The sequence below is a fragment of the Panicum virgatum genome, chromosome 1K, assembly GCF_016808335.1.
Source record: "Panicum virgatum strain AP13 chromosome 1K, P.virgatum_v5, whole genome shotgun sequence".
In the NCBI taxonomy this organism is placed as follows: domain Eukaryota; kingdom Viridiplantae; phylum Streptophyta; class Magnoliopsida; order Poales; family Poaceae; genus Panicum; species Panicum virgatum.
Genome location: NC_053136.1, coordinates 4,403,908 through 4,470,245, shown reverse-complemented (window position 1 = coordinate 4,470,245; position 66,338 = coordinate 4,403,908). Strand labels below are relative to the sequence as shown.

Genomic DNA, 66,338 nt, shown 5'->3' with positions numbered 1-66,338 from the left:
GCCGTGCAGAGGGAACGAGGGAGCAAGAGCAAGCAGGTCGGCAGGAAAGAAGCAGGGGGCAGGCAGCTTGCTGGTGTCTGGTGCTTCGCTACTGTCCAAAGCCTCCGCGGCAGCCTTCTCTTCCCCGTCGGCGGCCATCGCCTGCCCGTGGATGCAAAGAGGATCGAGAGGACGAGGTGCAGGCGCACGGAAAGGATAAAGGGGAAGGCGTGCACAGGCTGCGATGGACGACCGTGCGACGCTGCTGCCGCCGGCGGCCCCGCGCCGGAGGCAGGCTAGTCGGCGGCGGAGAACACCGCCGAGGAGGGCCGCGCGCGCGGGTGATCGGGCGGCGGCCTGCGCTTGGGCGTGGGCCGTGGCCGGGCCAGCAGGAGCTCGGCGTCGTCGTCGTCGCAAGGGTGACAGGACCTGGCGGCGCATTGCCAGCGAGTGGCGACCAGAGTTTACATTATCACTGATACATTGTTTATCAGTGTCCTCCGGTATCGATAATCGATTGAAAATCGGTGAAATATCGCTAAAATCGACTGATAAGGAAGGTCAAATTCAAATATCGATAATCAATGATTTATCATTGATAATCGATGCAAATCGGTCGATTTATCGAAAATTCGGCTGAGAAATGTATTTAGCAGATGGAAAATAGAAATTTTTATAGTATTTTTATTTGGTTTGTTAAGTATGGTATTTTATAAGGTAAATTATAGAAATTATACGTAGCTTACGATAGAATTGCATTAGAAATAAACATGTACATATATTTTGGACATAAATTGAATAAACTATAGATACATATTACATATATCCATGTTATGTATAATTATGCAAACCACATAAATAGGCATACACCAAATGAAATTGCACATAAATACAAAAAAAATACATAGTCCATACAAACCACATTGTCCATATTAGCATAAATTGACACAAGTTTTATAAAAATTGGTAACAGACTCATATGACCACATCCATAATTCATACAGAAAGGCACTTAAAACATCCATTTTTCATAAATGACACTTTTTTTATAATAATTATGTAAACCAGTTAGACATAGTTTTTTTAGTATAAGTATACATATTATAGTCAACATTGAAGCCTATTGTATCCTAACTGATTTAACAACAAGTCAACATTGAAGTCTTTCTTCCCACCACTAATATTTAACACTAATCTACATTGCAAATTATCAGTATAACCATCCATTTGTAGCATAATATACAACAATATAGTAAATACCCCATGCATATTTGGTCAAGTTGGTGAAAGGAAATAGAAAATCAACCAAAGTTGTTGAATATCAACTGATTTGCATTGATTATCGATGGATTTGCATCAATTATCAGGCTTTAGTATTGAAAACATTTTTTTGTCTAAGCAAACGGTGGTTGTTTTTAATATGTGACATTGTCGTGGTGTTGCAAACCACGGCCGGGTGGCGGAAGGCACCCGCCCTAGCCCAGAGGGTGTGTACTCAGGGGGTAGCTAGTCTTAGATCGATCTCCCTCCAGAACACAAGAAACACAGCAGGATTTAGAGTGGTTCGGGCCGCCGGAGCGTAATACCCTACATCCACTGTGTGTTGTATTGCCTTCCCACAAGCGTGAGGAGGTGCGAGAGCTTGAGTCTGTATGGATGTGTCCTGTGCACAGCGAGCGCCTCCCTTTTATATCTCAAGGGGGCGCGTACACAGTCGTTGGATCCCCGACAGGTGGGTCCAACGATGTAGTATAACCTAACGCACTGTTCATGCATTATGGCGTCGCAGGCAAAGGAGATCTTTCTCTTGGATTCCCTCGCCTGCTCCCGGGGCCCTTCGTCCATCATGTCCTAGCGTCGTCTTGTCAGGTCGGGCCCGTCGCAGCTAGTGACACCGCCCGTCACATTGCTTAAGCGGGCGGTGTAGCTTGCGGCGTAGGCGGCATGATGGAAAAGTGCCGTGCTGTCGTATCCGTTTAATGCTACAGGCGGGCTCTGCGCGGGCGCGGCTCAGGCGGCTGCACTGTGCTCCTTGGTAATACGCGGCGCGCAGCGGGGCCTGACAAAAGGCTGTCTTGTGTACCACGGCGGCAGAGCACGCCTTGTCTATCGCATTAAATGCGGTAGGTGGGCGAGTCTTCCTCCGGAAGGCTCGCGCACGATCCCACGCCTCCGGGACACGTGGCGGCTTCGGACCCCTACACGGTGAGGGGAGTCCGGACGGGCGTAGGAGGTCCCGGACCCCTCTGGGGGTCCGAGGCTTCGGCGGTCAGCTTGGAGCTTCCCTTCCATGGAGACACGTGGCGCCACCGGACCCATCCTCAGGCGGGGAACGGTCCGGGGCCGTTGGCTTGGTGAGGGAAAAGCCTGGCCTGTGGGGCCTGGCTACTCCGTCTCTCCCGCGCAGCTACGGATAACTACGCGGGTCCTGCTTTGCTGCAGTAAGAGTGGGTATCCCTGTTGCAGGGTACCGACAGTGGCCCCCGGGCCCACCTTGGGGGAGGTACGAGCCCACAGGTGGGGCCACTTCTGCGATTTGGCACTATATAGCTTGACGCTCCTTTCTGCAGGTCTTGACCGGCTTTGACTACCCATTGGGTTAGTTGCTGCCTCATCACGTCGCAACGGATTACTGACTAAGGGCCCCACGATAAGCGGTTCACTTAGTCACACGCGCGACGTTCGGCATTGTTGCGGCCGGAGTAAACGGATCATTTACCACCGGCGCAGCTCCCGAAAAGCTCGGCCACGCCTATGATTAATGCGCGCACGTCAGCTCGGCTTCCGCCTTGCTTCACGCGCGCGGGCGACGGTTCGGATCCCGCCTTTTCGCACCCCCGTTGATTACCCACCCTCCCTGACAGGTGGGCCTGGGCCCCCCACGTCATGGACTGGGCGGCTAACTCCTGGTGCGAGCGTCGCTTGAGTTCCGGCGACGGTTCCGGGGCGCGCCGGTTGAGACAGGCTTTATAACGGGGCATACCGTATCCTACGGTTGCTTTCCCGCATTCGTCTTCTTCCTCCAGCCTCTGCGCCCCTTTGCCTCCGAGCCTTCCTTGACCTTCTCTCCCCCCTACACAGGCTCCTTCCTCGCCCGTCAGGAGATGGCATCCCTTGTTCATCCCCGTCGCTTCCAGACCGAGGGAGAGCTGAACACAGTGCGCCGCCTGCTTGGGTGGAGCGCTCAGGAGACCGGCTGGGGGGTGCGAGCAGGCTCGGTTCCCCTTGGCAACCTCCGCGCCGGGGAGTTCGTGCTATTTACCTCGCACGTCTCCGCCGGAGTGGGGCTGCCGATTTCTTCATTCTTGCTGCTGCTGCTGGAAGACTTCGGCCTCCAGCTTCAGCATCTGACGCCCCACTCCCTCCTCCTGGCGTCCATCTTTGTGCATTTATGCGAGATGTTCGTGGGAGTGCGTCCCTGCGTCATCCTCTTCCGCTACTTCTTCATCCTGGTGAGGTCCGGAAGGAGCAAGGACGAAGTGGGAGGGTACTACTTCCAGATAAGGAGCGACCTGCCGACTCCTTACATTCCGGGCCTTGCTGGCGGAAGGTGGGAGGAGTGGCGCAGGGATTGGGTGGTTGCCACCACCGAAGCCAACGAGCGCCTTGTCCTGCCGACCGCGGGGCCCGCCTCCGACAAAGCATCCTGGAGGGCCAAGCCATCGCTGCAGCCGGAGTTCGACTCCGTGCTGGATAAGATCAGGTCACTGGCAGGGAGCGGCCTCACCTCGTGGCACGTGCTCGGCGACTTCGTGAAGCGCCGGATCGCCCCCCTGAAGCAGCGGCCGCGACCGGCGTGGAGCTTCACCGGCCTCAACGATTGCAGCAGGACCCATCGCGGGGAGGGAAGCGACCTGACCCAGGAGGCCTTGGAGGTCCTGGTGCGGAACGTGACGGGAGACACCTTCATCGCAGAGAATCTGATCCTCCCGCAGAGCATAGTCCCCCTCTGCGAGGACCCAGCGAGGGTGGCGGTGCTGGCCACCCTGCCAACCCTGGACGACGGGGGATTGGCCCCGCGGCAGACCGGGGGTGACCCGAACCGTGGGCTCCGGATCCCTGGCTCGTCCGGGGATCAGGCTGCGCTAAGCGCTGCGGGGTCCGGTGCCACTACGAAGGGGAAACAGGCCGTGGCTAGCAGCGCGGCTGCGGCCGGCTCCAGCCGGGCCCAGAGCAGCTCCGGTGCGTCGTCAGGGGACGTAGGCCGGCGGAGGCTACTCCGGGGCGACGGGACCCTGGTGTCGGAGCCCGCCGCGAAGCGCCAGAGGTCTTCCGAGGGCGCAGGCCAGGGTAGCTCCCGGGCTGCTGGCCCCCACGGGTCCTCTGGCGTAACTGGACCACCACCATCGCCGCCGAGGAATTCATCGCGCCGGCAGCAAGAGCAGCATCAGCAGGAGCAGCCGCAGGAGCAGCGGCAGCAGGCTCGCGGACGGCAGCAGCAGCAACAGGAGCGACCCCGGGTTGCACCCATGCCGCAGCCGCAGGTACAGCAGCAACGGGCGCAGGCCCGGGTTACGCCTGTATCGCAGCTGCAGGGACAACAACAGCAACAGCAACAGCAGCAGCCGCAAGAGAAGAGGCCCGGGCTCCGGGGACGCTGGGTCCCCGGTTCTGCTGGGTTAGTGTCATCTTGCTCTCCTCCCTTTGCGCCGGTGTTCTGTTTTTTTTTGTGTTGACGGCTTTTCTGCTTTGCTACCAGGGCTTCCCGCCCCAGCGGTTCTTCTACCACCGTTGGCACATCAGCAGGTGCCCGGGCGGCAGCGACCTCGGCATCGACAGCGACGGTGGCAGTAGGTGCGGGACCCTCAGGTACGGCGTCCTGTTGCTAACTCCGTGACACATGATGCGATGCTGACTGTCATGCCATTTCCAGACTCTGCAGGGCTCAGTGCAGCAGCGGCAGCGGCGGTGGCGCCGGTGCTGGGTGCAGCCGCTCCTGACGTATTGGTGGCGGGGGCACTCGATGCGGCCGCGTCTGCCACGGCGGCAGCGGGAGCACCGAAGTTAGGCTCGGCCGCGCCCGACTTGTCGGCAGCGGGGGCACCAGAGCTGGGTCCGGCCGCGCCCGACTCGGCGGCAGCGGAGGTGCCGGAGCTGGGTCCGACGGTGCCCGACTCGGCGGCAGCGAAGGCGCCAAAGCTGGGCCCGGCCGCGCCTGACTCGGCGGCAGCGGCGGCGCCGGGGCTGGGCCCGGACGCGCCCGACTCGGCGGCAGCGGAGGCGCCGGAGCTGGGCCCGGCCGCGCCTGACTCGGCGGCAGCGGAGGCGCCGGAGCTGGGCCCGGCCGCGCCTGACTCGGCGGCAGCGGCGGCGCCGGAGCTGGGCCCGGACGCGCCCGACTCGGCGGCAGCGGAGGCGCCGGAGACAAGTGCTGCAGCGGAAGCCCCTACCTCCAGCTCCGGTCCTGCTGCGGAGGAAGAGTTGGAGGTGGTGTTTGGCAGGCGGCTCCTGCAGCTCCAATCCCCGGAGGAGGATGCGACTCCGCTTCCTCAGGTGCTGTTGCGAGTTCGGCGTTCGATTGAAGAGGCAACCTCCTCCGCCGAGGTGGCCTTCCGGCGGGAGTGGTCTGCGCTGGAGAGCGAGCGTCAGCGCCTCTCCGACTGGCACACCCGCCTGGAGGCGCACACGAAGGCGGAAGCCTCCCGCGCTGCGGAAGCTCGGTCGAAGCTCAAGTCGGACCAAGAGGCCTACCGAGCCAGCCTTAAGAAGGTGTTTGACCGAGAGCTCGCAGTGTCGAATCGGGAGAAATCCTTGGCACAGCGGGAGCAGGACTTCACCCTGGAGGTTGTTGGGTTTGCTGCTCAGCGGTCCGGCCTCGAGGCTCACCTCGCAGCCCAGCAGTCAGAGCTGGAGACTCGCAGCGAGGACCTCGAGGTCCGGAGGCAGGAGCTCGACGTCTTCTCTGCGACTCTGCAGGGATGGCATGAACAACTGCAGGAGAGGGCCCGCCAGCTGACTGCCGACGAGGCGGACTTGGAAGAGGACCGGAAGTCTCTTGCCAAGCGGGAAGCTCACGCCACCGCCATAGAGAAGGAGCTTGGGCGCCAGCGAGAGTCGCTCAAGAAGCGGAAGGTATACGCGGAGCAGAAGGAGACCAAGCTGGAGGAGCGGTCCCGCGGACTCGAGGAGAGATCCCGCGAGCTGGAGGAGAGGTCCCGCGAGGTGGAGGTGGCCAAGGCGGCCTTGGACACCCGGGTGCAGGAGGCTGTCCGGGAGGCGGTCCAGAAGCACCAGGAAGACCAGCGCGCTGGAGCTCAGCGGATCGCTGACTGGGCGGCCGAAGCGAGCCTCGCACTGGTGCCATTTGGAATGAGCCCGATCCAGGTGGCGGAGCCGCCAGCTTCGATAGCTGACGCCCTCCCAGTGTTGAGCTCCGCTTCGGATAGGCTCCAGCGCCTGGGGCCGGTCCTTACTGGACAGCTTGAAACCGAGGGCCGCGAGCTGATCCGGATGGTGGCGGAGCACATCCTGACCTGCCTCCGGAGCCACGACCCGGCCATCTCGCTGGCGCCCGTGGTCGATGGCCCTGTAGCAGAGACGGAGGCCGCCGCTCGGGACAGCGTGCGGGAGGTCGTTGACTTCGTCGCCGCCTACTTCAAGCGAGAGCCTGCGGACCCTTAGGCTGGGGATTGTATCTTTTTTCTTTTGCATTATGTAACAAACATTGTATTAGTTGAAAGTTTTTGAAATAGAAGAAACTTCAACTTAGCTGTTTGGCGGTTGTTGATTTGCGGTATGCGGCACCCCGGCGCCCTGGCCCCCTGGCGGATAGGTTCAGTTGTTTGGACCTGTCTGCCACCTTGGGCATAGGTGTCACATAGCCTGCAAGGCGAGCAAGCGCCTTGTTCCCTGCGTAGTATACAGGAGTACAGAGAGAAGAATCAAATTTGCTTATATGGTAGCAATGATACTGCAACTTAGCTATTTGACGCATGCAGAATCCATCCATGATGTGTGGGACAAAGCGGATGCCTGGGCCCCCTGGGAGAGAGACTCAGCTGCTGTGAGTCTGTCTACCACCGAGATTGGCTCTTATCCTGCATGAAAGCTTTGAAGCAGATACTCGGCCCCCCTGGTAGATAGGCTCAATGGTTTGAGACTGTCTACCACTGGCCAGGTTTGAACCTGTGTACCACCTCAAAGTTATAGCTTAGAGCAGACCCGCGGGGCTCATTCCTGACCAATCCCAGGCTTGGTACCAGGTCTAGGACTCTAGATGCGCAGGTCCAGGTAGCTCTGTGCTTGTTACAGAGTGGGGGAGTGCGTAGGCTTAGGGTCGGAACCAGGCTAAGGCGCTACGCAGGGCTCCGGACCACTCCAGGAAACAGTACGATCTTTCCGGACCTGGCTTCTTCGTCCTAGACCCTTCGCAGCAGTGGGTGAGGTCACTTTGCTGTGCTCGATCCTTTGAGATATAGTGCTGGACACGCCGTGTTGGACTTAGGAAGCCAGCTCTTGAGCTGGGTCGAGGTCCGGGCCCCCAATTACCTGGCTTCAGGTACTAGAGTACTCGTTACAGGGTGGTGGAGAGTGCAGGCTTTTGGGTACGGAACCAGCTAAGCGGCTACACTGTACTCCGAACCACCCCAGGAAACAAGTACCCGCTCCCCAGAGTAGGTCCCTAGGGGTCCGGACCCCTCTCCTGCAGCAAGAGGGTCCGGACCTGTACGGTAGTCCAGCAGCTCAATGCAGATCTTAGTTGCAGCAACAAGAGTAGAGGTCCCGCGGGGGTTAGAAAAAAGCGAAAATTACGAGAATCGAAATGCGTAATTTAACTTTGACACAAAGACAGAATTAGGAAAAAATCTTTCCTTTGCAATCTCGATGTACATGGCTTGCGCGATGGATGTCAGAGGCCGGGTTTATGAGGTCGGACCTCTACCGCTCTGAGCCGCGCGTTAGCCGGTAGTGCGATGGATGCCAGAGGTCGGGTTTACGAGGGTGGCCCTCAACCGCTCCGGGCCGCACGCTAACTCTATCTTATTACAAAGGAAAGGTTATTTCCCTGCTCTGCCTAGGTGTAAAACTTACGCAGATGCTCTATGTTCCACGGGTTGGGCAGCGGTACTCCGTCTTCTGTGGCGAGGCGAACACATCCGGGCCGGCATACCTCTGTAACCTTGAAAGGCCCCTCCCAGCTGGGGGAGAGTTTGTGGAGCCCCGCTCGGTTCAGGATCCGTCTGAGGACGAGGTCGCCAGCCCGGAGCTCCCTACTGTGCACGAACCGTTGACGGTAGCGCCGGAGCGCCTGGTTGTAGCGTGCATTTCGGATCGCTGCTCGCCACCTTCGCTCGTCAACGAAGTCCACGTCGTCGCACCGCAGCTGCTCCTGCATGGATTCGTCAAAGGCCTGGACCCGTGGTGAGCCCAGGTGAATTTCTGGGGGAAGGCATGCTTCAGCCCCGTAGACCAGGAAGAACGGAGTCTCCCCGGTGGCTCGGCTGGGTGTGGTCCGGTTGCCCCATAGTACACATGGAAGCTCGTCAACCCATTTGGCACCATGCTTTTTCAAGCAGTTGTAGGTGCGGGTCTTGAGTCCCCTGAGGATCTCTGCATTCGCTCTCTCAACCTGTCCATTGCTGCGGGGATGTGCCACGGACGCAAAGCATAGCTGGATGCCAATGTCCTCACAGTACTCTTGGAAAAGTCTGCTTTTGAATTGGGTCCCGTTGTCCGCGATGATGCGGTTTGGGACGCCAAATCTGCACACAATGGACCTGAGGAATGCGACTGCTGATTTCTTAGTAATATTCACCACAGGAGTAACCTCCGGCCACTTAGTGAACTTGTCGATGGCAACATAGAGGAACCGGTACCCGCCGACAGCCCGGGGGAAAGGCCCCAGGATATCCACACCCCACACAGCAAATGGCCATGAGGGCGGGATCATCTGTAGAGCTTGAGCTGGGGTGTGTATTTGCTTTGCATGGAACTGGCATGCTTTGCAGGACCTTACCAGCTCAGCCGCATCCTGGAGTGCTGTTGGCCAGTAGAAGCCGTGCCGAAAGGCCTTGCCAACAAGCGTGCGAGAGGAGGAATGACTTCCGCACTCGCCTCCATGGATCTCCGCAAGCAGTTCGCGGCCCTCTCCCTGGGAAATGCATCGCATGAGGACTCCGTTGGCGCCACGGCGGTAGAGATCCCCTTCTACCACCGCGTAGCGTTTAGCCAATCAGACTATGCGCTCAGCGGACACATCGTCATCAGGGAGGATGTTATCTTTCAGGTAGTCCCGGATCTCGGAGATCCATGCATCGGGAGCTCCCAAAGCAGATAGGGGTGGTTCTGTGAGGACAACAGGCTCCTCAACAGAACACACAGCCCTAGTTGGGCACCATAGGTGGAATACTGCCGGGACCGCTAGCTTCGAGGTGCCAGCTTGATCCCCGTCACCCGGCTCGGCAGGCTGGGCGGTAGGTTTCAGCAGCCGTCTTTCAAAGACACCCTCAGGCACAGAAGCCCAGGTAGATGCTCTCGCAGAGAGATCATCTGCTGCTGAGTTGTGCTCGCGGGGAACGTGTTGTAGTTCCAAAGCGTCGAAGTCCTTCTCGAGCTTCCTCACGTGTATGAGGTATGCCGCGAGCTGGGGATTATTGCAGTTGCAATCCCCTCGGACCTGCTTAATGATTAGCTGGGAGTCCCCCTTCACCAGAAGCTGCCGGACCCCCAATGAGAGGGCTTGGGTCAGGCCGAAGATCAGAGCCTCGTATTCCGCCATGTTGTTGGTGGCCTTGAACTCAAGGTGCACCATGTACTTCAGCTGATCTTCGTTTGGGTCGATGAGGACCACACCAGCTCCAGCCCACTTCTCGCGGGCGGACCCATCAAAGAAGAGTGTCCAGTGAGGCTCGGTGAAGACTGGTGTCCTGATTTCCGGCTCCGGGGGTCCAACATTTATGGCCGGACCTCCAGGGTTGCTTGGGGAAGGAGTCCACTCCGCTATGAAATCAGCCAGGATCTGGCTTTTGACCGCATGGCGTGGCTGGAATTCCAGTTGGAACTCTGCCAGCTCTGCTGCCCACTTGGCGATATTGCCTGTGGCGTTGGAATTGTGTAGAATCGCTCTTAATGGGTAAGAGGTCACTACAACAACTCGGTGTGCTTGAAAGTAGTGGCGCAGTTTCCTGGACGCAATAAGTATTGCATAGATAAGCTTATGCGTCTCAAGATACCTGGCCTTTGCCTCGTGGAGGACTTCACTGACGTAGTAGACTGGCTTTTGGACGGTCCGGACCCTAGTTCCTGGGTCCGGTTCGCCCTTGTCCACCGCATCTGTCCCTTGGGCCCCCAGTGGTTCTGGGCTCCCAATGGGATGAGGCTCCTCCGGGCCTGCCTGTGCGGGGCCCGGACCTTCAAGCTGGGGTGAGGCTGACGGGCCCCCGTGTCCGGGGTCCGGCTCACCATCCTTGGCCAAGAGGACCTTAGTGCTCCCCTGGCGGGTTTGCTCCATCCTTTCGGCGACCAGCACCATGCTGACCGCCTCCGCAGATGCAGCAAGATACAGAAACAACGGCTCACCGGGTTCTGGTGCCACCAATACTGGCAGCGAGGTGAGGTGCTGCTTCAGCTCCTGGAAGGCCTGTTCAGCCTCTTCGGTCCATGAAAATGGACCGGACCTCCTCAACAGCTTGAAGAAGGGAAGGGCCCTCTCAGCCAGCCTCGATATGAAGCGGCTAAGAGCAGCGAGAGATCCAGTAAGCTTCTGGACGTCCTTGATGCGGCCAGGAGGCCTCATTGCTTCGATCGCCTTGATCTTGGCTGGGTTTGCCTCGATGCCTCGATGCGAGACCAGGAAACCCAGCAGCTTCCCTGCTGAGACGCCGAAGATGCACTTCTCTGGGTTCAGCTTCGTGCGGGTGGCGCGAAGACGGTCGAAGACGAGGGACAGGTCCTCCACTAGTGTTGATCCTACCCTAGTCTTGACCACAATGTCATCGACATAAACCTCAACAATATCTCTAATTAGATTACAGAAGGTTTTGTTCATAGCTCGCACAAATGTGGGTAAGGCATTCCTTAGACCATACGGCATGACAATGTAGCAATAAAGCCCATCTACTGTTACAAAGGCAGTATGCTTCCTATCCTCTCTAGACATCTGAATCTGGTGGAAACCAGAGTATGCATCTAGGAAAGACAAAAGATCACACCCGGAGGTGGAGTCCACGATCTGATCGATACGCGGAAGAGGGTAGGGGTCTCTTGGACATGCCTTGTTGAGGCTGGTGTAGTCGATGCACATCCGGAGCTTCCCGTTGGCTTTTGGGACGACGACCGGATTGGCCAACCACTCGGGATGGTGGACCTCCTCGATGAAGCCAGCGTGTAGGAGCTTGTGGACTTCTTCGCGGATGAAGTTCTGCCGCTCCACAGACTGCTTCCGAGGTTTTTGGCGCACCGGCGTGGCGTCGGGGTAGATCCTCAGATTGTGCTCGATCACTTCCCTGGGGATCCCGGGCATCTGCGACGGTTCCCAGGCGAACACGTCGACATTTGCCCGGAGGAAAGCGATGAGCGCGTCTTCCTATTTCTCCTCCAGGTTCCCCGCGATGCGGGTGGTCCTGGTGGTGTCTGCCCCAATCTGTACCGACTTCACGGGAACTTGGTCCGGATCAGATGGTTGGACCTTGGAAGCCTTTGCAGGTGCCCTGGGTTGCGAGGTGGACGGATCCTCCTCGGAGCGTGCAGCCTCTGCCGCCAGAGTGTGCAGTCTCTCAACTGCAGCAACGGCAGCGGTGCGGTCGCCCTGCACGGTGAGGACTCCGGCAGGGGAAGGCATCTTCAAGACCAAATACCCATAGTGGGCAATGGCCATGAAGCGGTAGAGTGCCGGTCGGCCAATGATAGCGTTGAACGGGAGGTTCACCTCCGCAACATCAAACATGACGCTTTCTGTGCGGAAGTTTTCCTCGGTCCCGAACGTGACCGGCAATGTGATGCTCCCCAGGGGGAACACCGGATGTGGGCCCACTCCGGAGAATGGGCGAGAGGGAGTCAGCTTGGACTCTGGGATCTGCAGCTGCTTAAATGCTGCATAACTGATGACGTTGAGGCCAGCCCCACCGTCAATCAGCACGTGGTAGAGCCTCACGTTGGATATGACAGGAGCAGTGACTAAAGGTAGCACACCAGCTCCAGCCATATTCTCCGGGCAGTCGGATGGCCCGAAAGAGATGGTGGTGTTCATCCACCTCTGGTGCGGCGCCGCCCTGGGGACCCCCGGCTTCACCGAAAGGACCTCCCGGCGAAGGGTCTTCACGTCCCGCCGGGAGACAAGCTCCCAGCTCCCGCCATACATCACGTACAGCTTCTTGCGGCGGTCGCCGTTGTCGGAATCGGAGTCGTCGTTGTGATAGACGCCCTTCAGCTCTCGAGCGGGGGATTGGTACCCCAGCTCCTTCTCCCCGGCTGCGGCTCTGCTGTCAGAGGCCTTCTCCTTGCCGGCCCGCTGGCGAGGAGGGGGTGAGTCATCCTTAGAGGACTGCTCCCGCCGCCCACTGACCCGTTTCGCGAGCTTTTGGATCTCGCGGCAGTCAGCAGCGCTGTGGCGAGCGGTGGGATGCACTGGGCATGAACCTCCGCTTCCACCTTGCGGGCGAGGGCGTTTGCCGTGTGTATTCTGGCCCCCAGCCGCTGCCGCCGCAGCCGGCGCCGCTGGTGGCGCTGCTGCTGCAACGACTGGTCCGCCAGAATGCGGCTCCCCACGACCCCGGTTCTTCTTCTTCTTCTTGCCACCGCCCTGAGCGGTAGCGCTGGAGCCACCAGCCTTGGTGTCTCCGTCTTGGGGAGCTGAGTGCCATGCACGGCCCTCGGCGGCCCTGGCACACTTGTCTGCCAGGGAGAAAAGCGTAGTGACGCTTTCCACCTCGTGCGTCGCCAGCTTCTCGAGCATCTTCTCATCACGCACCCCCTGACGGAAAGCAGTAATAATAGATGCATCTGAGATACGAGGAATGGTACCCCGTACCTTAGTGAAGCGCGAGATGAAAGCCCGAAGCGTTTCCCCGGGTTTTTGCCTCACGGCGTGAAGGTGTGCCTCCACACCATGCTGCTGGTAGGCGCTGGCGAAGTTCGCTGTGAACCTTGCACAGAGCTCTTCCCAGGACTGGATCGTCCCAGGTGTGAGGTTCATGAGCCAGGTCCGGGCTGGCCCAGACAAGGCTACATGAAAGTAGCTTGCCATGACGGCGCCGTTGCCACCAGCTGCTGTGATGGCGGTAACGTACACCTGCAGGAATTCCGACGGGTTAGTAGTACCGTCGTACTTTTCCGGCAAGTGGGGGCGGAACTTGGGTGGCCACGCCACGGCGCGGAGGTGCTCCGCAAGCGCAGCACAGCCCACCCCGGCCACCGGTGCTCCTGGCTGAATCCGGGCGTTCACCGGAGGCCTGGGTGCCGCCGCGTCCAGATCGACATTGAGGTTGCGTCCCTCAATGTTGAGACGGCGCTCTCGCGCCCTCTCGACAGCGATGCGGGCATCCTCCCCCGCGCGCCGGCGGTTGAGCTCCGCCCGCAAGTCTTCTGTTCGTGCACCCCTCACGGTGGGGGAGCGCACAGATGCCGACGCACCGCCCTGACGCTGGTGGTAAGGTACCACCGCGTTGCCAGGCGGAGGTCGTTGCCCAGTCTTTGCAGAACTGGGGGAGGCCTGAGCCAGGTGGAGGAGACGGTCGACGTCGTCTCGCCACTGCCTCAGGGCGTCTGGCGAGGCTGCCTCAGCCGGAGGGTTGCGAAGCAACTCCCTAGCCGCGGCTAGAGCTCCGCCGCTCGCAGTCTGTGAGGGGGCCCTTGATGGGCGCCCTGACTCTTGCCGGCGGGCGGCTCGCGCCACCGCCAACGGTGGCTGCTCCACAGGCACGGTTGCCCCTGGAGCAGGAACGCGAGGGGCGTGTGGCGTGGAGGACGCCACCCCCTCCGTCATCTCCACGTCGTCCACACGAACCATGGGGACGAAGAGGATGATGAAATGCGACCAGCTAGCGTCCCCTACCTGGCGCGCCAAATGTCGTGGTGTTGCAAACCACGGCCGGGTGGCGGAAGGCACCCGCCCTAGCCCAGAGGGTGTGTACTCAGGGGGTAGCTAGTCTTAGATCGATCTCCCTCCAGAACACAAGAAACACAGCAGGATTTAGAGTGGTTCGGGCCGCCGGAGCGTAATACCCTACATCCACTGTGTGTTGTATTGCCTTCCCACAAGCGTGAGGAGGTGCGAGAGCTTGAGTCTGTATGGATGTGTCCTGTGCACAGCGAGCGCCTCCCTTTTATATCTCAAGGGGGCGCGTACACAGTCGTTGGATCCCCGACAGGTGGGTCCAACGATGTAGTATAACCTAACGCACTGTTCATGCATTATGGCGTCGCAGGCAAAGGAGATCTTTCTCTTGGATTCCCTCGCCTGCTCCCGGGGCCCTTCGTCCATCATGTCCTAGCGTCGTCTTGTCAGGTCGGGCCCGTCGCAGCTAGTGACACCGCCCGTCACATTGCTTAAGCGGGCGGTGTAGCTTGCGGCGTAGGCGGCATGATGGAAAAGTGCCGTGCTGTCGTATCCGTTTAATGCTACAGGCGGGCTCTGCGCGGGCGCGGCTCAGGCGGCTGCACTGTGCTCCTTGGTAATACGCGGCGCGCAGCGGGGCCTGACAAAAGGCTGTCTTGTGTACCACGGCGGCAGAGCACGCCTTGTCTATCGCATTAAATGCGGTAGGTGGGCGAGTCTTCCTCCGGAAGGCTCGCGCACGATCCCACGCCTCCGGGACACGTGGCGGCTTCGGACCCCTACACGGTGAGGGGAGTCCGGACGGGCGTAGGAGGTCCCGGACCCCTCTGGGGGTCCGAGGCTTCGGCGGTCAGCTTGGAGCTTCCCTTCCATGGAGACACGTGGCGCCACCGGACCCATCCTCAGGCGGGGAACGGTCCGGGGCCGTTGGCTTGGTGAGGGAAAAGCCTGGCCTGTGGGGCCTGGCTACTCCGTCTCTCCCGCGCAGCTACGGATAACTACGCGGGTCCTGCTTTGCTGCAGTAAGAGTGGGTATCCCTGTTGCAGGGTACCGACAGACATCATTCTAGACTATAGGCTCTAGTTTTTTTATAGAATTTTTTCCACACTAGTTATAAATTTCTTTGAAATTTTGAAATTTGGATCGAAATCCATCGAAAAATCAATTGAAAACCGATATCAGTCAACATCGGTAACGGTAAATTTCACCGATAATCGCGATTATCGAGCGGTTTTGTATTCCATGGTGGCGACACGTACGTACGTCCATCTGATGCACGTCGAGTCGTCCCACGTCTGCGACCGTAGCATGCCCACGAGCAGCTGAGGGTCCTACTGAGGCTGGTTTGTTTTAATATTGTATCATATTTCGTTACTATTTAACAATTAATATTTAATTATAGACTAATTAAAATTAAAAAGTTTATTTCGTGCTAATCCGTTAGACTGTACAATTAGTTATTTTTTAACTATATTTAATACTACATACATGTGTCCGAACTTTCGATGTGAGGGATACTATATAATATGAAATTAAACAACGCCTGAGAGTAGCGTTCCGGTGGTCGTGCCATCCATGATCGCTCCGATCCTACTCAAGATCCTCCGCAGCAGACCATGGCGAACTGACCGTTGCATGGAGTGAAAAGTTTGAAATTCGTTTGATTTTTCGCAAATTGACTGAATAAGGACGTGAAAAGCGTTTCTGATCTAAATAAATATGTATATAAAAAAAGCCACACATATATGTCATATGCTGGCTCGCCCTAGGAGGAGGGCAAGTTTGGCGACCGTATGATACTATGATTCAAACGCTAGATTCATAGGTTGGATTGCAGGACGTGCATGCCGCACGCGCGGTCGCCGTTGGTGTGCAACACGGGTTATCCTTTCGGCTGGGCAGCAATGGGCTAGCTTGTCCGTGTGGGATTAAGGCCCCGCGTGTTTCCCTCGACTAAAGTTAACTTTAGTCCCATTATATTAGATATTTGGTATCAATTAGAAGTTTTAAATATAGGCTAATTATTAAAATAATTGTAGAAATGGAGATTAATTCACGATACGAATCCATTAAACCTAATTTATTTATAATTCGACAATGTTATGCTATAGTAAACATATTCTAATGATAGATTAATTAGATTTAACGTATTCATATCATGAATTTGTCTCTATTTATGAAGTTAGTTTTATAATTAACTAATATTTTTTAAATAATAATCCTCTTAATTTTCATCCAAAATTAGTTCCTGCGTGTCTCAAAAAAAAAAGTTCTTGCGTCCAAACAGCAAACCAAGCAGAGTAACGGGCGGCATCTCCCCCAGGCCTTCAATTGCGGACCGGTTGGGCGGGCCAGTGGTTTGCAGTTAGCGGATCGAACAAAAAGAATCCGCAAAGGGACACTACCCAAACCGAGCTAAGCCTGGCCTGCGCCAATTTTAGCGGGGCGGGCCGAGAGTTACGGCCCAACAACATCCTACTTCTGCCGCCGGCCCAAAGAAGCTCGAGTCCTTTCTGCCCCTCAGCCGGCCCAAGCGTGTACGCGTCCGTCGGCGTGAGCCTTCGCAACCGCGTCGCTTCGACTCTTCTCCCCGTCGTCTGGTCCGCCCTGCCCCGAAATCACCTCCGCACGGCACTACCTCTCCGTCGCGAAGCAACCGCAGCCGCGGCGGCTTCTCCGTCCCCGAGCTCAGCCGCCCTCTCTTCCTCTTCCCCTCCTCCGAATCGTGTTCGTCCAGCTGTGGTAGTAGGCGGCCGGCGGCGAGGTACGTCCTGCTCCCTCCTCCCTTTCTCAGATTGAGGCATCATGGTGGCTGGGTGAGGATTAGGGTTTCGGGTTCGGGGTTGTCGGGGGAAGGTTCCATCGCCGACGGGACCAGATGAGCGTCTGGCCGCGGCGGTAGGTGCGGCGGCGGTGGCGGATCGAGCGTGGCTAGGCGATGCGGCGTGGGCTTCTCTCCCCGGCTGAAATTTGATTGGATAGCAACTGGCCCATGTTAACCCTGTAACACATGACATCTGGAATGATGGAGTCACCTGTCGGGTGTAGCGCACATGGGCAATTTGATCGTACAAGTGACGGCCTGGCGAGCAGATGTCTGTATAATCTGCTAGCGATCATGGCATTTTTTCTATAATGGACAAAAACCAGCATGATCGATGTTTAATGAAATGATTGTTTCCGATGATGCAACTGATTACTATTATCTAACAAGCACTAATTACAACTGGTATGTTATTTGCATTGGAATATCTATTTGGGCATTCACTTTGATGATCATGAATCATAAGGGTGTAAACTTTTGAGATTGCATCACCAATCAGTTTATCGATTGGCATGTAACCTTCTCTCTGTCATTGCAGATTTCTCTGTACGATGAGCTGGAGGATTCCTCTCTTTGGGTACGTTGGTCTCATTAAAATTGTCGGTCTCATTGAAATTGTCACTTTAGCCCTGGCTTCTTGTTCATCTGCCTAAATTATCTAGGTTTAACATATTCCTGTATACATTTGGTTTCCTGTTTAGAACCTTAGTTTCAAATAAGTTGTCTGATTACAATACTTTAGTACCTAGTTCTTTCTGTACCTACGGACATTTAAAGAAGTTATGAAATCATGCTGTTTACTCCAAAAGTTCATTTTTAACCATAGAGAATTTACCTAATTGCTATTTGCGTCATTTCCTATGGATACATCTTATACAGTTGTACTGAATGATTATGGATAGCATGACGGAAATATGTATTAAGCAGTTCTGAAAATTTTGCACTCTTGCAGTCTTGCTCACTGCCTGAAATTTTGCTTCTCTTGCTTATTGCCATTGGCCTTGCTGAATGTTCTTGTAATAGCTCTCAGCAGCAGCAAACAGACCCAAATTTCCCGGACATACCTACGCAATCTTGGTACCCTCCATCGGTGGTAGGCTCATCTTCACGTCCATCCACACCTACCTCTTCTAGTGCTAGCCCACATCAAAGAGCTTCAGATCATCCTCAGTCTTCATCCCGTGGGCAACCATCTCCTGCTGAAGCTGCAAGGATAATTGCTCGTTTGAAGGATAAGAGGTTAGCACGTATCCTTATGTTCTTTCATGATTTACTTCTATGATTCTATCTTTCTTGCATACAGCACTGCCTTGTTTTTTATATTTATTATGGAATATGGATTGCAATTGACATACTTTGTTACCTTTGCTACAAATTATATGTTTTTATGATTATCCACAAACTAGGACATTTAGCAAAACTGTGTCTAGATCTATGCCATGCGACTTCTCTAGATTTGATACCTTGACATAGTTTTAGGGCATGGCCCTTCAATTTATGCTATTATGTCACAGATTGGCACCACACATTCGGATGGACATGTGCAAGACTGGAAAATCCTTGAGTATATTGTATATATGTTAAGGCAAGGCTGAATGACTAGAGGCAGCAGCCTGTGGGGTGATTCATGGGAAAAAGTAGATACGAACTGCTCTCTAAATTATGACAATCCGTTTAAGTTGGAGAACTAGTTGATAAGTGCTGTATAATTTTGGAAATTTGGGAAGGACCCGTTTATGCATGTTTGATTTGTTGTGCTGTGTTCCTGAATTGTATTTGTATATGATGAATACTTGTTTAATTTGCACAATATTCTATTTACTGATGATGCATTATTTTGGCTGGAGTCAACAACCCTGCATATCTTGCATCTTTTTAATCAAATCTTTTTGTGCAGTATTGAGGAGTTACAGAGGCTATTGAAAGACAAAGAGGCATACAATGCATTCTTTAATTCACTTGATCAAGTTAAAACCCAGAACAATGTAAGCTCTGTTGCACGTGCCACTTATTTTGTACTTGTGATGCTGACATCACCAGAGGATGTTGAGATCCTTTGTGGATATGACACTATTTTAATGCTGTTTCATTCAGTGGTTCCAACAAGTAGTGAGATTCCTAAGTGTCCTTATCCTCGTTGGTGTTGGACTGTTGGTTATCCTCACACCATTGGTTATAGAAAATAATTTTCAAATCTTCATAATCAGTTAATGATGTCGGAGTTGCAAACTCTTGCATGCTACTCTCTTTTTCTCATTATTTTTCTTTACAGCCTGTATCTCCTTGTGTACAATATAATTGAAAGCTTACGTGTTCGTAGGTCCTCCTAGTGTTCTAAAACCTTTTATTTTTCCTCTGCCCCCTCATCCATGCGTTGGTGATTTTTCTGCAACTATTTATATTGTGACAGCTGTTTATCTATATTATAATTATATTGTTTTATCTCAAGGCCTTATCTCTGGCGTACCCACATACAATGTTTTAAAGGCGTCACCTAGGCATCCGGGCAGACCTGCCTTGGGGAACAGTACCACCTTGTTGCCTAGGCACCCGGGTGTACCCAGCTAAAGCTTGCCTTGGGTCGCCTTGTCACCTTTAAAAAACTGCCCACATAGAAAATTCCTGAAGAGTCTTGTGTATTTGCTGACTTGGTGCACTTTCTTAATGTCAGGTACGGGATGAGCTTAGAAAGGAGACATTGCAACTTGCAAGTGAGTTATACATTCTGTTTATATAAATAATGGTATTTCAGTTTGTTTCAAAGAAATAATAAGTACTGTTTGATTTGCTGAGCATCATATAAGATATATTAAGTAATCATTACTGGTTCTTTGCTATTGTAAACTACAGGGGAAAATTTAGAAAAGGAGCAGCGGATTTTGGAGCTCCGGAATCAGGTACGACACTGTAGCATGTCTCAAATCTCATGAAGATGGTTAACACTGTAGCCATGCTATTCATTATTAAAACAAATCATCATTGATAGATTACTTTGAAGCACAGAACTGCTACTTCAACATTTCTTTGTTGACATTTCATTTGCGTTTATGATTTGTACAGTGCACAATAATAAGAACCACAGAACTGGCTGCTGCTCTAGACAGGCTAACTGATTTGGAGAGGCAAAAGGATGATATTATGAGGTCATATTCCCCTGCTGCGCTGCTCGACAAGCTCCAAAGTAAGCACCAGAAGGCTGTATAGTCACCATCTTTCTTATCAGTCACCTACTTGTATCTGAGTTTGGTTACTTTCTGATTCGTTATTGATTGTAATGTACATTGGATGGTGCATTGCTTGCACATATTTGCTAGTCGTGCACGGACATGGCATTATCATTTTAGGATCATGCTGCTTCCAAGATCTTTTTAAGATGTTATGTCCTATACTCATCACATTGTTCTTTGCTCAGCATCAATGGCAAAGCTGGACGAGGAGTCTGAGGAGCTGCACCAGAAGTTCCTGGAGAAGGACATCGACCTGCCTACCTTTGTGCAGAAGTACAAGAAGCTCCGCACCACCTACCACAAGCAGGCGCTGCTTCATCTCGCCGGCCAGACATCACTGCGCTGACATCCGTCCGTGGTCAGTCTTGCCAGACAGATGATCGTGGCAACTTCGTTGTATACCTGCTCGCCCATTCTTTTCCTTCACTCTGCTTGGCCCTGTTTTTGAGTGCAGCGTGCGTGTTGTAAGGCTTGGCCAAACATCAATCGGAGACTGCATGTATAGTTATGTTTGAAGCGTTTTACCTTAGGTTGCCGTAGGGTTTACCTGCCGAGTGACCAGGTTGGACTTATACGCGGTAATCAAACCCGTTTGCCATATATACAATTTTTATAAAGTGTTCGTGGGTATGTTCGCAGCAATGGAGCTACTGGGTCTGTTTGGTTCATGGACTTAAACTAGCCTGGCTAGTGGCTACTTGGCTAGGATTTAGAGTCAGGCCAGTCTAAGCACGTCTTTACTAGTGCATTCGGTCCGTGTTTGGTTGCATGTATCAGTGGAGCTTGTTTGCTTTTGCTGTGTTTCCGTTTTGCACATCTACATAACGGAACGATGAAATCTCCAACCACGATAATTGGGCCAAAAACTACTGGGCAAGGGCTGCTGATTCGGGTGGGCAGGAGCGAGAATTTTTTTATTTTTATATTATTTTTTATTCGATTTATCAAAAATATGTGGCTATATTTTTTTTCAAAAATGTCACTCTGCCGCCGGTTCGTTTGGCGGTAAGGAGTTACCGCCGGATGAACCGGCGGTAAGATCCTTGGCCCACGGCCCATGGAACCTACCGCCGTTTGATCCGGCGGTAGCTCCTTACCGCCAAACGAACCGGCGGTAAGTGCTACCGCCGCGCTGTAGCCTGGCTATAGCCGGCTGTAGCTGCCCTGTAGACGGCAGCGCCCTACCGCCGTTTGAAACGGCGGTAGGTGTTCCCACAATTTATTTTTAATTATTTTATATGCTTTCACTGCTGTAATTAATTGTATAATTATTTTAAAGATTGTCTGAACTGTAATTATTTTCTTTACGTTTAGAGATATTTCAAAAAATAATAGAGATAGCGGAGCTTAGGGAAATATTTTTTTAAATTTATACAAATTAGATTTAACTCTAATAGTCTGTGAAAATATATTTTCATGAGATATTCATGTGTTTCAATTACAATTTCGATGTCCTGTCACCTTGCATCAGATTCTTCTGCACCCCCACTATAATTAAAAATGTGGGAGTACCTACCGCCGTTTCAAACGGCGATAGACATGCGTGAACCATGCCTATAGACCAAATAGCTCCATCTATAAATAAAACATCGCCTCATCTCATATGAAGTCAGTAGCCATCTCATACAAAGTCTTTAGCCATCCACGCACGGCCACCATGTCTTCCTCTGGTTCTACCTACATCTCGTGGAACAAGATTAGAGAACCTGTGCCTCAAGGAGTGCAGGTTCCAATGTGCTTCTGCGGTTCGTTGTGCAAGCTGATAGAGTCCAAAGTTTTGGGCGATGACTTCGGCAGGAGGTTCTTCATGTGTGAGAACTACGAGTATGATCCGCCAAAGCGCTACGACAAGGACAAAGCGAAGGTATCACCTCGCACTATGTAGTTTGCGCCTTCGGAGTTCAGTATGTTAATTCTAACTCGCTTGGAAATAGAGTCCACCACCTCTTTGTGATTTCATACAGTGGCTGGACACAGAGCAATCGATCGAAGCTAAGGAACACGTTGAGCGCGAAGCAAGGTGGGCTGCGGAAATGTGGCAGCGAATGCTGCAAGAGGAAAAAATGGAGGAGAAGCGCAAGAAAGATAAAGAAGAGATCGAGAAGAGGTTTGCAGAAGTGGAACGTCGGCAGGCGGAGGAGCGTGAAGCTGATAGGGAGAGGAAGCGAGAGAGGGCCCGCCGTGCGAAGGAGACGGGACCCGAGGCTATTAGGAAGGGGAAGTATTCTCGGTGCACTCAGTAGATGACTATCATGTAATGTTTAAATTTCATATTCCCTAAGGCATGTTAGGTCTAGATGGAACACGACGTTAGCGTGTTCCATGTACATGCCAGTGCAATTGTTATTGTAATTTCAATGTCAAATTAATCTGCATTGTGTAATTTGTAATAGCTGCAACTAAATTATTCAGAAGCATTGCCCTACAAATAAACTTTTCAGACCGACGCGATGACAACTCCATTGGCATATATCGGCCAGTACACACAATAAAAATAATGAAAACAATCACCGTTCAAACATTGAACACAAATTAAATAGTGGTCCACACAATTCAACGCACAGAACACATGACATGACATGTCAGGACCTGTTGCAAACTACGGTAACGAGGTCCAATACTAAACCTAACATGCCTTAGGTAATTCGAACAAACGTTACATTATTTATTCAGACGGAGCAGTACAACATCAATCATTCACGGGCAGTACCCTTATCACGTCCCGCGATGTCTGGTTTTGCACGCTCGCCTTTGCGTAAATCTTCATTCACCTTCTTTAACCACTCCATATATTGCTGATCACGATGAGTGATCCACGTGTCAATCCACTCATGGAAATGACACCAATAAGTATGCGTGTCATCACCAGCGTACTTTTGCAAAAAAAAAACGATTCAAAATTAATAAAAATAATAAAAGCATATTTACAAATTAATTTATACCTGTGATGTTGCACCTCTTTTTTGGACTTCCTCGATATTCTTGCAACACCAATACCTCTGGCCAAAAGTCTCGTAATCACGAGATATGTTCGGAACACAACACATTTGGCAATAGCAATCGGGTGGCTCTACACCTTTCGGCCATACCTTACAATCTGTAATACATCTATTTGGATCGTTAGGAGAGGGTCCTAAATTAGCCTCCATTTCCCGACGGAAAGCTGCCCGGGAGAATGAGGAGCTCATAGCTGTTTGGTTGGGCTAATTAAAAAAAGTGGAAACTGAATTGCAAGTCTGTGCTCTCAGGAACCACAAGGTGCTCTTTTATAGACGCAGGGCTGCTTGCATGTCCAAGCACTTTGAACACAGATATTACCTCTCACTGCTCCACAGTCGTCCACGGTTCTGCACTCGCACGCTCCACAGTGCGCACTCATTCCACTAAAAACAACAACAGGACCTCTCACTGCTCGTACCATCAGTACTCGCACGCTCCACAGCGTTCACTGCTACCACTTTAAACACGGATTATTGCATCGACCTACTCATCGCATCGCCCACTTTAAACTCGTCGTACTGTCACTGCATCGACCTACTCGTGATTATTGCACTGCCCTGACACATCCCATCGCCCGGAACACTACACGGTACCGGCGTAATCGTCACAATGTTAACCATAGGAATTACATCATAATACAACGTTAATGATACACACAACAGAAATGCAGTGGCATGGCAGAACCCGTTGCAACTACGGTAAACAGATTCTGATCTAAGCTAACATGTCTTAGGCAATTTAAAAAAAACCCAACAAATACAACGATACAGCATGTCACTTGGACTAGGTAGTCCTAATAGCCGTACCCCCACGTAGCAAACTGCGTTGAGCCTTCTCCGCAGTATCCACCCATTGTAGGTTGCGCAGGCGGTGGTGCCGGAGGGGCAGGGCCCTTGTTCTTGTGACAAGGGCAGTTGCAGTAAGGAATAGTGCATGGTTCATCTTGTGAAGCGGCAGCATTGCTGGTATCATCATCTTCGTCGTCTTTGTTATCCTCGCTCACTTCCTCGTAATGGTTCACCTTGCACTCCAGATCAAAGATCTTTATCTGGAGGTACTCGATGAACTCCTGAACTGAATCAATTGTTGCAGGATCGACCCACCTGGTAAACCCACAGTTTTCTAGAGCATCTGAAGACTGCAAAACAAATTTCATATAAGATGTCTCAATGAAGATAAAGAAATAAAACAACCGAGCATTACCCATGCGTGTGGGCATTTGAAGAAACGCCGACCGCCATCCATCCCGTCGGTGCACATCTGCACTAAGCAGTCCTCACCATGTCTGCATTTTGGCCACGTTTCTCTACGGTTATCGTATTATCGAAGAGGAGTTTCATTGGTAAATTCACTCTTATGCTGTGGCGAAAACTCAAACACTGGTTCCGGAAAGAAATCAGGTTCAAGAGGCCCCTCCCATATTATGGGGTCTCCCTTTCTTCCCCCTTTTCCTTTCCCAAAACCGTAGTAATTCTTCCCGCTAGACCCACCTCCAGACATTGGGTATACAATGAGCTTTGGTGTTTGAGTGGTGCTGGGAGTTCACAAGCTTGTGAGTATTTATAGGCGCACAAAGGTCTGATACCCGGAGTGTGGAGTGTAAATGCACATGAAAAGCCTACTGTATTCGCACGCTCCACAGCGCTCACTTCCACCTATAATAGAAAGCTTGAGGGATTCAATGCTAAATGGTAGGTTATAAAAAATAATGAATTATTAACAGAACTATTTATTCGGTACCTGTAGACGTGGGCCTCCACTGAGTACACAATCAGGACCGGGGTCTGCTGGTAGAGACCGAACTGTCTCATAACCCGGTGAACGTGGTACTCCTCGACGTGGATATCATAAAGGATCGGCTTCCTCGTCATCCAGTACTCGTGATCTCGCAGGCATAAGGACGAAAGACCGCTCGGTGCCCGGGCGTAAATGTCGGCTGCAGTGTACGGAGTCCACCTCACGTCCGTGTCCACAAGAGCGTCAAACTGTCCAACGAAGTCGTGGTACAACTTCCTCGTCTGCACGCCGACCCAAGAAGGCTGCATAACGAAAAAATAAGTTAACCGCTAAATCGTACATTTGTGCACGCATGTAATAATAAGTAAAACAAACAATGTAACGTACCCTCCTGAGGCACCACAACGAACACATCGTAGGTCTGTCGATGTCGTCGTGGTCTGCAGACAGCTGGACGTACGGCTCGAAGTCCATCTCTGGCCTACCGATGGGAAAGCGCTCGTAAGACCAGAGCTGTAACAGTAGAGGACACCCAACAAAAATGGGCTCCTCTGCTGAGACCTTCGTCACGCCCATGCAAAGACCCCTGTAACTCGCAGCCAAAACAGCAGAACCCCAGCTGAACTGTGGCATCTCGTGAAGTGGAGCATCAGCTATCGACCTCGCCAAAGGAATGAGCTGTTTGGGGCACGAGTCACCCTGCGAGCTGCAGAACATGACCCAGCCGAACAGCCACAGTAAGTAGGCCTCGAAGTGCCTGGCAACAGTAAAGTCGTCTGCGTCTGCCCTCATGTAGTCCGCCTTCAAAATGGTACGAGTCATCAATGCAAATACGTATCAATATAAGTATGGAAAGAATCAACATTTATGTACTCACACTGAACTGTAGAAGCCACCTCTTTGTCGGTCCGTGTGCGTGGTTCGCAGGCAAGGGCCGGTACGACAACGCTAGCTCGTTGCGCTGAACCCCGGCGAACCGAGCCAAAAGGTCGTCGCGCCACGAGAGTCCCACGTCCTCTGTACCCACAGCTCGTCCAGCACACGGCAAGTCTAGAAGCATCGCTACGTCCTGAAGAGTAGGGTTCATCTCACCGACCGGGAGGTGAAACGTGTGCGTCTCCGGACGCCAACGGTCGAGAAGGGCCGCGAGGAGGGACATGTCAAACTGGAACCGTGGAGCCCTGTCCCTAGGTCGACATGCAAGGTCGGCCATATCTCCCTCCACAAGTCGCGCAATCGGGAGAAGACCTGAAGCGCGTAACCTGCATCGCGAAAATGAAAATCAAGTTAGAACAAACGGTTAAGGAAACAATTAAAATATGTGACAAATGTAACCCGTACCTACGAACCCAGCGACGGTGTATCGGCATCGTCGACATGGGCACACGAGCCCGAAACGTCCCTAGCTGATGCCACGGACCGCAGACATGTACGACCGGTGGCGCTTGTCGACGAGAGCATCTAGCAACTCAGGGGTAGCTCCTTCCTCGTGCGCCATACCTGTATAATAAGATTTATTACAAATAATTTCAGAACATAAATAACAATATTAAGCATAATAACATTAACGTAAAAAAATACTAAATAAAATTTCAGAACATAAATTAAGTAAAACAACAAATTTTTAATAAAATACTAAATAAAACATAACGTAATAAACTTATAAATGATGCACAACAAATTACATATTATATTACAACAAATATTCGTACGCCAAGATGAAATCAGTTTACGACATATTAGTTCTTAATATTACATAATTTAACATCGAACATGATTCAATAGCGAATGACACAAATGACAATCGTCATCGATCACATAAGGCCATCGTTGTTAGGACGGCGGCCACGACGACCCGTTGCCTGCGGTGCCGGATTTGGCGCATCTTCTGATGGGCCCGCTCCATCTGTGCGGCCACCATAACTCAATGCCATACAATACTTGTACGTATGACCCGTCTCATGGCACTTTGAGCAGAGGCGGACATCTCGACTAGCCTCCGATCGATCCATGTTATTTCTAATGCATTTCTTCTTGCGTCGGCCTACCCCTTGAAACATTTCTGGATCTGGATCCAGAATGTAAGTTGTATTGTGTCCAGGATCAGTTATGAAGTCTCCAAAGATGTGAAACCCATATATCTCGTGCCTCCAAGTCATCCAAATAGTTTCCTTCATGAAGTAATTTGAGATATACATACGAGCATGTAGTCCACCAGCTTCAAAACAGGAAGCAATGACATGTGTGTACGGCAGGTGCAGCAGCTTTGGCTTATGACATGAGCAAATACAAGCATCAGGACGGAGAACACACTGCTGCACATGCTTCTCACGTCGGGCCCCCATTCGGCCTTTGTCCCTACACATCACCTCGTACCGACGTTCCATAGAGCCAACTGGAGTCACCCGATGTAAACAAGCCTTTTTGAAAGCTTCCTCCATATGCTCCGTAACCTTGTATCCGTAAACTTTGCGATTATCGACCATATCTTTCTGTGCCACAGCGTAACGGTCCCTGAAGTACTCGCAAGTGCGATACAAGAAGAACTCCACGATCCCAACAAGTGGCAATAATCTTACACCACGCAGCACCCAATTGTATACCTCGGCTAGGTTCGTAGTCATTAAACCGTACCTAGCACCTCCTTTATCAAACAGTAAAGCTCATTTCTCTTTTGGTTCGTTCTCAATCCACTCAGAGAATGTCTTAATTGCCCTTCTCCTTTTGCGCCTGACATTCGGACCGTCCAAGCCCACATCTTCAAGCGAGATCTGGTCGTCCTCCTCTGTATTGACAGATCTCTTCGCTAGCTCCGCCGTTTGCTTTTTTGTTAGCTCATCCAATTTTTTCCACAGGAAGTTGAATTTCCTTTCCTGATTCTGGCTGCATAACCGCTTGAATAGCTTCATAAGGATTTTGTTCTTGAACTGGGTATGAAAGTTTGCCCCCATATGCCTCATGCACCACCTACTCTTTAAGTCCGGCCAAAGTGCAGTCCTACTACGCTCAGTAGAACCATTCTGTGTGTCATCGATTGCTTGTAATATACCCTTGTGCCGATCATGAATCAAACACACGTTCTCTACATCTTTGACAATCATCTGCTTCACCCTCTGCAAAAACCAATACCAAGTATCCCCTGATTCTTTCTCCACAAAGGCAATTGCCAAATGCAACAATTGTCTGTTACCATTAGCTGCAACAGCTGTGAGGATTGTGCCTTTATACCTTCCTGTCAAAAATGTCCCATCTATACAAATGACTGGCCGGCAGTGCGGAAACGCCTCAATGCAAGCGCCCAAGGCCAAGAACGACTGTTGGAGTACCTGCTTTCCAGGCTTCTGGGCACATGGATATGTTTTCAAGTCATAGTAGCAACCAGGATTTCTAAGACATATAGTGTACAGCAATGCCGGCATATTGTGATACGAAGCTTCATACGTCCCCCATCTCATCTGCAGCGCTTTCTGTTTCGCTCTGTAAGCTTTGTTGTAGCTAATTTTATATTTAAACTCCTCCTCAACAGCACAAATGATTGACTTAGGTTCATAACTAGGATTGTCCACGATTAAAGGGTACATGTAGTTAGCTATGAAACCTGCACTGAGATTGCGGTGCTGTGGTTCTAATTGCTCAAGCAGGCATGTGTGCTCCACAATTTTTTTAACCTCCCAGAAATCCTGCCACTTGCCCATAGAAGCATACACCCTGAAAGGACATTCGCTTCTCACACAATGGACGTCATATGTTCTCGGACTGCTCTTGACAACTTTGAACTGTCTTTGCAAAGAGAGAGTCGACCAATATTTTATAGCTTCCTTCATGTTGTCACTGTTGGGATACACCGAACTGATGCATACCTCATTTTGCCTGTACTCCCAAGGCACCGCTTCACCTTCATTACACTTAATTTTGAAAAATCATAACCGGACCAGTTGTGTGGGACATGATAATCTTCGTCATCATTATCATCATCATCATCCGAGGAGTCATCATTTATTGCATTGTGCTGTTCTTCACCCCCCTATGAAACTCTTCAACAATCTCTGGAATGTTTTCCCTTTCATCAGCCTGACCAGTTGCTTGACGAGGTTCGTGTGCAGCATGTCTATCATCTTCTAAAATCTCGAGTTCACCACCTTCTTCATGAGATTCATGCATCGTCTCAGTTTCTTCCGATACTATATCTCCCTGGCCTTCATGATCTCCGCCCGCTTCAGTTCTAAAACTAATCTTTTCGAATGTTTGAACAAACAACACAAGCGGTAAGCCTCGGCTACTACTTATATTGACATAGTTCCTCCAGTTTTGCGTCCCTTCAAGCGGCAATAGCTCCCAAAATATTAGTTCCCTTCGACTGACCACTGCCATGACAGAGATCTCATGTTCATCTCGACTAAGGCCGAAAGCTTTAAATAGCCAATTGGATATTGAAATCCAAGTCATCTCTCTGCCTCGGGGTATTTTTTTGTGATCGAGCTAAACTCTGTCAAATCTACCCCTTCAGGGCCATATCTAACTTCTCCTGACCCATAGAACACTTGAAAATACAAATCATCTGACATGCCTGCCAATATTTACGACAATAATTACTCTTCCTTACAATGTAATCAACGCTAAAAAATAATTATGCTATTTTTACATATATCTTAATTATTTCTCTACAATTTTTATTACTGACAATAATTTCTATTTTTCTATAATATAATATTAATTAATAATATTTTTATGAGACAAATATGTCTGTTTGAACTCATTAATATTTTCAATTATATTCGTATGTAAACTAATATTTTCAATTACATGTTCTATGATTTTGTATCGTAATAATTTATTTTCGAATCACTAATATTTCTACACATAAAAAAACTATTTCTACACATAAAAACTATTTCTACACATGAAACTATATTCAAATAATTACACGCTAAAAACTATTTCTACACATAAAACTATATTCAAAAACACTAATATTTCTAATTCTAATCTACCAACTATTATTACTAAAATTAAATTTTAAAATATACCTGCGATCCGAGTGGCGAGCGCCGCCTCGGTGCGGCGGCCGGGAGAGCGCTGCGAGCCGCGCCGCTGGCAAAGCCCGGCGCGCGTGCGGGAGGCGCGCGGGGGGCGGGCGTGCGCGCGGCCGCCGGGGCGGGCGGGCGGCGGCGCGGGCGGAGCGGGCGCGCGGCGGCGCTGGGGGAGCGGGCGCGCGCGGTTTAATACGTGGAACTTACCGACGGTTGAAACGGCGGTAGGTGGAACCTACCGCCGTTTCAACCGGTGGTAGGCTCCGGCCCACCACGGCTCATGTCGGTACGATCCTACCGCCGGTTCATCCGGCGGTAAAAACCATCAACCGGCGGCTGGGTGATATTTTTGAAAAAAAAATCACGACATATATTTTTGATAAATCAAAAAATATATATATAAAAAAAAACTCCAGGAGCGAGCTTCGTGACAAAAATCAGCGACGCATAACCCAATCGCGTCCGTCGGAGAAAAGTTACATTAATATCAAACGCCGTAGCTCGTTTCGTTCGGAGCCGTTCGGATTGCGATATATTGTCAGCCCGGCCCAATATAATAGCGTGTTTCTAGTAGCACACCGGCCCACGCAATAACGATAAGGAACCGAGTTCTGTGTCGATTCGGATTCCGGACAAAGCAATTGGGCTGCCTTATATTAGACGCCACCCACACCCACCGCTACGCGTCGAGTCGCCCGCCCCTCCGGGGAAAAAAAAAGAGCGACCTCCCTTTCCTCGGCGATTGAGGATGCCGCTTCGATCCGGGCTTGTGACGTTCTTCACCGGGCCACGCCGTCGCAGTGGTGGATCTACAGCAAGCTGCGGCACCGATCAGGCGGTGCCGGCGGGCTGTCCATCCCTCAAGCGCAAGTCTTCGGTCGAGGCTGACCTCCATCGCCAGGTCAGGCGCAAGTCGCCGCCGGCGTACGTACTCTCAGATTGCACATTGATCCTTCGCTGCCAATGCTTTGCTTAACCCCCGCGTCCGTGCAGATCGCCGTGCAGGCGGCCGCCAGTCACGCTGCACCCGCCTGAGGTCGGAGAACAGGTCCCGTTCCTCTCACCTGTGACCAGTGCCTCCCGGGAGGAGGTCACCAGCAATCGGGATGATGATAGCTCTGACGAAACATCAGTTGCAGAGTTAGGCGTTAAATTGTTCCCTCGTCTCCCGCGAGAAGACGCCGCTGCTATGTGGGTTGGGTTCGTCAACAATGCAAAGACTTGCCTCAACCATTACAACAGGAAGAATCAGGCAAGCTCAATCATCTCATTCATCTTAGTCTAGCTGTCTAGCACAGTGCATTTTTCTTTTTTCAATTACGGAAATTTATTCATTCCGAAACGTGTTCTGCATATCACTGATATGTTTGGGCTTCATCCTATGACTGGGCGTATAACTAGTTTTAATGACTAATTAAACATCTCTATGTCTCTCTAACTTGCAGGCCAACTTTGTGTACAAGCGTGCACGTGGTAATGGGTTTTTTCTTGTCACGGAGCAAGATGGAAGTGATTACTACCATCTAAATTTTCTTGCTCAAGACAAAAACGAACACTCCCAGCTATTCTTTGGTGAAATCAAGGTACATGTTGCTCCTAGGGAGGAGGATGTCACTTGTTGTTGCCCTATTTCGCCTTCCGATCTAGGTACATTGTTTGTGCTGGCCCAAATAATTCATATAGTCTTATTTGGCAGTATGGTTTGATCTTCATGGTTAGCTTAATAATTTTTGTTCATAGTGTTTCTTGCTGCTGCGGTTTGCTTATGGTGACACGATAATATGCTCCCATTTGAGATAGTATTAAATTTTAGAAAAAAATGATTTTGTAGCACCCAAAGAATTTGACCCTTTTTTTTTAAAAAAAAGTTTACTCCTGATCCCAACGGCCACCGCGCATCGGCGGCCCGGCTTGCTCCTTCCGCCAATCCGGCTGCGGCCTGCGGCATGCCGCGCAGGCCTTTTGCCGTTGCTGTGCACTCATACCTTTCCTGTGAGTTGTCTCCCGATCCCTACAAGTCTAGTAACAACAATATTAGGCAAAGATTGATACTGACCAATTTTTCCTTACAATCATGTCTGCTTTATCTTGGGTCACTTACTGCTTACATAATCAAAATTGAGAAGGTATATAGTCCTTAGAGCATCTCCAAGAGTTTGCCATATTTTATTTGGCATATCTTGTGTTTTGCCAACTTCTAAAAAAATATGCCAAGTAAAAAAAGAGCTTATCTCCAACAGTTTGGCATAATTCACTTGCCAAATCCAGATCTAACTTACATCAGGAACCCTGAGAGAGAAACAAAATTATATTTATGCTCTTCCACCTCTTGAAAACTTAAATCAGGAACCCTTCTCTGTTATTTATTTATTTTTTCACCCTCCCACCTGACTAGAAACCACGATGCCAACCGCGCGCCGCGCGCGTATATTTACGCGCTGGAGGCTGGTTTTTCCCAAGTTGCCAAAAATTGCCAAGTCTTTTGCCAAACTGTTGGAGGAGTATTTTTAACGTTTTTGCCAAAAATCAAAGATGGCAACTCGATTTGCCAAACTGCTGGGATGCTCTTATAGCAGTTATATTAATTTTGATTTTTTTTATCCACACATATGTAATAACAATTTTCAAACTGCAGCCACCCTATCTGATTTAATTTTCTTAGAATTAATCATCAGTAATGCTAATGTTGCACCTTGCGTATTATATTTGTAGAATTAGTGAATTACGAAGACGAAAGAAATTGCATCTACTTGAACTACTATAGACATTGTAGACATGTAAGCTTCTTTTACACATATTTTGGACATAATGTGTTCCCTTGATTGTTGAATCTAGGACTTGATAATTTATTTTTATTCTTGCATAGAAAATTATGTCTAATGTTGAAATTTTTTACGGAATTATATCTGGATGATGCCATTTTTATGTATTGATTATACTTGATTCTATATGGAAAAATCTTCGCGGCATACCCTATGGTACAATCCTAGATCCGCCACTACCCTCTAAGTGAATAAAATTTTCTTATCCATCACTGTTCCCATTCTTAGCACCACCACCATTCATTATATGATGGTTGAATAGGTAGTTTCACTATTTTTTCTTGACCCTCTTAATAAAAGTTAAACACAATTTTGCTTTGTGTGAGCTAGAAGAAAATTAAACACAATTATATGACGGTATTATTGTAATGGAATATCTTGGATCTCATTGATTATTGATTAATCTTATTATTGTAATGGAATATTTTAGATCTTATTAATTATAGACTATCATATCTGATTATAGGTGGGAGAAGCATCCGAACCGTTGAGGAGGCGCTGAAGCATTTGTACCCTGATCGGGAAAAGGTGGAAATGGATTACGATCATTGCTATGCTTGTCTTCCAAGATTTAAGCACCCAAGAGGGAGCAGCTACGTCGCAGGACACTTTGCCGATACTCGACAGTATTATGGGTTTTTTTAAGTGATGTTTTGGAGTTTGGACATATGGATGGCACAACAGGCATCACCTAAGAATCAACTGTGCTCTTGTTATATTAATCTGTCAGATTTCTAAGGAGACTTGCCATATTTTGAGTTATTAATGTTTTCAATACATTGTACTATACATGTGACTATAATCTTCTCTCTAGCATGTTACTTCTCTCTAGCATGCGAGTGTGATAAATACATACACATATAGTCAAACTACGCATATATGCGAGTGTAATAACAAACTAGCAAAGTACCGCGTACATACGAAGATAAGGCTATTAGGCATATAGTCAGTAAAGTGAGAACATCTCACCCAGACGATGGAATCACCTCATTAGCCAACGTTGTGATCGGGGCCTTGTGCTGTAGTCAATTTGGATTCAAGGATAGATGGTTATAAATGTTGGCGCAATGGCACCGCATGACACGCGCGCCTCGTTCGGACCTTCAGACCTCTATTCCTGAGCATCCAGCTTCACTCACACTAAACCAAAGAGTGCACCGGCTCCTAGACCTTTTAGACTGCTTCACACATGCCGGCTCAAATAAGGAGAGCAATAACAAAGTGATACTTGGGTCATCTCTCCTCAAAAGACTAGTCCAATGGGTGAACACTCTCTTACACTTATCAGTTGTGTTACTCCATTCTCCACGAGCAATGTGACTATTCCCAACAATAAATATCTTCAAGTGTACTCTTTTTGGGTTGGCAGCTTATCAGTCTACTAGGTTCCAAGAATTTTGAAGTTCAATCGTAACTCTACTGGAATTGTGAACACATTGAGTATATTCTGTTGAGCCATTTTTGAATAATAACTTAAGTTTAAACTACTTTCTTTTATCGTAAACTAGCAAATATACCCATGCGTTGCTACGGGAAGCCATACAAATATATTGACTAGCATATAAAAATATATATTATGCACCATATGTATTTTTTAATAACATAATGTGTTGTGTTGGTCGAGGGACTTCAGTCTTTTTCTATTTTACTGGCCAAGTGCTAATTCTAAATGGTTTCAGCCTCTACCTCAACAAAACTCGACCGATTTGCATTAAGAGGAAGCAACCTGGCTTCTCCCAGCCAATAAACCTTGGCCCATGCCCGAGAGGGCCAAGCCTCGCGGCGAGCACAACGAGGGGGTTGTTAACCCACAGGCAGAAATTCGCTCCAGCCGGGATTCGAACCCCAGACCTGTGGGATGCTACTGAACCTAGCTAGTCAACTCGTCCAGTGGGTCGTTCGCTCAGACTCTATCTCAACATATGGTCACTCCGATTATAATTAGAACTCTAATTGATGGATTAAGAAATCATTGCTTGCTTTATTAGTAAATAGTAGATATACCAATCACATCAATCTTGTATAGGTCTCACATCTCAGTGTTGAAGCTATGCTAAATAAGAGTTATCAGTGCAGATCTGCCATCATGTAACATCCCCATTATTAGAATCACTTAAAAATTCACTAAAATTTGAATCTTTTTATTTTTCAATTAAATACAAATTATTTTATTTATTCAATTAACTGGAGAATATTAAAAAAATCATTGACACCTGTAAGCATGATTATTATATTATTAGCCTACAAAATCTATATAGAAAATTTAAATAAAACAGGGAAAACAAAAATAAAATAGGAAATTCAGAAAAATGCCATCCACCATGGTATGAAGAATAAGCTCACGCGTGCACCATTTATGCAGAGTGTGTGTTTTTACAAGCTCCAGTTCTCTTATATTGGTTAATATGGGCCTGTTTATTTGTCTCAATGATATGCCACGTCTAATGAACTGGAATATTGTATTTCGTCGTGCAAGGGCATCGAAGATGAACCATCGCGATGGCCAATTGCCATTTGTTCTCTGCATTGTTCGTGATGAGAGATAATATAGAGATTTGTCGTTTGTTGGTACTTTGAGTTGGAAGCAGGGTTTGGTTCAGCACTTCTATGGAAATTAGCACTTCTATGGAAATTAGCATATTTAGTCATTGAATCCAAATTGATGATACTGCATCATCTACAGGTGTTTGAGTAAGAATAGAGACTGTCTTCCGGTCCTAAACAGATGAATAAGAATAATGAGTGTAACCGCAGCAACTACAATTTTTGCATAATTTCATCGACTAAGAATAGAGAATAAGACTACCCATCTCCAGTCATAAACAAATAAACAAGAAGGCTATCAGGTGAGTTCTGCTTCATTATGACGAAATAAGTCACCTAGGAGATAGGTGATTTCAACATACAAGTTGTTTCTTCTCACCGGCAACACATGCTGAGAATCTTGTAGAAAGAATTCGTGACACGTTAGTACACTCTCCCTGCAACCCAAGCAAAATACTTCTCGGCGTGTTATATATATCATTTCCACGCCGACATGCCTCGAGACATGTAATGAGCAATAACATTATACTAAAACACACAATGATAAGTTATACTCGGTAGCCCTATTAATAAAACACAGTACCCCTATTAGAATTCTGGCACTAAATAATATAAAGCTCGGCTGATCATTAGATACTTTGGATTCATTCTGCGCTCACAAGCACTAGGCTCCAGGTAATATCGGACTATTCTATTTCAAGCAAATGGTATGCCCAATCCCAAGATATCATTTGTCGGGCACAAAGTACTGTCGGGGATCAGCAACATGGCCAGCGACATAACTTGCCCCTTTTGGGTGCTTCATTGCTGAAGAACACCTGTAGCAACATTCTTCATCCATTCCTGCTGTTCCCCAAGTTGGAAATTTATATTTCATCGCCTCCTCAACGGTTTCTAGTCGTTTCCCACCTACAATCCACAACCCATGAGGATTAAAATACTTCAGCATTATAGTAATGCATCTAAATACATTTTCTTAATCATTATAATGCTCGAATAGCGTGCTTTGCACTTTAATTGTCACACACAGCATAAAGTCACCCCCACCAAAAGTAATTGCGCTCATTGGATTAAACAAGGTAGGATTAAGCTTGAAATAGGAAACAGAACACTAGTGGAGTGCTACTTTTTCCTTCATTACAATGATAGAATAAGAATTAAATTATCCTTTTATTAAAGACATAGCATAGGTAATTTTAAAATTGTGACAGACCCGCCAAGTTAAAACGCTTAATTAAGCGTAACCGCCATCACCGGGCGTATTAGCTTAATTAAGTGTAACTTGACAGGCTGTTTCCAACCCACAGGCCGATCGAAACACACCAGAAGTCCCGCACGAAGGCGAGCGCAGAAGGTACCAGCAATACGAAAATATTACAAAAATAGTAAATGATATTAAAGCTTTTACAAAACAACTTTAAATTTAAACTTTGCAAAAGAAAAGATAGTAGCGGAAGAGAATCTAACTTACAGAGCTTGTTTAATAGAGAATAAATAAAACAAATTAAATAATTCGAGAACTACCGAGACGTGAAGATAAGGCGCCACATCGAGCCCACCGATATGACACCTAGTTAGCTCCTAAACCTGAAATAGGGTAAACAACAAACCCTGAGCAACTAATACTCAGCAAGACTTACCCGACTATTGGGTATACTTAGCCCACATATCTAGACATACAAGGCTTTTGGCTGGTGGTTTATTTTCGCAGAAATAGCAACTAGAAGCGTATCCTTACTTTCAACATTTTAGCCGCATATCTTATATAGCTAGGCTCTCACTAAAGTTTGCCTGTCTACACACACATGTGGAGCATCCAAATAAGATTCAGAATTTATATCCATTTTTATATCTCTAATACCCTAACTCATTCGCTACGGTGTGACAAAGAGATCAAGGCCCTCATATCCGCGAGACACGGCGAATCGATCCGATTTAACCTTGCAAGGTGGACCTAACCAACATGGCACGCAAAAGCCCCGTCGGACTATACATGCCAACCATTCCCCTCCCCACCTCAAACTACAGGAACCAGCCCAACGACATATGGTCAGCCGAGCTCAACGTGAGACCACCAAAAGTAAACATACGCATCCCAATTCTCCGCGACTACTCGACTCGCCCCAGGAGTTGGGTGCGGGTTCTTGTACTTTTGAAGCAAGGCAGTACTCGGCTTACCGGTTTCGACTACCTCCTACTCCCGGCATGCGGTTAGTACAATTCAATCCCCGATCAGCACTGCCACAACGACCGGTCCTTAATCGACACGGACGGGGCTAAGGCACCCAAGAACCCTGTCCTGCTGCCATACCTACACATCCTCCCCGCCCGGTCTCACATCTCCATATCATTTCAATCCATTTCTCAAATACTGAAGTATAAAGATAATAATGTATCTCGCGAGTAACCGGCAATTACTCGGCTTCTAAAGTTTCCTGTGTCTCACGAGTGACACGTAGTCACCCGACTTCTACCGGTCTTATTTAGCCTGGCACCGCTATCGACCTAGACATACTATTAAAACTCAAGGAAACCTAGGGATCATGCAGCTAAGGTTCCAATTCATTCCTAATACGTAATGCACAAGTAATAGATAAAACATATACATAGTGAATCATAATTTAAAATAGTAGAACATGCACCGGGGCTTGCCTGAGGGTAACACTAAGTCAGTGTTAATGTTGTCAAGACCTTAAGCCCTTTCGACCTTGGGCCGGGTCTTCAATTGCGCCAACTTGTCTTTCTCTCTTCTGGAGATGTCCACCGAACACCGTCTTGGGGTTCGGCTCCAACATCGCGTGCTTCACGTCCATATTTTGCATATCTAGCGTATCTAAATGAAACGCAACAATATTGATGTATGGACGCATGGTTGATGCATCAAAAAGACATAGCAAGCTTAAAAGGAGAGCGGTTCGACGCTACACTATGAGAGTTCATTCAATTTGTTTTAGCATGAAGTGTGTCCTTTAAATAAAACTTACTAAACTCATTTAGAAGGCTGGGCATGTACACAAAAGCAAAAGAGAGTACTAAAGGATTTCACTTAACTGACTCACAGAACCCTCTAGTTTAATTTGAGATAACCCGGCGTCCACAATTCTGCAAAAACCCGGAATATCCGGATTTTCCGGAGTATCCGGATTAATACCCGGAGTTTCCGGGTTTCACACAGTTTTCCCCGGAGTGTTCTAAATCCGGAGTATCCGGGCTTATATCCGGAGTCTCCGGGTTTCCTACCATTTTCGCCCCAAAAACTGAAATTTTGATTAAGACTAAACCACCCCACAAAAATCGAAACCCTCCTAGACCCTAATAGAGTGATTCATGAGAAGATGATTTGACCCGAAAGAAATCGCTTAAAACATCCTAGAGCGATCAATCCATTTAGCCCTAGCTTTTGGTACCTTGAGTAAGCTTCCCTTGCAAGAATACTCGAAAATGAAACCACCCCAAGGTGGAATACTTGGAGGAGAGGGTCTCCCACGCCGATTGGAGCTCCCTTAGTCCTTGGGATGGATTTGGGATGGTGGAGTTGGTGTTTAGGGCTTGGGAAGGGAGAGAGCACGGGGAAGGCTCGTGAGGGAGTGAGGAAGGGAGAGAAAATGGTGAATAACGTTTGGGAACAGTCACTAGACCTAAAACACGTGATATAGCACTTCAGGTCCGGACTATCCGGAAGAATACCCGGAGTATCCGGGTAAATTCGGAATTTCCGGATTCATATCCGGAAGTTCCGGGTTCACAATGATTCCCAGAGATAAATTGCAAACTGAGTCATTTGGCACCCCCAACTATATTTTTAGCTAAACATTCTTCTTTCCCTATTCCTACCTTTTAGTATTATTTGATTTCAAAAATGACGCGAACCTTTATTTAGAAATCTTTTCAAAAGAGATTTTCACATTTCCTAGGTTGAATTGCTATCAAGAATTTCTTTAGTGGTTTTGTTCAGGCAGATTTAGTTCTAACAACCATATTAACCATGAAATTAACTTTGTAGTTATGGTGATAAACACCTGGGGTGTTACAATCCTACCCCCTTAAAGAAATCTCGTCCCGAGATTTAAAAGGGGAACTATGGATGTGAAACGTGCTTCTAGGAATAACTTTGTTTAAAACTAACTTTTTGCTATTACCCATTCCCTAAAGCAAAAAGTAGAGACAACAGGGTTGTGCAAAAAGTAGAGACAACAGGGTTGTGCAAAAAGACATTGTAGCCGAGTCGCATCCGCACATGCTTAGATACCAGCGCACTCCTAGTGACATAATCGTGTGGTTACAAAACACACGAGGTCCTAGGTCCCGACGCGGCACCATAGATTGTGGGACAACTCCACCACAATAAAATCAAAGATAGCGGACGAGTAGCATCCATAGTGAGAACAGAGTTTACCGGAAACCAACCCTAAAATTCGGCTTATTCGTCAATTTGATGCCTATAACCCCTTGATGATACCATTAACATGCAATGTGCGAGGTTGTTAAATTATGTCATGCACTAACACCACCGTAATGACCATGATTTTCTAGTAATACACGTCTAGTTAAGCAAAACTTAAGACACATGATTAAAATGCAAAAAAAATGATATTGATAAGTAACAGAATATATCTATGCTAGGAAAATATGGAAGAGTCACGAAGCCACTGAGCCACTGATTTAAGAATTTTAATTATTTGTCCTAAATCGTAGGCTAACATAAAACAAAAGTCTACGAGCGAAGGTAACGAGATCTACCAATGCTGATGATCCTTCTTTTATTATCTGCATTTTTCGAAACAGTCAAGTTATAGGTGACTTGTAGAACTAACCTTTGGATGCGGCAGTATCCAAAGACTAACCATTTTTTTTACCCAAAATCTTAAAAATTTTAACAGCAGCCACAACTTCATAATTAGATATTTGAATGGATTCCAAACTTAACATGTCAAAGTTTAAACTCAATAGCTGTTGTGCAACCTGAAATTTCAGAAAAGTGGGCTCAAAACATAAATCATAACTCACATCGTTACCCCTGGAAAATAATACACCCGACTATAAATTGCTACACCTTTCTCATTAATGAGCTCCTAAGGAAGAATAACCTCACTTGGGAAAACTGGGCCACAAGTTACTAGCGAAAAACACGTAGAAACATGTGAGATGTGCTAACAGGGTGAAAAAAAATGATTACTCAAAAGCGCCAATACACCAAAAACACTAAAATCCAAGGCGAGGACTTGGTGCATGCATGCCTATACGTCCTCACAAAGAAAATTCTTGCCAATCAAACTCTGGCAATATACGGAGATCATAGCGGTGGCACAATACGTACTCTCCCTATATATACTAGCCGTGACATCCTCCTCCTTAGGCTTAACGCACACCCTGATCTCACCAAAGAAGCGCTGGGAGTGACCTTTCTTATCCTGAGCATGGAAATTGATGTGGTAGTAATGGCTGCTATCCTGCTCCCGAAGGAGGAGGAGCCCACAATCAAGTATATGCTTGTACACAAAGTCAGCCTGCGTGTAAGAGAGATGTTTAATTACTAGCTTTTAGTGAAACTTGTTACATATCCTAAAGCTATACGCAAAGTGTACTGGTGTAACCGTGTAAGAGCAAAAGTGTATTGTTCTATATCCTGACCAGAAAGTAATACTGTGTCTTAACTACCGAGTACTAACATATAGAATTGAATGACCGGAACTTGCCTGATACTTCATGTTGTAATGGTTGATGCAAGCCTTTGCATTGTTGACAAAACGGACCCAAGTATTAGCCGCGGATTGTGGTGGCATGTTAGGGAACACTTTTACGCCCAACTCTGCAAGTGAAGCTTCATCAGAGCTCTCGTCGACGTTGTTGCCAATGCCATCGTCCCCTGCAGGGGACCCGGCCTCGGGTGGGGGGAGCAGCATCTTTCCTTCGACCTTGGGTCGTCTGTAGAGCGCAACCGGCAGCTCCTGTGAGCTGCAGATCATCCAGCGATGAGGACGTGTGGGTTAGGTTAAGTATGTGAGAGCAGGCACGGATCGATGTACAAGTAGAACTGGTAGAGGGAGAGCGGGGTGGACGATGGGGAGAAAATCAAGGGTCTACGTACGCCGGCGGCGACTTCCTGACTCGGCGAATTGGGGCAGTGTCGACCTCGCCGGAGGACTTGCGCTTGAGGAGGCGAGGACGAGCCGCCGCCTCATCGAAGGCGCGGCTGGATCCACTGCTGCGACGGCGGGGCCCGGGGACGAACGCCGTCGCGAGCCCGGATCGGAGCAACATCTTCGATTGCCGCCGACGAGGTTGCAGCGGGCGCGTCTCGAAATCGGCGGCGGGAACTACTAGTAGGCCTGGTGGGCTGTCTCGAGCCTCGCTTGGGCTCCGACTCGGGCTCGGCCGCTTCGACCAACTTGGGTTGGGTCGGTGGTGGGTCCAGTTGCAACGGGCACTGGTGGAGTTGGCCCAAACCCCCCTGCTATCCTGCAGGCTGCCTCTTGTGGATAGAAGAAGAGCGCGGCGAGGCGAGCAAGCGGCTCTTGCGGCCCGCAGGCTCCGGCGCTCGTCCACCTCTCATGGCCACCGCCACCGCCTCCCGCCTCGCCGTCCTCGCGCCGCGGCCGTTGCCGCCCGCACCGGGGCGACGGCGGCCGCGGCACGCCCCCGCTCCCGGCGGCGCCCCTGCCCGCCGTCGCGCTCTCTCTGCCGCCCCGCGCGGCCGCGTCCTCTGCCTCGCGGCCCCCGCGCCCGCCGCGGCCTCCACCACCGACGCCGGCCAGGACCGCCTCCAGAAGGTACGTACATTCCTACGGAGCGGCTTAGTAGCTTAATCGCGTGCGCGTTGCTCACCGAAGAGGCTAAGAGTGGAGCACGGTTAGTTGGTTCCCTGGTGCGTGCGTGCGCTCATTGTTGTGTTATAATTCAGTGGACGTTTTGGTCTGCTAGGTGCCCATTTCGAATATCAGGAACTTCTGCATCATCGCGCACATCGACCATGGCAAGTCGACGCTGGCGGATAAGTTGCTCGAGCTCACAGGCACGGTGCAGAAGAGGGAGATGAAGGAGCAGTTCCTGGATAACATGGACCTGGAGAGGGAGCGAGGGATCACCATCAAGTTGCAGGTACGGTAAACAAAACTGTGAGCTGTAATTGTTGATTATTAGCATTTAGCTACATGTATTGTCTCTTCAACTTAGTTGCTTAATGCGGGTGATGTTCTTGCGCTTTTGTTAAGTTTGGGCTGTCATTTGTTTTTTCATGGTCCATACTGGATGAGGTTTCCTGCTACATTTTCCATATTAGGTGTGCAATACGTTTCCTCTTCTTCTAATTATCATTTTAGGCAGCTCGGATGCGTTACATCATGAATGAAGAGCCTTACTGCCTGAATTTAATCGATACACCAGGCCATGTCGATTTCTCATATGAGGTATATAATCACGTTGCTTATACCACTCCCATACATATGAAACTTTGTTAAGGAGAAATTATCTTGCTGCCATACGGTAAATTTGATCTCCCATTTTCGAGATTGGCAGCTGATTGAAATACCTTTGAACTATCTGGCTGGATGCTAGGTGTCCCGTTCTCTTGCTGCTTGTGAGGGTGCACTTCTGGTCGTTGATGCTTCTCAGGTGCAATATATTTACTTCCTGTAAGTTTCAATAGATATCTATTTGAAGATATTTGCCTTCTGCTTGCCAATGCACAGAAGCCAGCCTATGATTTTGCTGGCTTCCAATACACATTTGCTGCTAAGTGAAAGATGTCTGATGGCATGATGCAGGGTGTTGAAGCTCAGACGTTAGCAAATGTGTATCTTGCATTGGAAAACAACCTTGAAATCATACCGGTTAGTTCTAGAATTCAGTTCCCATTTTCCAGTGCACAAACTGCTTCCAATTTCGAGTTTTACAAATGTGTATCTTTTATTGCAAAATCCCTTTACATTTGATTTTTGCCCGAGCTTTTGAGATGCTAGCATTCCTTTTTGTAATGCCCTTTTGCCTTAGTAAACCAGGATATAAACTGACTAAGAATGAAAGCTAATGTACTGTTTGAATTTCCCCTTCCAATCAGACAGGCATAAGAAATTATAATGTAATGTGGATAAGGACTTGCTTAATTTTGGTCCATGTTGCTTCATAAAAAAAAACACATTCAAGCTTGAATTGCCTGATTTTCCTATCAAACTGTAGGAAAGTAGGATGCGTATAATGTGGTCGATGTATTGCATTGAGCCCCTTGGGTAGTATATATAGGAGTACATGGCTTGGAGGGCAAGTAGCCTCTCCTAGAGATAAGGAAGGTTATCCCGAGATTACAATCAATCCTAAACTAACCATATCCAGAGTTGCCTAATATACTCTAATATCTCCCCGCAGTCATAGCCGTAGCAACACGAACGGTCAGACTAGAGAATAATGGAGACGTATCCCCCCTGCAGTCGGAACGCCGGTGCGAAAGCTTTGACTGGAGACTCATGCAGATGATAGCCCTTTATTGCCGTAGTAGCCGAAGTTGAGGTGGACGTGGTCAAAGCCGTGGAGGGGGCGCGGATCGAAGCATCGTCGAGGTGCTCGAGTACACAAACTTAGTAGCTTCTTGCCGAGGACAGCAGCACCACGGTGCAGCGGATGACGATGGTAGACGGCGCGGTTTGCGACTTAAGTCACGCTCAGGACAGGGGTGGCGACGACGCAGATTGCAGCAAGTGTCGCGCTCAGATCAGGGGTGGCGACGACGTCTTCCTTCAGGAACATCGGTGGCGATGTCCGCGCGAGAACGGCTGGAGGCGCGGAGGTGTATCGAGCGCTTGCTTGACGAAGACCGGCGGCGAGTGGCGACTGCCTGAAAAGGCGATGACATTGGTAGGGTGGCTTGATCACGAACGTCGTCGCTGCAGCCTGGAGGGCGCAGCAACAACCTCGTCCTTCGGGAGTGTCGATGATGAATGGCGACGAACGGCAGGGCGACGCAAACCGATCTTCGATCGGAAAAAGAAAAATAGCAGCAACATCAAGACGAACCTGCGGGTACAATCTCGGGTGCACCAAGTGTTGCCCTCCCAAACCTTATCCTCATCCGCTTGACAACCAAAGGACAAAGGAAGGAAGGGGCAAAACAGATGGGCGAGACCCGTCCGCGAGCGAAGTCAACTAGGCGGGGAGCAGCCCGAGCGGATCCTCTGCTCCGGCCGCGCGGCAGCTCGACGACCCCCTGAGGCTGCCCCCGCAGCCGCGACCTTGCGGACGACGGCGTGGCGCTGAGGGAGGAGGGGAAGCAGGCCCGCGGCCGCGCATTGGAGAGGACCGGTGGTGGAAGCTGCAGCCTGGCGTTGACGTCGATTGGCGGTGCGGCGGCTTGCCGGCCCTGATGGCGTGGTGGCCTGGAATCCCCGCGGTGGTCCTCCGCAGCCGCAAAGGCACGCGCGCTCTGGGGGAGCGGTGCAGCGGTGCTGGTAGGAGGTGGGGTGCCTGGCCTGATGCGCGGGACGGGCGGGCGGGTCCGAATGCGGAGCCAAGGAGGATGACGGCGCGGAGGCATGTAGGCCCAGTGGCGCCCCCATGACGATGTGGTGCCCGACGGGAACGTCGAGGCGGTGCCGCCATGGGTCGTCCAGGGAAGAGGTAGGTCCTTCTGCTGCTTGACGACGCGACGGCGCGGCGGATCAAAGGGATCCGCGCGCTGATCCTACGAGGGCGCTGCCCCCGGCGGAGATCGATCTCCCCGGGGGCGGCGCGAGGGCAGCGGAAGCCGAAGGCCTAGGGTTTGAACCTAGACTCGTGATACCATGTAGGAAAGTAGGATGCGTATAATGTGGTCGATGTATTGCATTGAACCCCTTGGGCGGTATATATAGGAGTACATGGCTTGCAGGGCAAGTAGCCTCTCCTAGAGATAAGAAAGGTTATCCCGAGATTACAATCAATCCTAAACTAACCATATCCGGAGTTGCCTAATATACTCTAACACAAACTTAAATGCTAAAAAAACTATGACTGTGATATCCAACTATATATTCTCATTTTGTTTTTCTTTTTGACAATGAATTTGTGTTCTAATTTAGGTTCTAAACAAAATAGATCTTCCTGGTGCTGAACCTGACCGCGTCGCACAGGAAATTGAAGAGGTATTCTGAAAGCTGCACCCTATCTTAGACTTGTTCTCTACATCCTGAGAGACATCTCTTATCATTCCTACACCCTATCTTAGAACTACAAATCCATCCTTGTCTTTCTTATTCCCAGATAATTGGTTTGGACTGCAGTGATGCAATTCGGTGTTCAGCAAAGGTTAGTTTTTCTTTTCACCACAGAGTTACTTATATATTGGCTGCAAATAGAAAACATCATGTCCCCTTTATGAATAGAAATAACTGTCATATTTACTTTTTTTTTCTGTGTTCTGTAGGAAGGTGTAGGCATCATTGAAATACTAGATGCCCTCGTGACCAAAATCCCCCCACCAAAAGATACATCAAAAGATCCTCTCAGGGCTCTTATATTTGACAGGTTCTCTTTTTTAAGTACTTGAGCTCCTTAGAATTGACTAATTACACGGAGAACATCACTACTGTATTTCAATCATTTTCTGCAATTTCTCAACTATTGTTATATGTTATCTTTGTGGTTGCAGCTATTATGATCCATACAGAGGTGTAATTGTGTACTTCCGTGTTATTGATGGCAGTATAAAGAAAGGGGACAAGATATGTTTTATGGCCAATGGAAAGGTAATCAAAACAAAACTTAAATGTCACCAATGTGTTTGCTATTAGTGCAACAGTTTTTATTGGAAAATTTAGTCCCGTTACTGTCCAAAGTTCCCCTACTAGTAACTATTATAGCACACCAAAGTGTGGCATTTGTATTTCTAAAAAAAAGTGCAGCATTTGTATTTTAACACCTTAAAGTATTTCTCACCATCAAAATTAACTTTCAGAAACTAATTTTGTACCATCTTCTTCAATCTTCATCATCCTCGCCAATGCAGTGGGTTGAATTCCATGCTGAGTTTTTTTTATCAAAATTAACAGGAATACGTTGCTGATGAAATTGGTGTGTTATCCCCAAATCAGATGCAAGTGGACGAACTATATGCTGGCGAGGTAACTTCGGTGTTCTAATGTCTCACATCTATTATAACTCTTCGAAGATGATATTTATTTTTTTGGTGTCTAATTTCATTTTCTTTAAGGATATTGTTCACCTGTCTACTGAACTATTTGAACTATTAACTATGAAATGAATCTGTTCATTCCTCATTAACGAGAAGTACACCTACCATGTATTAACCATGCTAGGTTAGAAAACAAAATTACCATTGCAGCCATAACAGTTTAACCAAGCCTTTAAACTTATAACTATATAGAATTATGAGCAGTCTCTGCAATTCTCCGCACAGGGTCTGGTTCAGATGTTTTTCTTCAATCTACACAGCAAGCGGTACCAAGTCTTAAAAATTCTTTATGATTTTAATCAGTTTTTGAAATGCTCTGCATAGGGTCTGGTTTAGATGTTTTTTTTTTAATCTTCATCTTGCATTCAATTAAAATATATTGACCAGTTGATTCCGCTGTAACAGGTTGGTTATCTCTCTGCTTCTATACGATCAGTAGCAGATGCCAGGGTTGGTGATACAATTACTCACTATTCAAAAAAAGCAGCTTCTGCTTTACCAGGATATTCAGAAGCCACTCCAATGGTTTTCTGTGGCTTGTTTCCGATAGATGCAGATCAGTACTGTATCTTCCTCTTATATTGAGTTTTCATTCTTTCTTCAACACATTTTTTATATTTAAGATTGACTTTGTCAATAGGTTCGAGGAGTTGCGTGAAGCACTGGAAAAACTTCAGCTAAATGATGCTGCCCTAAAGGTGGACTCCTTGACCTACCTATCCATACTGCCATCATTTATCAGATTGGCATTAATTTATTGCCTTTCTAGTATCTGGAGTTTGGAACACATTTTCCCATGACTCAAACTGTGGATATTGTGAAATTGACTTACTATAGTTGATAAAGTGAAATGTTGATGCAAGCGTGCCAAGATTCTTATATATAATGGCATTGGCAGAAGCTCAAATATGATGCGCCATAGCAAACCCAAAAGTGGCTGTACTAACAACTACTGTAACCAAGAATCTTCAGTTTACACGTAGCTGAAATACACAATGCTGATCAATAAAGTCAGTACCATCAGTTATGAATATCGGACCAATTTCCATTGTAATTGCTAAAAAGTGCATTAGAGTTTCATCTCACATTACAAAAATGCATGGAATGAAGGGCTGCCATTAAAAGGCATGGATAACAATGATTGGTAACAAAATTTGGTGGAGGGAAAACAGGTTGCACATTTGGATTCTGTAATATTGATAAGTGAGTACACATTAGTATTTTGTACGATACTCATTTTCTCTAAGTCCATATTGTTGATGCAGTTCGAACCGGAATCTTCTAGTGCCATGGGGTTTGGCTTCAGATGTGGGTTCCTTGGTCTTCTTCATATGGAAATTGTTCAGGTTCTTACAGTCAACTCAGTTCATGGCAGTGTAGTAAAACCATGATGACTCAAAAGATATATCTCTACTTTCCAGGAAAGGCTTGAGAGGGAGTACAATTTGAATTTAATAATTACTGCACCGAGTGTGGTTTACCATGTGATCTGTGCAGATGGTGAAACTGTAAGTTTTTTTATATTGCTGAACCCTTCTCTTTTCCGGAATCTATTTTGCTTAAGAGTTATAAGGAATTTCTAATAATTCCTGTTGTTTAAATCAACGTCTCTTGGAGGTGCAGGTACTAAGCTGTATCCACAATAAAAAAATATTAAATAATTTGTGTTAAGCCTGTTAGGATAGCGTCGCACCCTTCGACATATTACATGTATATCTCATCACGTTAAGTATGTATATGATTTAAGAACTCTTTATGGAGCATGAGTTTATGGAAGCGATCTGTAATTGTTACTTGCGCAACTAATGAAATAGTGGTGCTGTGCAAAAGTGCCTAATTTTGTATTTGCACAAAACTACTGTTAGATGTATATGTACCCTCTGTAGTGTCCCCATTGTATAAGGGGTTTTGTGCATATTTGCTAATACCTAGACATGTATATATTTGTACCTAGAGCCCTCATATTGAATACAAGTGTTATTCATAAGAACTACTTAAAAAAACCTGTTACTGTTAATCTACCAAAACTCAGAAGTACATCACTGGTACAGTCTGGGGGAAACGTACAGTTCAAGAGACCAAATGACATCATTTATGATGCTGTGTAATTGTATACCATTAACCATTTGCAGTCACCTAGTGAGTTTACCCTTTTATTACTTAGTGCTAAATGGTTCTATGGTTATGGTGCATGTTGTGAGCAGCTAGCTAAACCATCTCTATAAATTTGCACTCCCAACCAAAATAGCTGACAGTTTTTTTAAAAGAACAAACCAATCAATTTTATTTGCATGTACGAACATGATTTCTTACAGTTGGCACATAGGTCGAATGTTCAAATCCGTCTTTGCTTCCGGAACCTGGGAAACGGAGGTCTATTGAAGAACCATATGTAAAGGTTGTATCCATAACTTGACAATTCACCATCCTTTTGCAATAATATTGTTTCTGCTGAACTTGTTCTGCACTTATCTGTAGATTGAGATGCTTACACCTAAGGATTATATTGGCCCAATAATGGAGCTGGCTCAAGACAGAAGAGGCGAGTTCAAGGAAATGAACTTCATCACAGAAAGCAGGGCCAAAATTATTTATGAGCTACCGCTAGCAGAGGTGTGATGTCATACTTTTCACACACACGAAAAAAAATCACATGATTTTCAACCCCCTTTGTGTCTTGTGAACTGGAACTATTATTTTTGCCGTGAATAAAAGAGAAACTTGTAGAAGTAAAATTCCTTAATGCATCTGCAAGATATACAAAAGATATGAGGAATTCAAGATACAGATATAGGTTGTCTGACATATTGCTACTTCATAAATATGACTATACAAAATGCATCATTGGCAGCCGTCATTCTGCAGCAACCTGATACTGCATTACATGCATCTCAACATTTCAAGTGATTATGCTGTATCTATTGCTTCTTCCATGTAAGCTTGATTATCTAACGGGAATTGTTGGATTGATTGATGAGGGTACATATTAGAATTGTTGGATTGATTGATGAGGGTTCATATTACACACATATATAGGCAAGGATGCCCTGGTGATTGGTTTATAGAAACAGAACCATCTAATGGAGATCCTTGCCTATCAGTCCTAACAACCGTGCGCGGTATGCGTGAGGCTCAAGGCCTGATGCAGCACGTCTCGCATGGGCCCAAGAGTCAGCCGCGTATGCCTATCTAACATTCTGTAATGCTGTTTCACTTGCGCTTGAGTATGCAAAAGATGCTTCTCTTTTTGTGTTATAGTATGTTTGACTTAACATTGAAGAAGGATGTATCTTGCAAAGCATATTCTGCCTTGTTGCATTTAAGTGATGCCACTATACCAATGAGTCAAAGAAAAAATTTCCTATTATCTTTGACCAACTGAATATTCTGTAGGTATTAATGTGTATTCATTATGCAGATGGTTGGTGATTTCTTTGACCAACTGAAATCTCGAAGCAAAGGATATGCTAGTATGGAATATTCACTTGTCGGGTACTCATCTCTCCTATTATCTTCTCTGTAGTTGCAGCCTTTTGGTAGTGCTCATGTAGACCTGTAAAACAATCAGCTGAGATATCTTTTCTCTGCAGGTACAGGGAAAGTCAGCTAGTAAAGTTGGATATACAAATCAATGGTGATCCTGTGGAGGCGTTGTCGACAATTGTACACAGAGATAAGGTGATATACTTGAGATGTTGATATGCATATAACTTATGCAGTTCAGAAAGAAAAAAAAACACTGATGTGAACATATGTTGTTTCTGATTCGTGACATAATTTTTGGAATGATCAGTAAACATACTATGGCACAATTCAGTTTATGATGTGATAAACATCTACCCCTGAGCATAGAACACAGATATTTCCATTGATTCTGTACTTGTGCAAGATGCAAACAGTAGATAGATCTTGGAAATCTACTTGCATTTGAGTATGTAGAAATACATATTGTCAAAGATACATTATGTGTTAAGTCTAGTCACATATTATCTTTCCTTTGTGTTAGCGCGCCCCACCTAGCCAACCCGACCATAAAACCCAGGTGTTATAGTGGGAGGGGTGGGGGCTTTTATCCATAGTCCATCATTCTTTGTACTCTCGTGTACCCAACTATATATTCATGCAGCCTAGAACAGTAATGCACCATTTATTGTACGATTATTCTTTTGCAATGAAATGTATTTATTGAGTGTTTTATCCTGCCAACTTGCTTCCAGAAAAAATAGCTTTTATTTATCAGTTGTCATGGAAAAGCTTCTCGAGGCAATCTGACTTGTGGAATGTCTTTTTGTAGGCATACTCTGTTGGCAGGGCACTGACACAAAAACTCAAAGAACTTATACCTCGACAAATGTTTAGAGTTCCTATTCAAGTGAGATTTATCTGTCTTGTTCTCACTGATTTCTTTTAGCAATTATGTATTTGGTCAAGGCACCCTAAACTTTTTCATCCAACTTTTTGTAAGCGATATCAAAATTCAAGAGAGAACAATAATTTTCATCTTGCATTAGTAACAAAATTTAATAAAGAAATAACTGGCAAATTTACATAAGCTGGCTGTTGGAAAATATAGCAACCAATCGTATTTCTGGGGCAACAAAAATTCCTGTTTACAGTCCTGTTTTTCCATGGTAATTAGACACTAATATGAACCTTGGACAGGCATGTATTGGCACAAAGGTCATTGCAAGCGAAGCCCTGTCGGCCATCAGGAAGGATGTCCTGTCAAAATGCTATGGTAAAGAGAACACTAAACATGCACTTTGAAAGCATCTTAAGCTGATGGAATGTGCTATCTTATTCTTGTCTCTCTTTTTTTTCTCTCACAACAGCAGTTAGTAAAATAGTGTTCTTTTGGATAAAAAAAGAAAATGGAAAGAACGATCCCTGCATTTTCGCATTACATACATGCAGCCTTTATTCAGAGCACTATTGTCTTTGACTCACAGGTGGTGACATAACGAGAAAAAAGAAATTGCTGAAGAAACAGGTAACCTTTCCTAGAAACTATTGTGGTTTTGACTATAAAAAATCATGGGAAAATTTATTGATTTTGCTTGTCCAAAGGTCAAAGCTAATTGCCTTAATCTTTGCATAATACCTAAAGAATAGAGTGGACACTGGAAGTTCTTTTCACCAGCATTTTTTAGCGTCAGATAATATGGTCATGTAATATTTGCTAACAGGCTGAAGGAAAGAAGAGAATGAAAGCAATCGGAAGGGTTGATGTTCCCCAAGAAGCATTCATGGCTGTGTTGAAGCTGGAAAAAGAGGTGCTATGAAGTAGCTCGTGTAATCTTTCTGAAGCCTCCTTTCTGCTGTAAGGATCTCAGCTTGGAAGCGACATGCGATTACACTCAAAAGAGTCTGAGAGGTTGCTTTCAACTTGCCATGCCTCAGACTAAAGGAGCCAATTGACTATAGATCAGTGGAAAGCAGCTAACCTGAAATTCACTGATATTGCTTCAAACATCAGGTTATGAAGCCTAAAAAAGCACGCGGGACACAATTTTGGCAGACACATGTACAAAACTCTTGTAGTAAAAAGGTCATTACGTACTTCAATTACTTGTAATGCTATACTATGACATGTTCCACAGTAGAATATATATTCGCAAATTGATATAGCAAGCATCACCTCTGGCCTCACATTTCTTTTTGGAGCACTACTTCATGAATGTTTATTACATCACAAAGTTCAACAGCCTGTGGATGCAGGAATTTCACCAGGATCTCTTACTGAAACTTTTCGAAATGGACAGCCAAATAATGAACAATACAGACAGGCACGAACTGGCATTAACTGGTGATGCCTAAGGCTGTTGAGCTGGCTGCTGATTTGCACTCTGGAGAAAGGAGCGGTAGCCACCTTGCAGGTTCCTCACGTTCTTGAACCCCTAGACATCCAAGTGATGAGATAGTGTGACACACAGTTACCGGAGCTTAGTCCTACTAGATTGATAGCTCAGATGGTCTGGATTTACCGCGTTTAGAAGATCTGCAGTTGCAAACCTGGATCTGTTCCCCGTGTTGCAACCCTACGTAAATTTGAAGTTAATTTTTTACTCCTGATAAATCATGATCGATGCTAGTATGCAAGCACTTCTTTTTTTGCGAAATAAGAACTACTTAATTTGCAGCAAAACACTGCTAATTACTAGCTTCAGTTAACCCAAATATGCTTGTGCAATGCTAGTTACTAATACAGTGTATTCGAGTATGAGCGCGCGTATATGATTGATGAAGGTATGTAGTAACATACCACAATGAAGCCATCGTCCTTCCCAAAGAGTGCAGCCACTTCCTCTACAAAGCGTGGATTCTTCTCCTTCCCTAGGGATCAGCAAAGACAACAGATAGAATAATTAGGGACAAAAGTATGTGACACCACCAATCTTGTCATATTTGGGTCATGTTTGATTACAGTAAATTATGATCCAAAATCCTTAGGGTTGAGTATAAATTTAAACTAGATCCTACATACTCTCCAAATGGAAGATCAAATATGGAGTAAATCAAAATCACCCCCAATCCAAACTGGCCCTCACGAAGCAAGCAGGGTGAAGAAACTGACCTTGTGGCGTGACTGACAGGTAGTAGGGAACATTGCGAGCACCCGGTGCGTGGCCCTTGTCAAAGTCCTCCTGCATCCTGAAGATTCATTTCATTTCATACCCACCAGTTGATTTTCTGTCATGGAAGCTTCTCCAATACCCTCGTTAACCCGTTGAGTACGCACCTGACATCAATATAGCCATGGCCAGAGCTCAAGAGGGCGTGTGCTTGGTCAGCGTCGATGGTAGGGAGGACCTGCTCATTGTCACTGTAAATCAGGACAAACTTGTGGTTAATCCGAAATTCCAAATGAATTACCCATTTCGTCATGAACAGAACCGTTTTTTGTACTAGATACACTACAAATTCTATGCACCGAGTTAATGTAAAAGCAACAACAGATGCAAAGTTATATGAGATATGGGTAAAGATGGCAGCTGCCTTTGCCTTTCTAGTCTAGTACCTGCTGCTGGTCACAGCAGACGCCATTATTGATGCAGTGATGAAATGTTGCTGTGTAGCCTATCTTAGATTCTCAATCTGGTGGTGTTTCATATCTTCACTTATATTGCCACGGCAAGTCGGCAAGAGCAGGATCACCATGACGCATGACTGCTGGCTAACAGCTCGATCCCATCGTTTTCGCCAAAGTCTTCTCTGGCTTTTATGTTGTGTCGTCATTGCTGATCTAGCAACATACGAATAAAAAACTACATGTGGTCTCCTACAATTCAAATGTTTATTTTTTTTGCAGAGGCAAAACAACTAGTTAAGGAGGACACATCTTACCAAGCAACAGCTTGGATTGGGTTACCTGAGCCGATATTATGCTTCTTAACAGCCAACTTGGTGATAATAATTTGTTCCTTTGTTTTTTTCATTCAGGAAAGGAAGAACCAAACTTTGAGAAGTCCCACTTGCGATGACAGTTGACAAATGACAAGTGCTCAACTGAGACAATGGATAGGAAACACCGCATGTGTCATGTCACCTAGCACAGAACAGTGAACCGCTGTCAGTTTTTTCAATTGACTTCAACATTTAGTGCTTGAGAATTTGTGATATGGTATTTTACAAGTTGAATCCAGTCTGCAACCTGGAGGTGCCTGCAGCAATGCGTGCTGGAAAATTATCAAGAGTTCAAGACAATAATGTGCTGGAAAATAGATATTGTTGGTTGGAATTTGGAAACTGCAGGCGAGCAGCACAATGCAAAATGGCAACTGGAGAGAAACAGATGCCCACAAGTTAATGGACTCTCTATGCGCATAAATCAGTAGGCGTCGAACTCACTGGAGATGATTGAGCACCAAATTCTCATGGAGTGAACAGGGCGGATGAACAATCCTGCATGAAAATGGGAGGATGTTCAGAGTTCAGAAGCTCGAAGGCCGCCTGCTGATTCGGTGTGTCGAACTGCTAGGGGGAGGAGCGATCCTTTCTCCAGCGCATGGCCCGAGCAACTAACCGGAGAGATTTCAGAACGGGGTCAATGGAGGGAGATAAGGATCATGGAGTCTGTTCATGGGAATGCTGCTCCACGCATCACGGTTGCTTGCCTGGGAGAAGCGCCGAAGGTTTATGCAGCAGAGCACCAGTCACCATCCGGGGCTCCTCCCTTGCCGCCATGGCCGCCGCCCCACCTCCTCGCTCCTCGCTCCAGCGGGCGGGGGAGATCAGATGGAGGCGCCCCGGGGAAGAGGAAGGGGTCGGGGAGCCAAGAGGGGGGGTCTTTTCGCAACGAAAACTTAGACCGCAGGGGGGTTTCCAAGAAATTCCTACCCACTATTCATCTCTTCCAACGAATCTGGGCCGCCTAATCCCGATCGGGCGGTCAAAAAACGCCCCACCCTGGACGGTATCTCAATTACCGTCCACCCCTGGACGGTATTTGGTTTGCCGTCCACCCGAGGTGGACGGTATCCCGCCCCGCAGCCGCGCCAGTCCCCCGTCGCCGGCGCCGGCGGCCTCCGACGGGCCGTTCACGGCGGCCTGCACCCAGTTTCTTGCGCTAGAGCCTGCGCCTTGGATCCGTAGGAACATGAGCTTCGATGGACTGAAGCTGCGCGCAGGCGCCGCGTCTTCTCCAGTTCTCCTTGGCATGGAACGCGCTGGACGCTCACGCGTGAGCTCCGGCCGGCGGCCGGCGTTGTCGGTTCAGACACCGTGCGGGTAAGGTCCGGATGGGCGCAAGATCATCGATGAGCCAATTCCTCCTCTGATCTCGACTCCTCGTCTGCTCCCGCTGCGTCCATTGCATGTTTCGCCAGTTCGCCATCGCCGTCAGGCTGCTCTTGTTCCCGAACAAGCGCGAGGCTAATTAAATAAATTTCAGTACAGATCACCGAGATCAAGGGAATGAAATGCGTCAGCCTGCTTGCGGCTAGATGTGCCTTCCGTTCATACGATTACGACGTTACGAGAATCCACCTTCACACTCGCAGGTCGCAGCAGAACACTCATTCTGTTAAGTTCAGATTCAGACTGAACCATCTCAAGTACGTAGGAGGAGACAGGTCACTGGTCCGGGAGGGGAGAACGGCCTGATTATTCCTGATGACGGATGGAGAGAAGCCATCGATCGAACTGTATCCTTCATCATCGTCTTCCGTTCATCAGCTCGTGGTTCCAATAGAGGAAACTGTCAGCCCGCCCATGCCCAGGCCAGTAAAGCACGCCATGTTCTCTCAGTGTTTGGGAGAATTCAGAATTCAGACCCGTAACATCATACCGGGAAACACGCCCTACAAGCACAGCTGCAGCGACCGGCATCATGTCAACGCATCGGAAATTTGTTTCTTAAGAGCCCACAGATGTTCAATCCATATACAGACATGCATAGTTCTGAAAGAAAGCAAGTAGGATAAGGAATACTGTCAGTTGGAACATGGAGGACCGGGGAGAGAATGATCATGGAGTCTGCTCATGTGAATGGTGCTCCGCACTTCTCGGATGCGACTGGGAGAAGCGCCAATAGTTTAATCAACAAAAATCTCACTCATTCACCCTCCGTGACTCGCGTTGCCGCCATTGCCGCCTCGCGCCTCCTCGATCTGGCGGGGGGACGGGGGCAGAGGTGTCGGGGAAGAGGAGAGGGGTCTTTATGCAAATAAAAATGTCTCGGAAGGGGTTTTCTAAGAAATTCCTTCCACTATGCTATCTCTAAAACGATTCTGAGCCGTCTATTCCCGATCCAACGGCCAAAGACACACCCACCCTGGACGGTATCTCATTCACCGTCCACCCCTGGAGCCTGGAGTTGGTTTGCCGTCCACCCGTGTGGCCACTCTTCCCGGGGCGCCCCGCGTTCATGCCAGTCCACCGCTCACGACGCCGGCAGCCTCCGCGGGGTCGCGCGTGGCCACCTACATCCAAGATCCTGAGATGAAATCTTACACGCGAGCTTGCGCCGCGGACTCGGAGGAACAGCTTGCGACGGATTGAAGCCGCGCGCGCGGGCGCCGCGCCTTCGCCTTCGCATGGAACGCGCGCGGTCGCGCGGGCTCCGGGCGGCGGCAGTTAAGGCATGTTCTGGATGAGTGCAAGATCATCTGTCCGCCACGTCCTCTTTGCCTACTCGATCCGACCTCGACTCCTCCCACTCCGTCCATTTGCATGCTTGGTCAGTTCGCCGTCACCGCCTGGCTGCTCTTGTTCCATGTTCCCGAACAAACGCAAAATTTCTATACAGATCGCTGAGATTAGAGGAGTGCACGCGCACCAACCATCTTTGCCTTCCTGTGCTTACAGCTAGATGTGTCTTCTCGTTTATGATTAGATTACCGCCCTCACACTTACAGATCACTCCGCCTGAGTTCAGATTTAGAGTTTCAGACTGAAACCATCTCAAGGAGAGGTGGCGAGAGACGGCCTGATTCCTGACGGATCAACTGGTTCTATCCTTCAACATCGTCCTCCGTGTATAAGCTCGTGGTTCCAACGGAGGAAATTGCGAGGCCACCCAGCGAGTGACAGACGGGATAGCGATGCAAATACAGACGGCACGTCCTGTTCCACCAGCTTTTCAGAGAATTCAGACCTGTAACGTCAGAACATGCTTTCTTGCACAGCGGGGGAAAACGCCCTACAAGCACAGATACAGCGACTGGCATCTTGTCAACGGCACATTTTTCTCATGGACTGGACAGGGGAGATGATCAATCGCGCTTGAAAAAGGGAGCTGTTCAAAGTTCATAGCTCGAAAGCCGCCACCTCTTGACCTATAGCTCTTGAAAATGGAAGCTGTTAAAAAACAAGTGATCCTTTCTCCTGGACATGTCCCAGCAACTAATCGGAGAGATTTGATTTCAGAACAGGGTCAATTGAGGTAGATAAGGATCATGGAGTCTGATCGTATGGGAATGCTGCTCCACGCTTCACGGTTGCTTGACTGGGAGAAGCGGGCTAAAAGTTTTAAGCAGAAGTGCCTCACCCTTCAGGGGATCTCCTTAGCCGCCATGGCCGCAGCCCTCCTCCTCGCTCCTCGATCCGGCGGGGAGATCAGATGGAGGGGCCGCAGGCAAGAAGAGGAAGGGGTCGGGGAGCGGAGAGGGTCCTTTTGCAACAGAAAATGTCTAAGCAGGGGCTTTTCTATAAAATTCCTTTCGACTATACTTCTCCCCGACGAATCTGGGTCGCAGAGTCTCGATCGGACGGTCAAAAATCAACGCAACCTGGACGGTATTTGGTTTGCCGTCCGCCGATGTGGCCGCGGCAATCCACCGCCGCCGGCCTCCGCGGGGTCGCGTGAGCCTTGACGGATTGAAGCCGCGCCTGGGCGCCGCGCCTTCTCCTTGGCATGGAACGCCGACCGCGCTCGGCTCTCCGGGCGAGCTCCGGCCGGCGGCATCGTCGGTTTAGACACGGTGCGGTCTAGGTCGGGATGAATGCAAGTTCATCCATCCGCCACGTCCTCATCGTCTCCTCCCACCTCGACCCCTCCGCTCCGCTCCGTCCATTTGCATGCTTCGCTAGTTCGCCGTCGCTGCCAGCGCCAGGCTGTTCTTGTTCCCGATCAAACGCGATGCCAAATTGCCAAAATTCTGTACAAATCACCGAGATCAGGGGGATGAATGCGCGTAGTTAATCGTTCTTCACTTCTATTTTCGGCTAGATGCGTGCCTTCTTGTTTATATATGATGATTACCGGAGTCCGGCTTCACACTCGCAGTCGCAAAACACGCTGTCCGAGTTCAGGTTCAGAGTTCAGACTGGAGCATCTCAAGGAGAGGACACAGCAGAGAAGCGGCCTGATTCCTGACGGTTCATCTGGCTGTGTCCATGGCTTCATCATCGTCTTTCCGTGTGTGGAGTATCAGCTCGTGGTTCCAACGGAGGAAATTGCCAGCCCGCCCAGGCCAGTAACAAGTGACGGATGAGGATTGAGGGGTAGCGACACAGATACAGACTGCACACCATGTTCCTTCAGTGTCTCAGAGAATTCAGTCCCTGCTTTCTTGCACAACGGGAAAAACGCCCTACAAAATGCCAACCAGATAGAAAGGGACGAAACGGATGCCCACAAGTTGATGTACTTTCCATGTGCATAATTCAGTAATCAGTAGGCGTCGAGCACTCGAGCTTATGCTTACTGTACATGATTGAGCACCAAATTCTCATGGAACAACAGGGGGAGATGAACAATCATGCATGAAAACGGGAGCTGTTCCAAGTTCGTAGCTCGATATCCGCCTCCTGTTTCATTGTGTCGACATACAAAGGGGAGGACTGATCCTTTCTCCTGCGCATGTCCCAGCAACTAATCGGAGAGATTTCAGAACGGGATCAATGCCTCTGCCCCGGGGGAATGCTGCTTCTCACTGCACCGCTGCTGGTCGCTCCTCCGGAGTGGCTCGGCCGGAACCGCCTCCCAAAGCCCCGCCGCCCTCCAGCCGCCGCCCGAGCAGCCACCGGAAGTCCGTGCGGCTGCAAGGAAGGCAGCGGCGGGGCACCAACTCGCCTCTCTCTCTCGCCCTCTCATGGTGGCTGCTCCGTCGATGGTGGCGCCAGCGGCCATCCCCGGCTTCCCCCGGCCGGATCCGTCTCGGGAACAGCCAGATCCACACCCTCGGCCACCGGATATGCTCGTCTTGGTCCTTGGCGTGGCAGGACGCGCCACGGCGCGGCGGCGGCGGCGCCCGTGGCCGTTGCGCGGCGGGCATGTTGCGGGGCGGCGGCGGCGCTCACGGCCGGGCTCGGGGCGCGCGGCAGGCAGCGGCGCCGCTGCCGGGCACGGTGCGGCGGCGGCGGCGGCACTTGCGGCCTGGCGCGGCAAGGTGCGGGTACTGCGACGCCATTTGCTGCAGGTGCGCGGCGGCCCCTGTGTTTGTGTGTCACTTGGGCGTGGATGTCGGCGTCCGAGGGATGCGCGGCTTGGTGGTTGCGGCTTCGGCGCTGCTCGGTACCCCGCTCGGGTCTGCGCTCTCGACTGCGTCTGGTCAACATGTGCTGGGTGTGTCGGTGGCGCCATAGTGGCGTGTGCCGACGTCAATTTTGCTCGGGCGTACGCTAGTGTCGCCGTGGTGGCGTCGTTGGCTGCGGCTGTGCGGAGGCTCGCCAGCAACACCATGGTGGTGGTCTGGTGACGCCGGCCGTCTTTTCACCGTGGTGATGATGCGGGTGAAAATTCATCTCTTCTTGGAACGGCGTCGTTGGCGTCATTTCCTTCCTGAAGACGATGTCGAGCATCTTTGGCTCGGACCTTGCTCCTATCTGTGGATGGTGTCTTGGGCATCGGTCTCCCATGTCGAATGTGGCAGGTGAAAGCCCAACCCCTCTTGGGGTGGCATCGATGACGTCTTTGGCGTCCTGGAGGCGATGTCAGACTTTTCCGACTTGGAGGCATCATTCGGCGTTGGCGGCTTCCGAAAGGGCTTTCTCCTCTTTTTTCTTCCTTTTCTCTCGTGTTTTGGATTGTGTTGTGGGTTGTGGTGCCTCGTGTCGATGTCCCAATCCGACCGGGCAGAGTTCGCGGCGGCTCGGGTCGAGGTCCCAATCCGACCGGGGCTGAGTGTAGGTTGTGGTGGCTCGAGTCGATGTCCCAATCCGACCGAACGGAGAGTTGTGGTGGCTCGTGTCTATGTCCCAATCCGACCGAGCGGAGTGTAAGTTGTTGTGGCTTTGTCGATGTCCCAATCTGACCAGCCAAAGTCGAGTGAGTCCCGGTTGATGTCCCAATCCAATCGGCCGGTGTTGCAAGTTGTAGGTGTTATAGTGGTAGGTTTTGTAGTTTCTGTTCTGCGGTTTTCGGGCCTTATTAATATACGCCGAACTGCAAGGTTCTGGATCTTTCGAGGAAAAAAAATCACTGCACGGCTGCTATAGCCTGGGAGAAGCGGTAAAAGTTTTCAAGCGGAAATGGCCTCACCCTCCGGGGCTCTCCGTTGCCGCCATGGCCGCCGCCCCGCCTCCTCGATCCAGCGGGGAGATCAGATGGAGGTGTCGCGGCTTGCGGGGAGGAGGAGAGGGTCGGGGAGCGGAGAGGGTCTTTATGCAACAAAAAATAGCTCAGCAGGGGGTTTTCTGAGAAATTTCTTCTCTGTATACTTGTGCTCCAGCGTATCTGGACCGTCTAATCCTGATCGGACGGTCGAAAACCAACCCAACCTGGACGGTATCTGATTTACCCTCCACCCAGGACGGTATTTGGTTTGCCGTCCACCCCGTGTGTGTCCGCTCTTCCCTCGCCGCGGCCGTGCCAGTTCGCCAGCACCGGCGCCGGCAGCCTCCTCGGGGGCACGCGCGGCTGCCCGGATCCAAGATCTTGAGCTGATATCTCACGCGCGATCCTGCGCCGCGGATTTGGATGAACAGCTTTCGACGGGATTCAAGCCGCGCGCAGGTGCCGCACCTTCGCCTTCGCATGGCGGCGGCGGCGGCGGTTCAGACAGACACCGTGCGTGCTAGTTGAGGGTGACGGCAAAGATCACCCATCCGCCACGCCCGCCTCGCCTCCTCCCACTCCGTCCATTGCATGCTTGGCCAGTTCGCCGTCGCCGCCGGGCTGTTCTTGTTCCCGAACAAGCGCGACTGCACGAGGTTAAATTTCTGTTCAGATCGCAGGGGAATGAAATTCTTCCGCTTGCATTCGGTTACATGTGTCTAGTGTCTTCTCGTTTCTATGATGGTTACGAGAGTCCCGCCTTGACACTTGCAGATCGCTATTTCTGAGTCCACATTCAGAGTTTGGGACTGAACCATCTGAATGTGAGGAGACATGACAACTGAAACGGCCTGATTATTCCTGACAGATCATCCGTTTCTGGCCTTCATCGTCCTCGGTGTGTTGTCAGCTCGCGCTTCCAACCTGAAGAAATTGCCAGCTCGCCCAGGCCAGTAGCAACTAACGAGTGACGAACGGGACAGCGATAGAGATACAGACACCACGCCGTGCTCCATCAGTGTTTCAGAGAAATTCAGACCCGTAACATCATCAGGCCGTGCTTTCTTGCACGCCGGGGGAAAATAAAAAAACGCCCTGCGATCGCAGCTACAGCCCAGCTACAGCGACCGGCAACATGTCAACGGCACCTTTTTCCCCCAATGTCAAAAGGAGAGCCGTTGCTGCCTTGACTGGCGACGCAGGATGGCATGCCAGTCAGTCGCTGCTCGCTTGCTCGTCCCGTGTGGATTGCTTGCGATCCCCCATCGAATTCGTCCCGGCCGGTTGGCCAGGTGGCTCGCCAACAGCCAGGCGGCGCGCCGTAGGATCAACGAGGGGAGGCCCCGTGTGGACACGACATGAGATTTTATTCCTACCCCGGGCAAATCTTTTGGAGCAGCGAGTCATCAGTCACGCGTCAGCTGATTTGCCAGCACTTGGTTAACGCTAATTCAGCAGATTTGCGAGAGCTGGAGAACTTACATTACAGCAGAGCCGGAGCCTTGTCAGTTCCCTGCAATTAATGCAGCAGCAGCAGCAGCAGCAAGAACAATAACAAGCAGCAACGAGTAATCAGCCATGGCGTGCTCCGGCTTCGCCCTCACCGTGCTGCTGCTGGTGCTATTCATGGCCTCACGTGCGAGGCCGTGCGCCGACCAGGAGAGGAGCTCCCTGCTCCGGTTCGTGGTGGGGCTATCACGGGACGGCGGCCTCGCCACGTCGTGGCGGCGGAGTAATGCCACGGCGGGGTGCTGCTCGTGGGAAGGCGTCGCCTGCGATGGAGACGGGGCGGTCGTCGAGGTCTCCCTGCCCGGCAGAGGGCTCCAGGGCCCCGTCTCGCCGGCTCTCGGCGACCTCGCCGGACTGCGGCGCCTCAACCTCTCCCGCAACTCGCTGTCCGGCGAACTGCCATTGGAGAAGCTCCTGTCCTCTTCCAGGGGCTTGGTCGCCGTCGACGTCAGCTTCAATCGCCTTGAGGGAGAGCTGGGTGAGCTGACTCCATCTTCGGCCACCGGTGGCCGGCCATTGCAGGTGCTCAACATCTCCAGCAACCTTTTCACCGGGGAGTTTCCATCAGCCACGTGGAAGGTGATGAACAGTCTGGTTGTGCTCGATGCGAGCAACAACAGTTTCCATGGATGGATGCCGTCTTCCTTCTGCATCAGCTCGGCGTCCTTCGCCGTGCTCGATCTCAGGAACAACCGATTCAATGGACGCATCCCAGTTGGTCTAGGCAATTGCTCTGAGCTCAAGGTACTCAAGGCTGGGCACAACGATCTCAGTGGGGCGCTCCCAGATGACTCTTCAACGCTTCCTCGTTAGAGTACATCTCTTTTCCCAACAATGGATTGCATGGAAACCTTGATGGTTCAAGCATAGCCAACCTCAGAAATCTGGCTCATCTTGATCTTGGTGGAAATCGGCTCAATGGAAAGATCCCAGACTCGATAGGTGAGCTCGGGAGGCTAGAGGTGCTTCATCTGGACCATAACGACATGTCAGGAGAGCTGCCATCAGCTTTGAGCAACTGCACAAATCTCATAACAATTGACCTCAGGAACAACTATTTCAGCGGGGAGCTTGCCAAGGTCGATTTCTCCACCCTGATCAATCTGAAGACGTTGGATCTTCTGTTCAACAGCTTCAGTGGCACAATTCCAGAAAGCATCTAGTCAATTTGAAGTCCCTTGTTTTCCTATCAGCTTCCTTCAACAATTTCACAAATATCACGAATGCGCTCCATGTCCTCAAGGATTGTAAGGAACTCGCCGTCCTAATTATCGGGAGTAACTTCAAGGGTGAGGCCATGCCAGAAGATGAAACGATTGATGGGTTTCAGAATCTTCAGTTTCTGTCCCTGTCTAGGTGCTCACTGTCTGGGAAGATACCGCTTTGGCTGTCAACGCTCAAAAACCTGGAGATGCTGCTCTTGCACAATAACCAACTCACTGGACCAATGCCTGTCTGGATCAAAAGCCTCAAGTTGCTTTTCCATGTTGACATGTCAGAAAACAACCTTACAGGAGAAATACCAAAAGACCTAATGGAGATGCCAATGCTAACAACAGAAAACACTGCGACCGAATTGGATCAGAGGGTATTTTTGCTGATTGTTTACAGAGGTACATCATTCGAGTACCGGGTAGCTAGTGCTTTCCCAAAAATGCTGAATTTTGGTCGTAATAACTTCACTGGAGTGATCCCTAAAGAGTTTGGTCAGTTGAAATCGCTCGCTATACTGAACTTCAGCTCCAACGGGCTATCAGGAGAGATTCCACCGCAGCTCCACAGCCTGACGAACCTTCAAGTGCTAGACCTGTCTAACAACCATCTCACAGGAGCAATCCCAATGGAGCTGAACAACCTGCACTTCCTCGCTGCATTCAATGTCTCCAATAACGATTTAGAAGGGCCGATTCCGGCTGGGGTCCAGTTCAGTACATTTACAAGTTCGAGCTTTAGAGGGAACCCAAAGTTGTGTGGTGGTGTTGTTGATCGGCCTTGTGGTTCAGCAAAAGCACATCATGACTCTACGCTCTCCAGAGAACAAACACATAGAAGGATCGCCTTTGCGATCGCTTTTGGAGCTTTCTTTGGTGTAGGGGTGTTGTATGATCAGATGGTATTGTCAAAATATTTTGGTTAGTCGAGTCCAGTTCAGTACTTATTTCTTTCTTTCCGCCTGGCAAATCGACCGGTGGTTCCGCCTGCAGCCCTTTCCTCGTCAAGCTCGGCGGCGCGACAGGCTCAACTGGCGCAGCTCAACGAGCTTCAAGCCAAGCTCGACGAGCAGCGCCAACAAACCCAGGAGCTACGCGCCGCACTCGAGCAGCAGCGTACCGCGCGTGGTACACACGCCCAGGCGGCGGGACGTGTTGCCCGGGAGCGCATCCTGGCCGACGACAACGTCGACAAATCTCCGGAACTGCAAACGGCTAGCGAAAAACTCGTTGCTGCGGCCTATCTGCTTCAAGCTATGCCCGAGCCATCGACGCCTTCAGGCCGCAACTTGCGCCGCGAGGCACAGGAGCTCATCGAGCAAGCTGTCGTGCAGCAGGCCGAGAGTTCTGCGTCTCGTATGCGCTCGAAGGCCCCGGAGCAGCGTGATGGGACTACGCACCAGGACCACGAGGTTTCTGTGCACACACCCCCAGCAGGGAAGGGCAAGATAGCCGTAGCGCCCGGTGCGAAGGCGCCCTCGGTGCACGAGCGCATCGGGAGAGTTCACGTAAGGGAGCGAATCCGCGACACTCGTGGGCACGCTGGCGACGGCGACGCCCGCAACGTCATCGACGGCAGGAGGTACACCCCTCGACGGGGTGGACGCTTCGACCCCGAGCACGACAGGGGTGAGTCCCCGGAGCCTCCGGGCACCCGGGTATTCAGACGGGAGATTCGAACTGCATCTTTTCCCCCGCGCTTTCGACAACCCAACACCTTCGTCAAGTACTCGGGCGAGACTGATCCTGCAGTCTGGCTCAACGACTACCGCCTAGCGTGTCAGCTAGGCGGCGCGATAGAGGACGCGGTCATCATCCGCAACCTTCTTCTTCATCTTGCTGACGCCACACGAACGTGGCTCTAGCACCTTCCTGCGGATCAGATCCACAACTGGGCCGACTTGGTCCACATCTTCGTGGGCAATTTCCAAGGCACGTACGTGCGCCCTGGGAACTCCTGGGATCTCAAAGGGTGTCGCCAGAGGCCCCGCGAGTCCCTGCGTGACTACGTGCGACGCTTCTCCAAGCAGTGCACCGAGCTAACTAGCGTCACCCACGTCGAGGTCATCAATGCTTTCCTCGAGGTACGACGTGCAGGAACCTGGTGCACGAGCTTGCGAGAAGCTGACCCGTCAACACTAATGAGTTGTTCGACGCCGCCACAAACTATGCCGCCGGCAAGGAGGCTGTTGGTGCCATCTTCGACGACAAATCGAGCAAGCGCAAGGACGATGCGCCCGTGGAGGGCAGCAACGCCAAGCCCAACGCCCCCGCCAAGAAACAGAAGCGGGGGAGGAAGGGAAAGAAGCCGGTCCCACCGAACCAGCGTGGGTCGGGGCAGGTAGAGGACTCCGAGGAGGCCTTCGCCGCCGCCCCAGACCGCAAAGGACCTCGAGGCCCCCCTCGAGGAGGTGGAGGCCAATTCGACAACATGCTTAAGAAGCCGTGCCCTTACCACAAGGGTCCGGTCAACCATACCCTCGAGCAGTGCGAAATGCTCAAGAAATATTACAACCGCGTCGTGCATCGCGACGAAGTCAAGAAGAAGGATGCGGGCGACAAAGGTGGAGATGACGAGTTCCCCCCAGTGGAGAACGCCTTCTTCATCTTTGGAGGAGCAACAACGAACATGACCTCTCGGCAGCGCAAGCGCGAGCGCCGGGAAGTTTTCTCCGTCACCAAGGCCACGCCATCCTACCTCGATTGGTCGAAGGATACTATTTTCTTTGGCCGCGAGGACCACCCCGACTACGTCCCGCATCCGGGACGGTATCCGCTCGTTGTCGACCCCATCATCGGCAACACCCGCTTCTCCAAGGTGCTCATGGACAGAGGCAGCAGCCTCAACATCATGTACGCCCCCACCTTGGAGCTCATGGGGATCGGACTAGACAAGCTTCGCCCCAGCAAGTCGCCATTCCACGGCGTCGCGCCGGGGAAGCGAGTCCAACCCCTCGACCAGATTGATCTGCCTGTGTGCTTCGGCACAGCTACCAACTTCCGCAAGGAGGTACTCACTTTCGAGGTGGTGGGGTTTCGAGGATCCTACCACGCCATCCTTGGTCGTCCTTGCTACGCCAAGTTCATGGCCGTCGCCAACTACACCTACCTCAAGCTCAAAATGCCGGGTCCAAAGGGCGTCATCACCATCGGCTCTTCGTTCAAGCACGCCTACGAGTGCGACGTTGAGTGCATTGAGCGCGCGGAAGCTCAAGCGGAGGACGAGGCCCTCGCAGCCACCCTCGACAAAATGGCAAGCGAGGCCTTGGACTCCACGCACCGACACGCCGGGAGTTTCGAACCAGCCGAGGGTATCAAGAAGGTGCCCCTCGACCCGAGTCACCCCAACGACAAGGCATTGCGGATC

At 49.4% G+C, this 66,338-nt stretch overlaps 4 protein-coding genes and 1 pseudogene across 8 annotated transcripts; 4 read left to right on the top strand and 1 right to left on the bottom strand.

Moving 5' to 3' along the window:
* The first annotated feature begins 16,517 nt into the window (after window positions 1-16,517).
* LOC120656177 (vacuolar protein-sorting-associated protein 37 homolog 1-like) lies at window positions 16,518-20,666 on the top strand. The gene is made up of 8 exons (XM_039934242.1): window positions 16,518-16,737; window positions 17,336-17,374; window positions 17,821-18,036; window positions 18,695-18,782; window positions 19,469-19,508; window positions 19,648-19,694; window positions 19,858-19,978; window positions 20,210-20,666. The coding sequence occupies exons 2-8, from the start codon at window positions 17,349-17,351 to the stop codon at window positions 20,368-20,370; spliced, it is 699 nt and encodes a 232-aa protein (XP_039790176.1). The 5' UTR covers window positions 16,518-16,737; window positions 17,336-17,348; the 3' UTR covers window positions 20,371-20,666.
* Window positions 20,667-30,491: 9,825 nt separating this feature from the next.
* LOC120651069 lies at window positions 30,492-33,402 on the top strand. 2 transcript variants are annotated; one of them, XM_039928429.1, is made up of 4 exons: window positions 30,492-30,715; window positions 30,785-31,043; window positions 31,237-31,374; window positions 33,080-33,402. In XM_039928429.1, exons 1-4 carry the CDS (start codon window positions 30,540-30,542, stop codon window positions 33,113-33,115), a joined length of 609 nt encoding a protein of 202 aa, XP_039784363.1. In that variant the 5' UTR covers window positions 30,492-30,539; the 3' UTR covers window positions 33,116-33,402. The 2 variants fall into 2 exon arrangements, with proteins under 2 accessions (XP_039784363.1, XP_039784356.1); XM_039928422.1 differs by having other exon boundaries at window positions 31,237-31,438.
* An 8,235-nt stretch (window positions 33,403-41,637) lies between these two features.
* LOC120655835 (translation factor GUF1 homolog, chloroplastic) lies at window positions 41,638-51,952 on the top strand. The gene is made up of 22 exons (XM_039933836.1): window positions 41,638-41,927; window positions 42,079-42,255; window positions 42,477-42,563; window positions 42,712-42,768; window positions 42,921-42,986; window positions 45,204-45,266; window positions 45,385-45,429; window positions 45,548-45,648; window positions 45,773-45,869; window positions 46,173-46,244; window positions 46,721-46,875; window positions 46,956-47,013; window positions 47,581-47,661; window positions 47,737-47,823; window positions 48,642-48,713; window positions 48,794-48,928; window positions 49,734-49,807; window positions 49,906-49,993; window positions 50,610-50,687; window positions 50,978-51,053; window positions 51,265-51,305; window positions 51,502-51,952. The coding sequence occupies exons 1-22, from the start codon at window positions 41,709-41,711 to the stop codon at window positions 51,595-51,597; spliced, it is 2,025 nt and encodes a 674-aa protein (XP_039789770.1). The 5' UTR covers window positions 41,638-41,708; the 3' UTR covers window positions 51,598-51,952.
* On the bottom strand, window positions 51,851-54,559 carry LOC120655921 (thiosulfate sulfurtransferase 16, chloroplastic-like). Of its 4 annotated transcripts, XM_039934002.1 has the most exons (9): window positions 54,164-54,559; window positions 53,946-53,976; window positions 53,685-53,861; window positions 53,334-53,558; window positions 53,055-53,138; window positions 52,890-52,966; window positions 52,578-52,648; window positions 52,300-52,353; window positions 51,851-52,212 (listed from the first exon to the last, which is right to left on the bottom strand). In XM_039934002.1, the coding sequence occupies exons 4-9, from the start codon at window positions 53,357-53,359 to the stop codon at window positions 52,129-52,131; spliced, it is 396 nt and encodes a 131-aa protein (XP_039789936.1). In that variant the 5' UTR covers window positions 53,360-53,558; window positions 53,685-53,861; window positions 53,946-53,976; window positions 54,164-54,559; the 3' UTR covers window positions 51,851-52,128. The 4 variants fall into 4 exon arrangements, with proteins under 4 accessions (XP_039789936.1, XP_039790002.1, XP_039790077.1 ...); XM_039934068.1 differs by lacking the exon at window positions 53,946-53,976; XM_039934143.1 differs by lacking the exon at window positions 54,164-54,559 and having other exon boundaries at window positions 53,946-54,106.
* A 966-nt stretch (window positions 54,560-55,525) lies between these two features.
* Window positions 55,526-63,897, top strand: LOC120648063 (annotated as a pseudogene).
* Window positions 63,898-66,338: the final 2,441 nt, after the last annotated feature.

Coding starts and splice junctions, on each gene's coding strand:
- LOC120655835 (XM_039933836.1), top strand. CDS start 41,709: ATGGCCACCGCCACCGCCTCCCGCCTCGCCGTCCTCGCGCCGCGGCCG. Junction 45,649..45,772: donor AGGGCTCTTATATTTGACAG/GTTCTCTTTTTT, acceptor TTGTGGTTGCAG/CTATTATGATCCATACAGAG. Junction 50,688..50,977: donor TGTTTAGAGTTCCTATTCAA/GTGAGATTTATC, acceptor AACCTTGGACAG/GCATGTATTGGCACAAAGGT.
- LOC120656177 (XM_039934242.1), top strand. CDS start 17,349: ATGAGCTGGAGGATTCCTCTCTTTGG. Junction 18,783..19,468: donor AAGTTAAAACCCAGAACAAT/GTAAGCTCTGTT, acceptor TCTTAATGTCAG/GTACGGGATGAGCTTAGAAA. Junction 19,509..19,647: donor GGAGACATTGCAACTTGCAA/GTGAGTTATACA, acceptor TGTAAACTACAG/GGGAAAATTTAGAAAAGGAG.
- LOC120651069 (XM_039928422.1), top strand. CDS start 30,540: ATGCCGCTTCGATCCGGGCTTGTGACGTTCTTCACCGGGCCACGCCGT. Junction 31,044..31,236: donor ATTACAACAGGAAGAATCAG/GCAAGCTCAATC, acceptor TCTAACTTGCAG/GCCAACTTTGTGTACAAGCG. Junction 31,439..33,079: donor TATTTCGCCTTCCGATCTAG/GTACATTGTTTG, acceptor ATCTGATTATAG/GTGGGAGAAGCATCCGAACC.
- LOC120655921 (XM_039934002.1), bottom strand. CDS start 53,359: ATGGCGTCTGCTGTGACCAGCAGCAG. Junction 52,354..52,577: donor AGGACGATGGCTTCATTGTG/GTATGTTACTAC, acceptor AAATTTACGTAG/GGTTGCAACACGGGGAACAG. Junction 52,213..52,299: donor CTGCAGATCTTCTAAACGCG/GTAAATCCAGAC, acceptor TTGGATGTCTAG/GGGTTCAAGAACGTGAGGAA.